The 72089-nt window shown below is 39.3% G+C and overlaps 1 non-coding gene across 1 annotated transcript; it reads left to right on the top strand.

The window, feature by feature from the left end:
* Positions 1-32539: 32539 nt before the first annotated feature.
* Positions 32540-32646, top strand: LOC115275542. The gene has a single exon (XR_003901613.1). It is a non-coding gene; the product is annotated as a U6 spliceosomal RNA (small nuclear RNA).
* Positions 32647-72089: the final 39443 nt, after the last annotated feature.

Genomic DNA, 72089 nt, shown 5'->3' with positions numbered 1-72089 from the left:
AGATCCTTCCAGCACGAGGTGCATAATGTATTGTGCAGGCTGACTCCCATGTGGAAGAGAGCACAAAACTTCCTTATGCATGAGGCATTTTTAGCAAATTGGACCCCATTTCAATCTTGATGAAACTTGATGACATTTCCAACTTGCAAGTGCACAAAATGAAAAAGCAAATTTTTAGCTATTTATGTGTCAGAACATCAAAAGCTCAAAAGCCATAATTAAGGGTGTCAGCATGGCAGGGAGGCCATATTTCTACTCTTCTCAGGGGTCTTATGGGTGTCTCCTTAGTGGTTAGAGGAAGCTCTTCTTCCCCTTGAAGACTCGAATCAAACAATTTGGATTTCATGAGCCCCACCTGGGACCCTGTCTCTTCACTTGCCGCCCTGTCATGTTGATATTTAGTGTTTTTCACTTTTTTCAGGAGAAGAGAGATTTGGGGAATGGCTTTGTGGTTGGTGCTTCCTACTCTTTAGTTTCCCTGTGCTGGTTTTTGGAAGTCTGAAGGGAAAGTGTAAGAAACGGTGCTTTCGTATGATATTTTAATTCCTTTTCATTCTGGGTTTCTATTATATGCAATTAACTTTCTGACTTTAAATTCTGGTAAATGTATAGAACACACTCTGATGATATGCTCACCTAATGACTCTAAAGGTAGAATAGAGTAGAACACAAACATATGTCCAAATAAATGGAAATAAATGGACATTAAAAATTTAATAAGTGTCCATTTAAACCAGCCCTCCTAAAGTTCTTTTGTGTGCATTTGTTAAGATGTAGCTCTAAAAAAACAAAAACAAAATGTAGCTCTGATCCAGTAAGTCTGGAGAGAACCCCGAGATTCTGCATTTCTGACATGCTCCCTGGTTGAATGATGCTACGGGTCTCTGAGTGCTTGGAGTGGCAAAGCTTTACAGGTCTTTCCAACTCAAGGAGGAGTCTTAAAATTCAGCTGTGGTCACTGTAATTATCAACAGGTACACTTGTCTGAGATATACATGTTTTGGTTAAGATAGCCTTTGAATTTTATAACAGAAATATTATTAAAATTAATCCCTAGTACTGCTGCTGCCTGTTAATGATTCACAAAGATCCTTGCCTAATAAGAGCTATTTTTCTGAAGAGCTCGCATTGAATTGCAAATACTACTTCTAACCTGAATGACATCCACAATTCACTTATATAGCCCCAGCCAGAGCCAGAACAGCTTCTGCAAGTGTTGGACACCCATTATGTGCAATGCATTGTCTTGAGGGCTGTGTGAAAGTCTGTTGAATAAGGTACATACCTGCTACTGAGGAACTTAAACTCCATTGTGGGTGGGGAGGGATGGAGGAGATAGAGCATATCTACAAAAACCTGCATAAAATAGAGGCTCTTGAACATGATAGCAGATCTAAGGAAGACCCAAATTAAAGATTAATTGGATTTGAAGAAAAGAGAGAGCTAGCTCTTCAATGGCAGAGCCCCAGAGCCTTTATAGAGAAGGTAGCACCTGAACGAGGCTCAAACTATTTGGATTAGGTGTGTAGAAACGAGGCTGTGAGGTGTGGGCTGAGGTGCAAACATATTAAGGGAGGGGGAACTTTGAGGAAACGACACAACAGGAAAAGGAGCTTGTGTGTCATAAATTGGGAATAGTTTCACTTTGACTGAAGTGCAGATTTCATGCAGGGGTTTGGTTGACAATAATCTTGGAAAGAAAGTTGGAAATGACCTTAAGAGCCAATGGAAGATGCTTGGGTTGAGTTTAGTAAGCAGTGGGGAGCTGCCCCTTCCCCAGTCCACTTGTTCTCGCTCTCCTTCCAAAATGTCTTCCGTCTTATTCATTTGAATTATTTGTGTGTGTGTGTGTGTAAATTGACATTTTATTTATTTCAAAATTTCTTTTGGTAGTCTATAAAAGATATTATAAGAAGAAGATACATTTGTCAGAGGAACTAACAGGAAGCAAAGGATGGAGAGAAGGAGGATTCCATGCACTGCCTTCTCGGACGTGACTCTGTCTTATAAATTGCAAAGGAGGTATAATCCAGAGATGTGGAAATCATTAGCTAGGAAGTATTTGAATTTATGTCTCTTACATGGAAGGCACCCAGCAATGTGTTAGGTGACATGGGAGGGATAAACTTGGTACATCTTCCTGGATCATCAGTTTCATTCAATCAGGGTTTCACTCCACACTATATAATTTAAGGCCTTTAAAAATATATTAGAAACAATTATATTTGTGCTCAAATTTAATTTATACAGTAATTAACACTAGTCTAAAATCAGTCAGAGGTACCATTTTAGATTTAAATGTGTTTTCCTCTTGTTTTTTAAACTTTAATGTTTACTAACACTGGTATGTTAGACTGTTTTAATTAAGAGCTCTTTTTCATTTTAAAAAAGTATAGATATACACAAAGAATTAAAAGAGCATGCTAATCCCTCACTCTGTTAATCATACATATGGGATGCCTGACTACTCAAGCTACAAGGCTTTATTAGGAATGAGGCACCCTGGTGGCAGCCTACTAAAATTGCAGGCATAAGGAAAGAGAGAAGTAACTTTTTCAGTGGGGAATGGAAAAAGCTAAGTTCATAAAGGCAACATAAATCTACAGATGGGCTCAGTCAGTACCAAGCCTGGTATAGCTTACCTATGTCAGTATTTCTCTACTCTTTTTTTTTTTTAATCATCATATGCCTAAGAAGTCTATTTTAGACATGTTTTTCCTAATTGTTATTCCACCCCTGCCCTTTGGAAGGCCACGAACCATTATAATATCTAAAACTTCTGAACCCACAAGAACCAATTTTGCCCCCTTCGAACGTGTTTTCCCCATTGATGGCACATGGTCTAGAGTTTTCCAGCCTCTGTCTTTCTGGGGTAAGAGCTTGTCCCCACACTCCTGTGGCAATTCTAAACTGCTTCACCTAGAGTCAGCCTTCTAGCAAACAGAGGCTTGTCAGAGAGTCACTGATTAAGGCTCTTGCTATTGGAACCCAGAAGTGCCTTTACGAAACACTCATTATTAATACAAGTCCTGCTGTATCACCAAACTAATTAGTCCTGTTGACTGATTGACCTTTTAATCATCCACTCAGATGGGGCTCACCACCGTTCTCAGGGCTCCCCATTTTTCTTATATAGTCATTGTCCTCAGGTCCCTGCTGCAGGGAGCCCGCTTTTATCTAGTTATGAGCCCTTGAATTGTCTCTACTAAAGTGGCCAATAGCAGATCTAGAGGTGCTTTCAGCTGCATTTCCTCCCCCGCCCCGTGACCTCTAGTCCACTTATAAATGGTAATGGGATGATATATAGGAGAAGAGCTTGAACTTCTATGCCCAGCAGATCCCATTCCTATTCTCTTTCCCTAAAACCTGGACTCTAACTAGTAGGATTGTGTGTGTCCCTTTGGTTCTTTCCCACACTTACTGTTCACAATAGTTCCATAAGGGGTTTGTCAAGAACATCCCCATAGTATAGGTGAAGAAAAGGTCACACAGCCAGTAAATGCTGAATCCAGCCCCTGAACCAGGGATCTCTGGCTCTAAAACCAGTGCTCTGATCTTATACTGTCTTTGAGAGGTCTGCTAAGAAATAGTAGTAATAACTTATTATTTCCTCTACCCTATTTCTATATAGATCCCTATATTTATTTGTTCCTGTAGTTATTCATTCAGCAGGTATTTAATGAACAACTACTATCTGATAGGAACTTTGTAAGTTATTAGGCATACTATAATGAAAAGTACCCCTTCTGTATTCAAGGAGCTCAGAGTTTATGGAGGAGGTGAGCCAGGGAGTAGGCATCTATAACTGCACCTGACACAGTATGTGTGATAGCTACACACAGTGCTATGGGAGAGGCACCCAACCCAGTCTTGATGGTGGTTTGGAAATGGTGGAACACCAGAAAACTTTGAGTTGGAGAAACATCCTGTACTGCCTTTTTATGCATATGTGTCTTTCATTGTGCTCCATAAGATACCCAAGGGCTGGAGCTGTTTTTTCCATATTTGGCTTTCCAGCACCAGCTATAGTTTGGCACTTTATCAATGTCAGGCTAATGTTTGCTGTACTAGAGGCCAGGGTGTTTCCCTTGCTGTCTGTCAATGCTCTCGTGTCCCCTGGAATTATGTCTTAAGACTTTACTGGTTTTAAGACATAGCAGCCAATTTGATTTAATTTAAGTGAAGATGGGTGATTTATTATCAGAATACAAGGGTGTGTCGTGGAAATCAAGTGTAGAATACAGCTGGTCCTCAGGAGAAGACTAGAATCAGAAGTAGGAAAAATGTCAGAATTCTGTTTTTCATTCTTCCTTCTCTTGCACGCTGACTATAATCTTCTGTCTCCATGATGTAAAATATGGCCACCTGACACCTCCCAGGTTTAGTTATTTTAGGTTCAGTCACATGATAAGACCGACCCAGCTTCTCTCAGCCTCAATTCTAAACTCTCGGAAGAAAGAATCAGATTGACCATCTTGGGTCATTAAGATATGACTGTTGAGGACCAATCCTTGTGGAGATTGGAAAGAGGCAGTGAAAAGCAGTTCACCAAGGGTTCCTGGGAGGCTCAATTGTTTGAGTATCTAACTCTTGATTTTGGCTCAGGTCATGATCCCAGGGTTGTGGGATAAAGCCCCGTGTTGGGGTCTACACCAGATGTGGAGCCTGCTTGAGATTCCCTCTCCCTCACTCTTTCTCCCGTCTCCCCCCACTCTTTCTGTTCCTCCTCCCCTTTGCTCCTCTTCCCTACTTGCACATGTTCTCTCTATCTCAAATAAAATAAAATAAAATAAAATAAAATAAAACAAAATAAAATAAAATAAAATAAAAAAGAGAGAGAAAAGCACTTCCTAGAGTAAGGGGACGTTTTTTGTGAGCTGGGCAAGAAAGAAGAAATGCCATCCACCCAGACAGTTGAGAGAAAAGCTCTTGGGTGAGGCAGGATACTGCTCCCAGCATATAAGAAATTAGTAAACTTCTAAGAAACTGTTCTTTGATGACATTTAAGACTCTTCTGAAGCTATTTTCTCACAATGGTCCTGGTTTTCCTGAAGGACTCTGCTCCACATTTGATCAAAATAATGTTCCTTGGTTTAACATCTTTGATAAATGATTACTTTCTTTAAAAATTTTTTTCACATTTATTTATTTTTTAGAGACAGAGAGAGACAGAGCATTAATAGGGGAGAGACAGAGAGAGAAAGAGACACAGAATCTAAAGCAGGCTCCAGGCTCTGAGCTAGTGGTCAGCATAGAGCCTGATGTGGGGCTGGAACCCATGAACCATAAGATCATGACCTGAGCCAAAGTTGGATGCTCAACCAACTCAGCCACCCAGGGGCCCCAGATAAATGATTATTTTCACCAAGAATAGCGTGCCAGATTGATCTGAGGCCTTTACATAATGATATGGTGTGTGTGGTGGGGGCTGGGTGGTGCTTCTAGATTGTGTAATACAAAGAACAGAGATCATGAAGGAATTTGCTGACTCCACATGAGAACACATGGAGGCCCAGGTAGAAAAAATGATAAAAATAATTTTTATTCCTGCTTTGGATTCTAGTTTCCCTCTCTCTCTGCCCCTCCACAGCTCATGCTCTGTCTCTCTCTCAAAAATAAATAAACACTGACTTTTTTAAAAAGAAAGAACAGGAAATTTTTATTTCAAAATTAGGAGTTACAGGAATAAAAAATATGGCCATAAAAATTAAACCTCATGAATAAGTCAAATAGCAGATTAGATATATGGGAGACAGTGAGGGAGGGAGGGAGGGGGAAAGAGAGAGAGAGAGAGAGACAGAGAGACAGAGAGAGAGACTTTCTAAACAATACCAATTACTGTCCTGAAGGATAGAAAATTGGAAAATAAAGGAGTAACATGAAAGGTAGAATAAGAAGATCCAAGAAATTTACTGGATATTCTGGAAGGAAAGAATAGGGTGAATTTGGAAAAAACTGTATTATTGTTGCTAATTTTACATATTGATTAAAGATATAACTCTTCAGATGAAAGAGCTACATTGAATTCCAAGAAGGGTAAATAAACAAACAAAAAAATGACCATCTGGAAGCATTGTAAATAAATTGTAGAACACCAAAGATAAAGCAAAAACCTTAGAAACATCTAGAGAGAAAAGGTGGATTTCCTCCAAAGAAGCAGTAATTCCACTGAATAGAATTCGGTTAAGTAGCAGCAGGTGTCAAAAGACAATAAAAATCTGCAATGTGCGGAGAGCCATAAGTATCACCTTACATTTAGGCACCTAGCTAATCTACTCTTCAGGAGCATGTTCTCTCATAGAGGTTTGCTAAAATAATCATTGAAGGATGGGTTTTGAGAAGAGGGAAATGGAAGCACAGGAAGTAAAGAGTGGAACAGAAGAAGCAACTTGGTTCCAAGATTTTGGAAATTATGTGAGCTAACTTGAAAGGGTATTGATATGAGGGAAATGACTGATATGGTAGAGGGTTTATAAAAAAGCAAGTGGAGTTGCAGTATTCTACCACAGAACATGGTTGGGCGGAGTTCAAGTGCTCTTAGGTCCATCTACAATGCTTCTGTCATTGTTTAAAAAAGTGTGGTAAAAATTTAAGTTTAAAAAGATTTTCTGTTGTTGTTGGGGAGGGACCTGAGACAGGCAAACAGAACACATGACCAGTGGGTTTCTATTTGTAAAATAGAGTGGCAGAAAGAAATCCAAATATTTTAATAACCACAGTTAATGGAAATGAATGAATTGGCCACTTGGAAGTCTGGTATTTTCATTGGTTTAAAAAAATTCCAGTTAGATGCTTTTTCAAAAGACAGACCTTAAATATCAAGGTACCTGCTCTTATAGCGGACTTGGTTTCTTTCTCATCTCTTGAGAGCCCTGATGAAGTCCCTAAAACTCCTTTCTCAAGATAGATGGCAAAACTCCCATGCACGTATTCCGGAGTATGAACAAGAAGTAACAGCAATTGAACGTGGCTGGACCTAGGATTCCACGTATTTTAACGCTTTATAACATCAAATTGAAGAACTGCTGATCCGTGTTTGCCACAAGATTAGTTTTCACAGATGGCCGAGTAAAGCATATCAAAGGACATACTTGTCTCCTTTTGGAACAAAATGGACACATACAAGAGCATATGGTATAGTTATTTTAATTATGAAGTTTTACCACACCACACTTCATGGTAAACTAGAAGCTTAAAAGGCATGACCGCATTAACTGGCTGTGATCATGCTGTGGCACAAACCTCTTGTTTTTCCTAAATGAGCTTTTCCGTTGTATCAGGCTGTTGATGTTTTGTTCATGCCCATAGTTCTTAAAAGCCAGAGTAAATAATAGACTGGGTTATGTTCATGTAACTGCACATAAACTGACTTTACAATGATATTAACTCAACATATATACAGAGGCAAAGTTAGGTGGCTTTTGAAAATGTGGATCATCAAATCTCACTGCATATTTGTCCGAACACATCTATATTTATAGTTTACTCTGCCACTGGTTCAGACAATGAAGAAAGAGCTAGCCTTCAGGGATCCGATGTAGCACATTCATAAATAAAAAGTGACGTGGACACGTTTATCTCCTGCTAGGGTTTTGAAAGTCAGATAGGACACTCTGATACCCTGAAACAGGTGTTATGGGCTGAATGTATTCCTCTCACTTTGTATGTTGAAGCCTTAATCCCTGATGTGACGGTATTTGGAGATAAGGTCTTTAGAGTGGAATTATGTTTAGGTGAGGTAGTGAGGGTGGAGCCCCTAGGATGGAATTAGTATCTGTGGTATCCAGAGCTGCTTTCTCTTTCTTCACCTATGAGCATACACGCAGTGGGAAGGCAGCCACTGGCAAGCCAGGAAGAGGCTCCTCACCAGGAATCTTGGACTTAGAGATGCCAGAACTCTGAGAAATAAACGTCTTTTGTTTACGTCACTGGGGGTATGGTTGTTACAGTAAGTAGCCGAGCTGACCAAGACACCAGAGTTCCCTGATGAGGTTGGAATCGACAAGGAGATCAAATTGGAGGTGCTGGTTCATTCCTCTCTGTTTCATGCTCACCAGAGGAACAAGTGGGAAGGGAGATGGAACCTTGACTAGCCCGTAAACCCTATGAGCTTACGTCTCTGGTGTGTGCCGGTCTACCTGTGTGTGTTTGTAATAAGAATATTTAAAACTGAACCTTACTTTACATTTTGTTGAACATTACAACAAGTACATTACCCTGTGTTTCTTGCCTTAATGGGTTCTCAGGAGGGATTGATAAGATGTCTAGTTCCTGCATTCTTAGCTAATGTTCCTTTTGGCCTTTGGTAGAAAATATTAGGCAATTATTTTTTTCTCCAACAAAACCTCTTTGTAAAGAGAAGAAAATGAAAATAAAAAGGGTAGAAGTCACACATAAATTTTTTATACTAATAGATATCAAAACACATGAATTAAAGGTCTTTTTGGGTAAGTTTTCTATTTACTGTATCTGTCAAGAGATTCATTTAAGCTAAAGTGGGTAGAGGTCATATAGTTGCACAAATAGTGCTTATGATTTTGTGCTTCTTGCTGTGTCTCTTTAGTCTGTGCTCATTCATATCTCTGGACCGAACCATGAATTCAGGGAAGTAGAATTTTAGAGAAATCAGGAGATTGGGAAGAGAATTTTAAGGAAACATCTTTGACAGAGGCCTAGTAAAGATAAAGAACACAGAATTCTCTGAGAACATACTCATTGTGATTCAAACATAATATGGAGTTCAAGGTATCACTATATAAAGATATTAGTTATTCAGTGGAGATTTAAAATCACAATGTAAGTTCTGTTTAAGATATAACTTCCTTTAGGCTTGGCATTGACCAATCTTTTTGATTGTGCTTTATTTTCATATTTTTTGTGGAGCAGTTTTTAGAGTTACTAATAATAATCTTGTCATATCAGAGAACTGTATGCCAATATTTCCATAGAGAGAGGTAGAGAGAAGGCAATAGAGAACAAGACCATACAAAGCATATAGAAAATTATGAAATAAAATATATAGCACTGAATTTGAAGGAGATTAAATTGACAGCAGGCCATCATTTTGATTGGTAAACTTTGACAAGATTCCAAAAAATACCAGGGTACCTCATGGCTCAGTCAGTTAAGACCTTTGGCTCAGGTCACGATCTCAGGGCTCATGGGTTTGAGTCCTGCATTGGGCCCTGTGCTGACAGCTCAGAGCCTGGAGCCTGCTTTGGATTCTGTGTCTCCCTCTCTCTCTGCCCCTCCCCTGCTCACATTCTGTCTCTCTCAAAAATAAACATAAAAATAAAACCTTATTACTTTTGATCATTCATTATAATGATTCACTATTCATTAGCTCATGTTCATTTAGTATTTGTTCTATGCCAGGTTCTGGTGTGAGGACCTCAGATGTCTCTTTAATCATTTCAATAACCCATGAGGTAGCTACTAATATTATCTCCATTTCCCACAAAAAGAAAACAAAAGTCTAGAGATGGTAAGTTAAATCTCACTGGTAATTGGTCAAGACAGAATCTGAACCCATGTCTCTTGAACCCTAAGGGCCATGCATGTAAATTGGTGTGTCAGGTCTACCCAACTATTCTCAGTAAAGAGCTTTTGAAAGAAGAGTTATAAAATAAAAGTTAGTGTTACAAAGATTCTTCATGAATAATTTCATGAAAAAGATAATTTCTCTGATATGTATTAATACAAACTTAAATGTATATTGTGTGTAAATTAAATTAAGCTCGTGAACTTCAAGCACCTGTATCCTTTCTAGAGAGGGAGTGTTGAGGGATGCTAATTAAGGCAAAAAGGTGGATTCCATTTCTTTCATTTTGTCTTTAAAGTATTTGCCATTGCAATGAATCCAAAGCACTTCACAAAATGGCATGAGTGAAGATAATAGTTGGAGGTGGTTGTAGAGATGTCCGGAGACACTGGAAATAAGTCACTCAATCTCACCCTAATGGAGTTTCTCACTGAAGTGGACAAACAAATGCTTCCCTTAAACAAGATGTGAAACAAAGAAAAAAGACCCACCAACTTAAAAATAACATTCAGCTCAAACCCAATAGGACATGTGCCTTCTAGTTTCCCATGGCATCGTCATCTCAAGCATGCTGGGTTTGTGAGATGAACTGGTGATATTCAGTGTATTGGAAATTTAGGGTCATGTGTTATTGAACTCAAGGCTTCTCATACACCTTGTGGAAGTTTGAAACATGTTCTAGAATTCTGAATGCAAAGTCTTCCAGGCACAAGATCCACTGTAAGAGTTTTGCACAAATCTCACCAGAAGTTAAATATGTGACACCCTCTTCGATTTTCACGTAGAGAGATTAACCAAAGTAACTAACTCCATGGCAAGAGAAAGGAGAGTGAGGAGACAGGTGATAAAAACTCTAATTTATCAGAGCACAAATACTGGAAATTACTATACAGGGAATCAAGAAAATGGCTAGGTGAGTAACTTGGTGTCAAGTTCCATGAGTTGAGTGAAGCTTCTCTTTTTTAAAGAAAATTATCTGCATTGTCCTTTTAAAATTTTGTCACATTTTATTTTGATTTAAAACATTTTCTCAGATTCTATAGTTTTGCTGTATTCTCTGTACATTCCAATAAATGACCTATTTATTTACATGAGAGGCAAGCTTTGCTAATGTAAAGACAACATGCAGAAATTTTCCTGCCAATTTTCTAATGAAAACCAATGGCAGCTTTTTAAAAAAATTGGTATAAGTTTCATTTGCTGAAAATGAAAAATGTATTCTTAAAACGAAATAAAAAATATCATATTATCAGGATTTCTGGCAGCAAGGGAATGAATACTCATTCTGAATAGATCTCTCTGAATGGCCACTCTAGAACTACTGTGTTTTGTTAGAAAAGTATATTAAAAAGTAGAAACAGCATCCTGAATGAAGAAAAGAGATAAAAACAAAGTATAAAATACATAATCTTTTAAAAGAAGCTTATCAAGGAGAAACTTAGTGAAACTTTAAATGGGAGAGTCACACAATCCCAAAGTCTTCCCATTTCCCTATTCAATGAATAATTTACTTTTCAGATGAGATCCGCTAACGTTATTGCAGAATAACTGTAATTGAAAATTATTAAAGCTCTATCTTGATTGCGTTTGAAAATCTGTGCATTTGGTGTTTGACCAGGTCTGCCTCATCATTAAGAATTTTGAGGAAAAGAAAAATCTCTGTCGCCTGAAGAATAAAGAGCAAAACCCTTAATTGCTTTCTTGTTTCCCACAAAGATGCTAATATGATGAACTGAATGTCAAGAATAATAAGACAAAATGATGGTATACACCCTGCAAAGAGAAAATAAAACATCTTTTTATGTAAACTGTCACCAGAACCTCAAGGAAACTCTTTGCTCTTTCCCTGCCCTGATTTTGAACTGCTTCATTAAAAGTCATTTTGTTTTTCAGGAGGATAACACCCACATTATTCTATAAAAATAATTTTAAGAGAAATCTTCAATTAAGAGGTTATTGTTGCCTGAGAGACTTTTTCCATAGTTGGTTGGTAGCTGAAAATGTGATCTTCCCAAGTCTGAATGGAAATATGACATTCATAATGGTTTAAAATAGGAAAGTGTCTTGTCTATTTGAAATGCCCATGAACTTGGTATTATTTATCAGATCCTTTGAAAATGTTGGAATTTTCAGAGGACAGAGTTTTCAAAAGGGAGAGAAATTAATCATCAATTCTTCCTGTCTTCAATTGATTGAAAAGTTAGAGAGCCTGAAAAAGTCCTTGTTCAATGCAGTATTTTAAAAATAAACAAGAGATCACATACATACGGTCACTTCAGCTGCCCCCCCTCCACTAGCTGTGGATGGAAATCCCTTGAAAGTCACCCCACTGACCATCAAGCTCCCACCCAGTGCTGTCCTTATCTAAATTTAGATACTTGCTTGGTTCACTCTGTAACTTGATGAATGTTTAGATATATAAATACATATAAACCATTTAGAAGGGAATTTCAACGGGCACCTGGGTGGCCCAGTCAGTTGAGTGGCTGACTCTTGATTTCAGCAAAAGTCATGATCTTGTGGTTTGTGGGTTCAAGTCCCATGTCAGGCTCTGCACTGACAGTGCGGAGCCTACTTGGAATTCTCTCTCTTCTTCCTCTGCTCCTCCCCTGCTTGTGCGCTCTCTCTCTCCCTCCCTCTCTCTCTCTCTCTCTCTCTGTATCTCTCTCTGTCTCTCTCTTAGAATATACTTTAAAAAAATAAAGAAATTTCAAATTCTTAATTAAAATAATATCCCTGATAATTTATTTACTTAATAATTTGTCCTCCAGAGAGTTTTTTCTCAATGGACACAGGAAGCTACACTTGTCAACCCAGGCCACAAAATTCCCTTTCCAACTAAGACAGCAGTGACCAGTTATTATCACATGGTCTTTATGTGTAAAAGCCCAGGCAAACTATACAAGGGTTTCTGTTGACTTTAAGGTGCCCCTTAGAAGCCTCCCCACCACCCTTTATAACTCTCTTCTAAGAGACACTCATCTCCAGAAATACTCATAAAAAGCTTTCAGGTCAAATAATTCTGAAGAATTCTAAATACTGAGTTATATTTGTGATTAAAAAGTTATGTCAGTGTATGAAAGGCTCTGGAAGATTCTCCATTCTGCTCTGCAATCTATTCTACATTGTTCAGTGTAGAATGAGTTGCTCAGTGCAGCACTTTCCAAAGTTACTTAACTATGGAACCCCACTCTTTCTTCTCAACTGAACAACTTTTGTGAGGTAGATCCTTTGCTGTTTTACAGACAAAGAAACTGAGGCTTGGGGATGTTAAGCAACTTGCCTAAGGTCATACAATTCTTGAGTGATAGACCCAAGATTTGAAGCCCCAAGATTTCTATCTTTTGTTTGTTTGCTTATTTGGTTTGAGAAAGAGAGAGAGAGACAGAGAGAGAGAGCCAAAGAGAGAGAGGGAGGGAGGCAGAGGGAAAGAGAAAGAATCTTAAGCAAGCTCCATACCCAGGGCTGCCCCTGGTGTGGGACTTAATCTCACAACCCTGGGAACACGACCTGAGCTGAATACAAGAGTTGGACGCTTAGCCGACTGAGCCACCCAGGCGCCCCCAAGCCTGTATCTTATAATCAGCACCATGACCTAAAAATACAAGGAATACATTCATTTGAATATATGGACTATTTCCAGTTATGTTTAGCATTTTTTTCCTGTGCAATCTTTAGCAGGTTTCTTTTTTCCTCATGTTCATACTATTTAGATTACGTAAACAAATAAACAGAAAACAAACCAAAGAACCTCATGCTGTTACATACAATGCTTTTGCTTAAAAAAAGGTTATTAAATTCTGTGCAGTACAGTAGTCCAGAATGTGCCCAAATAACACATAGAACACATCATTTTATAACCAATATGTAACAGTACAGAGTCAAGAAAAGCATGAATATTACCTTAAAGCTGGCAATGATATGCAGTAAGATATTGTGAGTCAGCAGAGAAACATGAAATAAAGAAATCCATTGGCCTGAAAGGACCTTGTTTAAGCTCATTTCAGAAATATTTAAAGGATTCAACTGTATACGTAATATTAAAATGAAAGTTACACTGAGAAAAAAACATTTTACGCATTAAAAGATTCCTGTCATTGTGAGAAAAAAAATGTATGCTTTTGATTTCTCTGTAGACATTTTATCTACCTGTATTCCTTTATTCTCTATATACACATGGGTATATTTGTGATTGGGAAAGCCCACACATGCACACACACATACATGTACAACTAATAAAAACAACCTTGTATGAGAACTGTTAAAATATCCATTTTGGTTATTTTAAATGTAATATAATTTTAGATCCCTTCATGAATGTCCAGTGGACAGATTTATTATTATTATTTTTAATTTCCTGCATCAGATCTAGGTCTTTGATAAATACCACAGACAGCCCCAGAGCTGTAGGATGGGCTTGACAGTTCTTCAATAAAGGGCTGAGTGGTTTTTTTTTGTCAGAGTCTTCCTTCCAGTGACAGCTGCTTTGTTCTTTTCTAGTCAGATTTTCTAGTTAACACATCAAAAGTGTATCTGTGTACACGAAGTACGAAGAAAACAGTTCAAAGAGGTAAGAGATTCACTTTTAACTCTTGCTACATTTTCCCCACACTTGTCACAAAAGACATCTCTTATAGAAGCTTCCGAACAAGGTGAGGAGTTCATGATGGAGTCCAGGAATTGATGGCGTTTAAGAACTCACGTTGGAGAAGGCGAGTTGGTCAGGCAATGCGCTTCGAGCCTCCACATCAGCGAGAGCTAATCTGGGGTGAGGAATTTGCATTTTCCCAAAACAACCAAGCCCAAGAGCTGGACACAGCTTTTTATATTTGGTTTATTGCAAGAGCCTGATTTCTTCTTCTTGGCATATCTTAATGACAGTAGCCACCTGCTTATGTGCACACAACTCTGGAGCCATCGCCTGGGCCTCTGCCAGCAGGGATTCCTACGCGTGCGCACGCATACGCGCACACACACGCACATACACACACACACACACACACACACACACACACACACACACCACACATAAACACAAGAACTGACATTAGCCTTGCTTCCTTGCTAAGCAAATGTCCGGGGACTGGGACTCCAAGATCTTTTTGACAAGGTGGCTAAACCCGGATTGGTATCAGAATAATCAAACCCCAGGAAAGTCACCTCTTGCACTGACTCTCTCTTGCAGCTTTCTAGTGATAAGCATACTCACAGATCAGGTAGAAGGCAGTTTCCTTTCTCCTCCTCCCATTATCCCTGAGTTGGGGAAATGTCTAGAAAGTACTGCTGACTCTCCTCCACACCCCTGCCCCCACCTTCAGTGGATTAAGTTGAAATAGACCAACCCTGGGTGATGCCATATGTGTGTTTTTAGTGGACCATGTGAGGCCAGAGCAATAAACGTTTATTTTTAAAAAGTTTTACATTTGATCTTTGAACAAAGCATCTGCATAGTCATCATGAGAAAAATAACTCTGTTCAGTGTTCTTAGGCTTACTTTATAGTTGCGTGTGGTTTTAAAATAGGATACATGTCAGCTTTTCAAAATCTGATACATGTCAGAGTTCTTAGGGACTCTGCAAGCCTGAAGCCAGGCTAGGCAAAGCAAAAGCCATGTGTGGAGCAAAGAAACAAAATAGGCCCACATCCCCTGAGTGCTCCTGGTAGTGTGTTGTTTCTGGTACCATGGTAGGCAGGCAAGAGGGAGGCCAGATAGTGACATGGAAGGAGAAAGCGCTTGTGGTCAGCTGATGCTTGGGGCCAACCCGTGTGGCTTTCCCTCCCTAAGCTTGTTCTCTTATTGGAAGGACAATTATGCATGTAAAGTACTTGGCACTTTCCAAACACACCGCATGAATCTCATGAGAGATTCCAGGCGATCACGGACCTGTTGTGTTCCAAAAGTGTATGCTAGCATGGGTGCCTCTTTGGGCCATTTGCTTTGCATTCACTAAGATGTAAAAAGTCTTAGGGGTACCCGGGGGGCTCAGTCGGTTGAGCATGGGACCCCTGACTGCAGCTCAGGTCATAATCTTGTGGTTCATAGGTTTGAGCCCCACTTCAGGCTTTTCCAGCCTGCTTGACATTCTCTGTCTCCGCCCCTCCCCTGCTCATGCAAAATAAAAAAATAAACTTGAAAAGAGAAGTCTTAGCAATTGAAGATTTTACTTTTCGCCTGTACTATATGCAGCCTACAATCAAGAATGTGATGTTCTTCCTGAATCTTGCCCCTTTTCTATTAATTCTCAATCATTAAGAACATAAAAGACATAGGTATTTTAATCAACAAAGACATAATCATATTACAAATACATAAACCACAGTAGTAATTTAAAGTAGCTAAACGTACACAGAAAAACAATAGGAAAAAATGAGATAGATTCTATTGAAGATAAAATCTGTTAACAGAGCTATTTATCTATTTATCTATTTCAAGCATCTATTCTTTGAATTGTAATCCTTTAAAAATCATGACTTTAGGGGCGCCTGGTGGCTCAGTTGGTTAAACATCAACCTTCAGCTCAGGTTATGATCTCATGGTTCTTGGTTTCAAGCATTGTGTGGAGCACTGTGGTGACAGTATGGAGCCTACTTAGGATTCCTTCTCTCTCTGCCCCTCCCTGACTTGTGTTTTCTCTCTGTCTCAAAATAAATAAATAAACTTATTTTTTTAAAGCATGACTTTAGAATCAGTAACTTAAAATCAAATTATTTTGCCAAATAAAGTTTAAAGAATCTTCTAGTGTAACCTCTGAATGTACTGCCATTAATAGCAGTACTCTTCAGTTGGTGAATCTTCCAAATTTCTCTATCTTTATTAATTCCTGAGGGTTTCTTTGGTCATATTTTCTGTTTTTTTTTTTTTTTGTAATAGTTCTCTGACCTCCCTGGGGCATTCCAAATGGCGTTTTGAGTTGTGATGAATGCTCTTCCTGTGGTTCTTAAGGTTCTTAGTCTTTGAAATGACCTGAGGTACTTAAAATAATTCCTGGCACCCACCCCGTAACTTCAAGGTCAATGGTTAGTGCTGTAGACTCACCCATGGAGCACATATTATGGGACTGCACCCCCAGACTTTCTGACTCAGTGACCCTATCTTGGGGCTCAAGAGTCTGCATTTCTCATGAGTTCTTAGATGACACTGATACTCTTGAACTAGGGTCTGTGTTTTGGGAACTATTGTCCTAAATCACACTTTTCTGGGAAACTTGTTTTTAAGGCACCCCTCAGTGGGTCTGGTATTCCTCCAGGCTTGGAAAACAACATCCTGGTGACAGTTACACAGCACATTCCCTCTTCACATGTCACCTGGGCAGGGACCTGAGCAGGCGTTGCAAAGTTCTGAGGTGCCTCCATGCTTGTGGGGAAGAGTTGATCTGTTTTTGGATATCTGAATGTGTCATGGGCAGAAAGGAGGAACAGAAAGGTTAAAACCAGGAGGTTTGGAAGGCCTCTGAAGATTCTCTTTCCAAAATAACTTTGAGGCAATGTCAGCATGAAATGGAGTTATCCTCTGTGAAGATGAAATGAGCACACAGCATAGCACCTGGCACTCAATGAAAAGACAGGAAGTGGGGGCCCTTATCAATATGGTTACCTCAGAAGAGGATGGGTAGATGGGAGAGCTCTGTCCAGAGGCTGGTTAACCAACTAACTGAATGCCCTAGTCAAGCCACAGACTCTTGCCGTGCTTTCTTAAACTTTCTCTCACCGTTGGGATTAATCATTATAATTATTTGATTGCTGGTTTTCCCATGTCTTAGTCACTGCTGTATCTCTAGCAGAAAGCCTAGCTTATAAAAATGTGTTGAATGAATGAATGAAATTAATAAATGTATTTCTTTTTTTTTTAATGGAGGTATTTCTCTTCAATTATCTATCCAGGTATTTGGCTCAAAGTAGGTATTCTATAAATTTGTGCTGCACGAACTAATGAATAAACCTGTAAGTTAGCGGTGTGACTATCACAGATGCTCACCATTTGGGGAAGCAATATGTATTTTTACAAAGTTCATCCAGTAGGTGCTGGGGAATATTACATATTAAAAAAGTCTGAATCTTCTAATGTTAGTGGAGAACATTTTTATCTGACATGTAAGCATCCTTCATGATTCGACTGGTAAAACACTGTACCTGCCAAACTTGAGAGTCCAATTCTCTATGAAATTTGCCTAAAAGCAAGTATAGTAGACATATCATTAAGTGCATTTTACCTGAATAAAAATATCTATCAAAAGGAAGTTTCATATAATTTTTTAATTTTAAAAACTCTTGAAACATTTCTCCCTTATTTGTACTCACTGCCTTATATGACAAGATCCATTGTGAAAAGCTGAGCAAGGCTAAAAAAATTACAATTTTAATCAAGTAAAATTAAGTGGAACATTTTGAAATGTCAGAGATGGATAGCACATATTATACTTGTGTGAATAAATGCTTTAGATAATGACAAAGCTATTGCAGTGGAAGACTATGAGCTTCTATGTCTATGAGAAGGTGCTGTCTCATTCAAAACAGCACAAATAAAATAAGTTACTTATTTTTATTCCAAAAAGAAGGATAATATGTGTACAGCCAAAGATTTATTGTCATAATTATTATTTTTTTAAATTTTATTTTATTTATTTTTTTTCACAATTATTATTTTTAATGTTCAGGCTCCTTTCACTATGTTCCTCTTTCTAGGGATGGTATAGGACAACATGCAGAGAAAAGTGATCTGTAGGTTTTTTAGGTTCGGCGTCATGAACTGTCAGAACTTAAGGGGCCCTAGTGTAAGATGGCAGATAAGAAGGCCATATGTTGTCACTTTCTCCATGTGACTCAACCATAGCTCCATTTCCCCACATGTCACAAAGGAGATAGAAGGCTTCACAATTTTATATATATATATATATATAAACAAAAAGTATGGACACTACTCTGATCGACATTGACAAAGTAGTATAAAACCTATTTGTCTTTTCTGAAGTAGTCTATGCTCCACATTTTATCTGCGATCATTTATACTCTGGAGTATAAGGATTAGTCAGGACGGCACGGATGAAGTTCCTGCATAAGGCATGTGAGTGTTCGTTCACATCTTAAATGAATCAAATGGCCTGCCGAAGTTTGTGGGCTCAATGCAAAGAGTGTGAAGTGAGAAACTTTTTGGGGGGGAATTCCCCCCCCCATTCCTGGTCTGCAGGCATTCTTGTCTTCCTACTCAATGCTGATGTCTGGAGTGCTTCAGTATGCCACCCATCTGAGTCTGCGTACCCCAGACGTGCCTCAGTTTTTCTTTTTCCAAGTCAAAGCTACAATTTCTCCCTCTGATTGGCTGAGAGCATTGTGTAAATTACTGATAAGTTCATCTCACCAGTCTCTGAATTGTATTCCAATGAATACTGGTCCAGTAGGAAGAAAAAAAAAAGCGAGTCATGGTTAAATCTGTATGGGAAATGGATCACACACCCTTGCAGAGTTTTCTCTAATATGAGCCCTGAAAAGGAATCAGTTTAATTTTTTTCAAAAATTTTTTTTAAATTTAAATTCAAGTTAGTTAACATATAGTGCAGGATTGGTTCCAGGGACAGAATTTAGTGATTCATCACTTACATAAAACACCCAACGTTCATCCCAACAAGTGGGCTCCTTAATGTCCATTGCTCATTTAGCCCATTTCCCAAACCACCTCTCTGTATCATTCTTCAGTTTGTTCTCTGTATTTAAGAGCCTTATGGCTTGCTTCCCTCTCTGTTTAATTTTTAAAACCATTGTATATACATTTCTAAAATATGTTTTTTATTTATTTTTGAGAGAGAGACACACAGCATGAGCAGAGGAGGGTCAGGAGAGAGAGAGAGAGGCATAGAATTCCAAGGCAGCACAGAGCCCAATGCAGCTCTAACCCACGAACCATGACATCATGACCTGAACCGAAGTCGGACATTTAACCGACTGAGCCACCCAGGTGCCTCCAAAACCACTGTATATTTTAAGAAGTAGCTTCATTATTCAAAAGATAAGGATTGGAATATGGATATCATATGATCCAGAGACGCTTTTGTGTCCTTCTCAGGAAGCTTGTATTTGAAAGACCCTCCTTTGAAGTGTTACCCTTTCGTATTGCCCTTTAGACTGTCCACCTCTTTAAGAACGGGAATCACTTCTTGGCTGTGCTTCCCAGGGTACATGAGACTGAGAGGGCCAGATGAAGCAATTCTTTCTTTTCAATCAGGAACAAGATAAGAGGCATTTGGGGCATGCAATTAACATTATGGTTTATTGCTAATGATGTCTATTAATAACCCTCAGCATTTCTTAAACATTTTGCCTGGTGTATCTGGTAGTTCAGGCAAGTAAAAATTATTAAAAATATAGAGAATTTACAGCAATTACTTTGAAATATTACCAAATAGTAATATTTCACAGGGCAGGTAGGGGTGGTAATTTTCAATTCCAAAAACTACCTTATAAGGTTTATGTAAGCATCAACTGCATGTAAATCTTTAACACCAGGCCTGGTACCAATAAATAATTTCTATTAAAATAACAGAAAAGAATAATTTCTACTCATACTTATTTGAGGCTGGAGTTCTACATATCTTGGTTAATATTTTAATAAAAGTAGCCTTTTTGGGAGATTACATCTGTCCCAAATGGCCAAACTAGTATGGTTTTCAAAATGTGACTGAATATTCTATTGAACAATGGGCAATATTTACTGAGTACTCACTATATTTTAGGTTTTGTTGTGTTTCTACATATATTATATCTTTCCATTCTTGTCATTACTTTTTTATTCTATTATTTAAAAATTAAAAAAATTTTTTTGAAAGAGACAAAGCATAAATGAGAGGAGAAGCAGAGAGATAGGGAGTCCCAGAATCTGTAGCAGGTCCCAGGCTCTGAGCTGTCAGCATACAGCTTAATGCAGGATTTGAACTCCTGAACCATGAGATCATGACCTGAGCTAAAATCGGACCCTAAACTGGCAGAGCCCCCCTCCAGTCACCCCTCATTCTTGTAATTACTCTAAGAGGTAAACACTGCTATACTCATTTCACAGATAGAACACTAATGTTTAGGCAAAGCTATGTAACAGAGATTACACAGATGGCACCTGGTGGAAAATATTTATGCATATTTAAAAGTAGATGAGTTAGAGAATATTTGAGGGGAACAATTTAAGAGACCATCTATTTAAGAAATCTATTTTATCAACAATAGTAATTTCTTTTATAAATAACACTACTGAAGCATATGAAGGAATAGAATCTTATTCTGGACGACCTGGACATCGGTCAGACTCAGGTCCCTTATCCAGCCAATGATCCAGTGATCTGGGGAATACTTATAAACTATACTCTATAGAGGTGTTTGGGTGGCTCAGTCAGTTAAGTGTCTGACTTTGGCTCAGGTGATAATCTCATGGTTCATGAGTTCAAGCCCCACATCTGGCTCTGTGCTGGCTCAGTATGGAGCCTGCCTGGGATTCTCTCTCTCTTTCCCTCTTCCCTTGCCACTTCCCCACTTGTTCTCCCTCAAGATAAATAAATAAACTTAAATATAATCTGTAGGTGTAAAATTATTCCTAATCAAACAGATTTCCAAGCTTTCTGTAGCAGATTGTATTTTCTATGACGGCCATATCTATATATTCTACTGTATGTGCTCTTTTTACAATATGATGCAGATACTGTTCCATCAGTAGGTGAGATTTTTTCTCTCACATTTAAACTGAGTGGACTTTTGTAATTCAACCAATAGGATATGGCAGAGATGATACTTAGTGACTTCCAAGGCTTGTTCATAGAAGGTTGTAAGGCTTCTCCTGAGCCTTACTCTTTCTCAAGACTCCTGCTTTGGAATCCAAGAAACATGTTTTGAGGATGGCCAAGACACATAGAAGAGCCATGTGTTGGTGTTCCAGCTAACAGCTCAAGATGAAGTGACATTTGGGACTAACTAGTAGATGGAATTGGAAGGGCCACGAAGATATTCTTAGTGGAGACCTGGTGAGTCTCTTGAAGAATTTTGAGAAGGGCACATGGGTAACAGAAGTCATGCCCTCAAAGAGGCTTTCAGTGAGGTCTTAAAAGAAGGGAAGCTGAAAGGTCAAGAATTCTTGTTCGTGGAATAGTGGTAGGAAGTTTATCAACAGTGTTACCTTGGGGATGCAGAAAATAGGAAAGGTACCTTGAGAACTTGTTCCGTTTTCAAGTGAAATTTAGAGCAAATATAAAAGAGCCAGGCTTTGCCAAGTTAAAGAGTAAAACTGTTTCTTATTTCAGACTTTCTAAGATTCTCAAATTAGGAAATGTTTTCCAGTTAGAGATCAGATCCAGGATAATGTCAAGAAAACATTTTATGAAGATAAATGTAAGAGTGTGACTGTCAAACTCTGTATTAAGAACTAAGAAAGGTTAAGGCAGTGTCTCAAGCAAACACCAGGGCTTTTAAGGATCATAAATGCCTCCCCGTCCTGTGTTTATGAATAGGAACCAACATTAGCAGTTATTTTGTGTCAGTCCTGTTACCGAATGTTGGACGCGTCAGGGGTAGATTACTTGCCTCTTTGAGTCATGGGTCTTAAGATGGAGAGGAATATACTTGAGGGGCTATATTTAAGGAAGGGTATCTAAGGAGACTCATCTGTACCTGAATCTGGTTCACATGACATGATCCTTAACCTTGATGTGATTTTGTAAGAAGACTTGAGGGCCTCAGGAAAGGAATGTGTGTATTTTGCACATGCCGGGGCTGTTAACTATTGTGTCCAGAAGGCAAACCATGGCAGATGGCATTTCTGATCCCATCTTCTGATGTGATAGTGGCATTTCCTTGTTCCTTGTGCTTGAAACTGGGTGGAATGTAGTAGCTGCCATGAGCAATAGAATGCAGCGAAGTGACGCTGGGTGACATCTGAAGTTAGCTTGTCACAGGTGATGTGGCTTCTGTCTGGTCCTCACTGTCTTTTGGGATGCTCACCTGTGGAACTCAGTAACCATGGTTTGAGGAGGTTCAGGCCACATGATGAGGTCATGTGTTGGTGAATCGGACAGCTGTTTCAACTACATTCTCAGCAAATAGCCTTTAGATGAAACTTTAGATGACACCAGCCTCAGTCTTCAGGGACTCTGAGGACTCCAAGGACTGTAAAGCCTCTGGCTGAGGCCACAGACACAGCAGAGCACAGAAATGTTATTCCCCCTGTGCCCTGTCCAACCACGTCCTGATCCACGGAATTGGTGAGCACGATAGTTTGTTTTATGCCACTAAGTTTTGGGATAATCTTTTACTGAGGTATAGTGACTGGAACACTAGTTTATCAAGAAGGATCTTAAATGCCCGACTGAATGACCATTATTTGGTCACCGCTGGTATAAACTATGGTGCTTTTGGGTGAAGGTAACAGAAACTTGACTCAAACTGGTTTTAAACATATAGAGGATGTATTAGCTCACTTAACAGGGCATCTAGAGGTTAGATACTGTCTAAGTTTGGTATTCTTGATGGTTTTATGATGGCATCAAAGAGCTCAGGGTCTTCATGTGTTCATGAAGCCATTGTTAAAGAGAGCTCTCTTTCAGTCTGGAAGCAAGATGTTTTGGAAGTCTGTTTTCCATCCAGTCGCAACAGTATTTAGAAGAAAGAAAGAGGTTATCTCTTCCTGTGATTCTCTTAGTGGCAGGAGCTTTGCCTGGAAGCGGCCTTCTTCCCTTCATGAGATTTCACTGTACTTCTTGTTGCCAGTTGAAAACTCTTCCTGACTGGGAACAGCAGGGATGAGAGATGGAATTCCCACAACTGGCGTAGTCTCTGGTCTGGAGCCACCCGTATACGGGGGAGTCACCTTCATGTTCACAATTTCCTTCTGTTGTTTATTTCATCCCAATCACTAACAGGAAGAACAGGGTTTGGTTAGATCAAGGTAATAGAATTTGCAATTTTTGACCATGCGTGAAGTGTTTTGTTTCTAATCAAACCTAGAAAATAAATAGGAGATGATGTGCACTGTTTAAAATTTATGTAAGGCTGGCTCTACAATGCAGGTCTTCTAAGGGCTACTTTATGCTTCTAATGTCTGATTTTGATAGGAGTCCTTGTCACCAGATGAATGATGTTCTTGTTAATGATCCCCCCTGTGAATGAGGAAAACAAGTTATAGAGCACAAATATATACATATTAATTTTTTGTAGTATAGCAGTCAAGAATTCAGTCTTTTGGTTCAGACTGATGTGAGTTTCTCATCAGTAAAGTGGAAATAATATTTTCCACCTTGACAGGAGGCTATAAGATTAAAGAAAATAATAGTGCATGTGGAAGAATCTATATGCCAGTGTTCCTGGCACACAGAAAGTACTCAATAAATGATTATAGTTCTTGGTTTTTTATTTGTTTTGTTATGTTTCTTATAAAGAACACTCATTATGCCACGGTTTATAAATTGGAGAAAAGCTTTTTAAGAATGTTTATTTATTTTTATGTATTTATTTTGAGAGAGGGAGAGAGAGCGAGCAGGGGAAGGGACAGAGAGAAAGAGAGAGAGAGAATCCCAAGCAGACTCTACATGGGCAGTGAAGAGCCTGCTGTGGGGCTTGAACTCACAAACTGCAAGGTCATGAGCTGAGCCGAGATCAAGAGTAGGACACTTAACTGACTGAGCCACCCAGGCACCTCAGGAGAAAAGTTTTAATTGGAACATTGAGATATCCTTGCTTTTTAGGTTTTTTTTTTGTTGTTGTTAATTAGTATTATGATGACATAATATCTTAGCAAAAAAAAGTATTTCTCAATGGATGAATATAGAAAGTAGCCTCTGTAATACGATGTGAATCTGTGACTTGCACACCTTACAGTGATACATAGTTATATTCAGCATAAGCCACAACCGAAATGTTTCATTCTTAAAATGTGTAAGACCTAACAATATTCTATGGTATATAATTTAAGCTCAGTAAGATGGGAAAGCATTTTTATGACATATCTCTAATTTATCGTTATTTTATCACTTATACATATGATACATATTTATTTGTAATGCACATATATCTTTGGCCACCTATTTTATTTTCTTAAGTTATGGGCAGTACATTGCTCATGAATGACATAGTTTGTCAGTTATTTATCTTACCAAAGAGTCTAAAGGTGAATGAAGCTTGAATTGAGCCAGGAAGTGTCATAAATTAAAAAGTGAATTTTCTAAGAAAAGTTGGGAAAAGGTTTGAATATAAAATTAAAGTACATTTTGCCATAAAATGTAACTGTCAAAGTGGCGTGAACCCAAATGTGAATTATGATTGGATTGAATTTGTATTTTTATCTGATGAAGCACTAAAGAATCATTTTGAAGTCATTGATCTTGGCCAGCTTAAATCTTTATTTTTCTGATAACATGTCAATCAGGTATAAAGGTGGTGAGAGACCATTTAAGCTTGTGCAGTTATTTGTCAATAAAACGTGTGCTCTATTGGTTTTTTCTCAGTTGCATTGTTTTATCATGTCAATATTTCATAAGATTATATGACTGACTAATGGGAATAGCTATTACCAGTGTTGATGTACTTTGAAAATAGCAATCCATATTTTATGGACCAGAAAGAGACAAAACCTTTACCTTTGACCTTATTGAGCATAACGGTAAAGTAATGTAAATGAAATTTGCTTCTTATTTCACAGATTCACAATTAGCTTCTAGGGGCCTCAGGGATAAATGTTAGAAAAGGTAACTTATCCTTTCTTGGTTTATAAGAATGATTTACGGATATCAAATAAAATTATTCAAAAGGCAATTTAGGGAACAGAAATTACTGAATGCACATGAGAAAAACAATACTATGAACAATTTTACGTAAGTCATTGTTTATTATAAAAGTAACAAATGCATGTTCTCTGTGAACATCAGAGATAAAAACACATAAATAAGAAGGAAAACAATCATGTCCCAAGAAAACACCCAGACCTACCACTTTCAATGTCATTGTATGTACATCCAGTCTTTTTTCCATGCATATACATTTCTTTTCCAAAATGCATTCTATATTCTAGTTAGTAACCTAATGTTTTACCAGATCAATTTTTGTACTTTTTGTGCCATACCACTTTGTCAAGAAAATAATAAGCTAAAGCAGGTAATTTTTACAATATAATTTTTCTCCATTTAATGGCTTGCTCCTTGTATTTTTTCACTTTTGCATGTGAATTATGCAGTTAGATAATTTGCTTGTATAAAATACCCTGAAATCTTTAAGTGTTTTAACAGCACTGATTTGTTGGTTGGCATATATTTGACAAGTTATAGTTAAGTATGCTTTCAATAACATAAAGATTTTTTCCTCTGCAATACAGCTACAAACAAAATTAGAATAATGTAATCAGACTTCCATTTGTAAAACATGGCTAGTAGCTAGATTTAGCCCATGCCCATGGCTATCTCTAAATATTTTTGACTTGGCTTGTAGGCAGCTTCCAAAATGTTGTTCCATGATTCTTGCTTCCTGATATTTACACCCTTGTGTAGTCTCTTCTTAACTTGAATAGAGCCGACCTGGAAACCAGTAGGATATTGTGGGTGTGTGACATCAAAGCCTGGGCCATAAGAGGGATCTTCTCTTCTGTATCACTCCCCTCTGGGGGAAGCCGCCTGCTGTGCCTTGAGATTATTATGCAGACCTATGGAAGGGCCCATGTGTCAAGGAGCTGAGGCCTTCTGCCAATAGTCACCTGTGTGAACCATCATGGAAATGAAGCCTCTGGCCCCAGTCAAGCCTTCAGATGATTGCAGCCCTGGCTCATAGCTTGCCTGGAGCGTTTTGAGAGACTGTGAGCCAGAACCAACAGCTCAAGTGCCCCTGAATTCTTGATGCACAGAAACTGTGAGAGAGTATACTTTATTTTTACTTTAAGCCTCTAAGATTTGGGGAGTGATTTGTTATGCAGCAATCGATAACTGGTACACACTGAAAGCGAAGGTGTCTGCTAAGTGACTGCTGTTACTAGTGTCCTGAACAAATAAGAGCTTATGAGAACACTGTACCTTAACACGAGCTCAGACCATGTTTAAGTGTTTATCCTGACATAGTACGCATGACTCATTTAAAGGGTAGAATCTGGGGCAAACTGCATGTGCAAATAGAAAGGCAGTGCAACAAAAGGTCAGTAATGTCTTGCTCTTAAAAATATTTTTTACCATTAGTTTTTCCAGATCTAAATCATCATAGTTTTGCTTGTTAAGAGCAAATAAACATGTATCTCAACATTGAAGTGAAAAAGCCTTTTACATACATGATGGAACGTTTGTGATCTCCCGTAATTTAAGCTTATTTTATTTTATCAGAAATTTAATTATGAATCACATGTGATTACAGTCATGAGCAGCACTTAGGATAGGCAGATGCCTCCTTCTTTGCCTACAATCCCGTGTGCGGTGGAAATAGTTGGACAGTTTGATTTGTCTCCTTCCATAGCCCTCTGGTCATATAACATTCAACAAACATGATAATTTTTTTTTATAAACATGAAATCTCGGTCTATGTACTGTTCAGCAGTAGGCTGTTTTAGTTTAGAGAAAGTATGCATATAGGACATACAGATCTAATCCATTCTTTTTTGATACCCCTTAATAGTCTAAAGCAGGAGTTGGCAAGCGATGGCTTGGGGGTGAAAATGTCCCACCATTTGGTTTTGCCTGCGCTGTGAGCTGAGAGTGGTTTTTATATTTTTAAATGGTTGGGGGAAAATTAAAATAGAAAAATATTTCCTGATAGTGAAAATTTTCTGAAATCTACATCGTAGTCCGTAAATAAAGTCTTACTGGGACATTTGTTTATATATTCACAACTCAGCTAACTTGTTGCAACAGATGCTTTCTGACTGCCCCAACCTAAACTATTTACTACTGGGCCCTTTACAGAGTTTGTCAATTCCTGATCTACAGCCTGTTGCCTGATAATGATACAATGCAAGACACAAATGTGACTGTAAATGTTCTATTTGACCACATTACAAAAACAAAAAGAAATAGGAAAAATAATTTAAATAATAGTACGTTTTAAGTGACTCAACACATCTAAGATGTCATTTTAGCATTTAATGAGTATAAAAAATTATAAATGAGACACTTTACATCCTTATTTTTCATGTTGTCTTTGATGCACAGTATATACTTTGTACATACAGCACATGTAGACTTGGAGTAGCCATAGTTCAAGTGCTCTGTGGCTACCTATGGCTAGTGACTGCTGTATAAGACAGTATAATTACACAGTACAGATACACCATGATTCACATATATGTGTATATGTGGATATTCACCTATTTATTTGTTTGTTTATTTATATATTTTGCTGATAGACATTCAAGTTGTTTCCAGTTGTTTTTGTCATTATCGACATTCCTGTCTTTATACATATTTATTTCTATGTAGTGTGAAGTTCCAGAAGTGGAGTTGCTGAGTCAAAGACATGCACACCATTAATTTTTGAGAATTTATTCTTGGAGTGAAGTTCAAAGGTAAGAGCACGTCTTTTGTAGATCCTCAGAAAAAGTTTTTGTTTCATGTTGTTTTCTCTCAGTGTTCTTTGTACAAGGAAAAGAAATTTTTGTTGGTACTTTAAAATCTGCATTAATATGAAATCCCCATAGTTTTTTGGGGGTTTGGCCACCGATTTTTGTAGTCAAAAGTAGTGTATGTGTTAGAATACCTTGCAGTTTCTAAGAACTTCCAGACATCATTTTCCATTATGCTTTGGCAACTCCATGCAGGAAGGGTTTTTATCCTTATTTTATGGCAGCTGAGGCTGAGCCTCCAAAAAGTTAAATGATCTGCATGAAGACACCAGGTGTCTTCTAGCTAAAAAGCGAGAGCCAAGATATAGAATAAGTCCCGAATCTCCCTTCTGACATGTTGCCTCTCTAGTTCATTTGTTAATTTATTTAAAAAAAATCTATTGGGCATCATCTCTATGCCAAGCCTTGTGTGAGGTCCCAGAATTTCAGTAGGGCACAAGACCAATGGGCTTCTGCCCCAGCCCCAGCCTGAGGAATATAAAAAGTAGCAAATCTGTGAAGCACCTGTACAAAAGAAACATAATTCAATTGCTTTAAGCATACTTAAGTCCCTATTTCACTGAGAAGAAGCCCTTCATCTCATTAGAGGGATTGTGATCAAGTGATGATAAAAAAAAAAGACAAGGACTCAGAATTATCTTGGTGTGCTTTCTGAATGAGCCACTTAAAGCCTCAAGCACTTTAAATCATTGAGACATTTAGCTACTTTCAGAGTTGCACAATCAGACACGCTTAGAGAACTTCAGAGTTTTACACCTGTTGCTTGTCCATTTGCTGTCCCAACGCCAAGCCCAATCAGTTAAGACAATGGACAAAGTGCAAGTATGGTTCCTATACTCTTTAAGAAGGTATCATAATTTCTCCATGTGATGAAACATCTGGGCTTGGAATTCTAATATGCAACGTTAATCTTTCAATGGCAGTAGGAGAATCAAGGGCTTGAATTTTAGTGAAAGAAATTGTCCGTGTGAGACCTAGAAGTAAATTCTTAATGAATAGAATCAGTGTGAGAGAGAGAGAGAGAGAGAGTGTGTGTGTGTGTGTGTGTGTGTAATTGGGAGTGGAAGTGGGATTAATTCAATTTTAGTATGGACAGTAGAAAATTTTTATTTCATGTATCCATTATTGCTTTCAGTTGCCTGCCTGCTTTGGCCTCCAACCCAGTCTCTATACTTTTCTTTTTTTAAATTTACTTTTGAGAGACAGAGAGAGATAGAATGAGCAGGGAAGGGTCAGAGAGAGGGAGGTACAGAATCTGAAGCAGGCTCCAGGCTCTGAGCTAGTGGTCAGCACAGAGCCCGATGAGGGGCTCGAACCCACCAACCATGAGATCATGACCTGAGCCGAAGTTGGACGCTCAACCGACTGAGCCATCCAGGCGCCTCAGTCTCTACACTTTTCTACCCTGTTCTGTGCCCTGGGTAACTGAGCTTTATAGATTAAATCACATTCTGTTGGGGTTGGCCAACGGAGAGGGGTAAGGGGGAGGAGAATGTGTTTACACCTGGCTGGGGCATAGGATATAAAAGGGGTCCTCTTCTTTACAGCCACCCTGGTGCATCCTTTGGAAAGCACCTCTTCTCTTTAACTGTTGAGGTCAAAGAGTGAGCGTCCTCTTTGCTAGCCTTGATGTGCTTCACCATTTCTTGTTGATTTCCTGGAGCCTTGCCCACATCATTGCAAATAATTCCTTTTCAAATTCTTTTCATTGCTCCTTTGGGCTGGCAACTGTTTTCTGTGGTCCTGCCAGGTTACTGCTTGACAGGCCCCCTTTTTTAAAAAAATGAGAAGTCCTTGTTTACTATTCTTATTTGTGGACCTTTATAAGTACATAAGTAGTGGACCATTATTATGCCTCTTGCTAAGTGTTTTTAGAGACAATTTTGGATTCTTATCAAGGTACACTTAGACATTCTTAGGCTGCTGGACTAATTGTATGCTTAAGTGTGTGCATTTAAAAACAGCTTTCCTGGGAAGAAGAAATCATCAAAAAATATTTAGAAAGGGCAATGACCTTTTGTAAAGGCATCCCATTAAAACGTCTTATATTTTTACCTTGACCATCATTTTTCTCATTAAACAATATGCATTATTTATTAATAAGTCCACTCACAGGGACGGGCAGCAAATTGGCAAATTGGCCTTTACATTAAACTCTTAATGCTAGTTCTGTAATGAATATGCCAAACTGCTATGTATAAAATAATTTTCTCCTCTTTCTACTCATAGCTCTGAAAACGTGTGTAGACCTCAGGACTTCTGTGTTATACAAGGTCCATTTGTTTATGAATGCTTTTCCAACCAAAATTTAGAAATTACATTCTTTATAGTTCTGTTTTCTTTGGATTTTGAACCTATTAGTTATAATTTAACTATTACCTTTTAATTAATTAAATTAATGTTTATTTATTTACTTAGAGAGTGAGCAAGGTGGGGAGGGACAAGGGGCAGAGAGAAAGAGAGGGAGAGAGAGAATCTTAAGCAAGAGAATCCCAAGAATCCCAGCTCCACACTATCAGCACAGAGCCTGCTGCAGGGCTTGAACTCACGAACTGTGAGATCATGACCTGAGCTGAAGTCAAAAGTTGGATGCTTAACTGATTGACCCACCCAGGTACCTGTTAGTTATTTTTTAAATTTAAGTTCACATTTCACCCTAAGGGATCATGTACTTTATCCACAATATTCTGCAAGTTATACTTATGAAAGAACAATCTGATTATGTTATTTTCTGCCTAAAAGTGTCCAATTATTCCCATTGCTCACCAATTAACTCTTACAGGTATGTAAGTGTATTTATAATCTGTTCTCCACTTTTCTTTCATTGCCTTTTGCTCTTTTCCTTATTTCTTCCTTCTTACAAAATACTACTCTCACCATACAAATCTGGGCAGTTCACTCTAAACTCTGTGCATTATCACCCACCACATGCTTTTACAGGCTGGATCCATGGAACCACACAGCTACAAAATGTATGAAGCAAACCCAACAGAAATAGGAGAAATAAAAAAAAATCCACATTTGTGGTTGGAGATTCCAATATTCTTCTTTTAGTAATTGTTGAAACTAGTAGACATGGAATCATCAAGGATGTAGAAGGATTGAATAATACCTATAACCAATTGGAATCGAATTGGCATTTACAGAACCCTCCATCTCTCCCTCTCCCTTTCTATGTATCTCTCTATATCTATATCTATCTAACATCTATCTGTCTATCTATCTATCTAGTTATCTATCTATCTATCTATAGAGAGATAATGAAATTGTGTTTAAGAGTACCTCAAGCACATAGCCTAGGTCATAAAACAAACCTTAACACATTTAAAATAATTGAAATCATACAAAATGATTTTGGTTTAGTAGAATGTGTACTATCATCCTATGACATAATGCATTATACTAGAAACTAATAAGAGAAAAATCTCTAAACACTTGGATATTAGGCAACATACTTCTTAATAATCCAAGGGTCCAAGAAGCAAGCTCAAAGGAAATTTAGAATATATTGTCAACTGAAAAAAAGTAAAAAAGTAACAAAATTAAGGACTGTAGCTAAAGTATAATGAGGTGACAATTTGTAGCTTTGAGTGCTTATGTTAAAAAGAAGAAAGATCTTTTTTGACTCGTTTTTTAAATTTATTTTTTAAAATTCAAGTTAGTTAACATGCCGTGTAGTATGGGTTTCAGAAGTAGAACATGGTAACTCATCACATACATATACCTTCCAGGGCTCATCCCAGCAAGTGCCCTCCTTAATGCCGCTTGCCCATTTAGTCCATCCCCCAACCATGCGCATCCCATCTAGCAACCCCCAGTCTGTTCTCTGTATTTAATAGTCTCTTACAGTTTACTACCCTCTCTGTTTTTATCTTATTTTTCCTTCCCTTCCCCTATGTTCATCTGTTTTGTTTCTTATATTCCACATTTGAGTGAAATCATATGATATCTGTCTTTCTCTGGTTGATTTATTTCACTTAGCAAAATATACTCAGGCTCCATTCATGTTGTTGCAAATGGCAAGATTTGATTCTTTTCCATCTCTGAGTAATATTCCATTGTCTATATATACTACAACTTCTTTATCCATTTATCAGTTGATGGATATGCGGACAAAAAGAAGAAAGATCTTAAACATCTAAGATTCTGCCATAGGAAACTAGAAAAAGAAGGAAAATATAACCTAAAACTAGCAGGAAGAAGAAAATCTGAAAGAGAAAAACAATGTAATTTAAAATAAAAAACAATAGAGAAATTCAATGAAAACTGTTTCTTTAAAAAACCAATAAAGCTGATAATTCTTTATCAAAACTGACAAAAAAGAGAAAAGATAAAAATTCTGAATATCAGGAATAGAAATAATCACTACAGACATTAAAAGAGTAGTAAGGGAGTAGCACATACAACTCAGGACAAATAAATGCAACAACTTAATAAATGACTTTTTAGTGCTCGCTTCGGCAGCACATATACTAACATTGGAACGATACAGAGAAGATTAGCGTGGCCCCCGCGCAAGGATGACACGCAAATTCGTGAAGCGTTCCATATTTTTAAAAAAATGACTTAAAAAAAATGACAAGTTATCAATATGACCCAATATGAAATAGATAACGTGAATTGTCTAATACTACTATGAATATTGAACTGAGTTTAAAGCCTTCTGAAAAAGAAGTCTGTAAGTCAAAATGGTTTACTTGTTAATTCCACCAAACATTTAAAGAAGAAATAAAGACAATTATACTCAATTTCCTTGAGACAAGAGAGGAGGGAACACCTCCCAATACCTTCTGTGGGCACCAAAATTATCTCAATACTAAACCCAAACAAAAATGGTCCAAAATGACCCTATAGGCAAGTATCTTTCATGACCATAGATAAAACGTCCCCAGAAAATATTAGCTAATCAAACTCAGCAATATTTAAAAATTAATATGCCATGACCAAGTGAGGTTTATTCTGGGACTTCGGCTTTTAAACTTCAACCAACGTAATCCATCACGTTACTTGTCTAAATAAAAAAACCACAGGGATATATCAATAAATATACAAAACCCTCAAAAGTCAACAGAGAGAAATGTTAAAATGAGGACATTCTTGGACAGTTCACTAAAGAAGATATGTAGAAGGCACATAAGCACATGTAAAAATGTTTAGGATCACTAGCCATTAAGGAAATGCTGTTTAAACTCATGATGAGATGTCACTGTGCACCTGCTAGACTAAAAGTGAACACACGCGGTCAAGTGCTGGAGAGAATGTGGAGCAGCTGAAAATCTCAAACACTGCTGATGGAAATGCAAAATGATGTGGCCAGTCTGGAGAATAGCTCAGTGGTTTCTTATATAATTCACAATACAGTTCTGTATAACCTATCCATTCCCTAGTATGTGTTTACTTTGGAGAAATGAAGCTTTCAGTTCATATACACACAAACAGTGCCTGAGTTTTATGGAAGATCTATTTATAATCACTCCAAACTATAAACAACCCAAATATTTACCCATAGGTGAATAGAGAAACATACTGGTAAATCCATACAATGGAAAGCTACTGGGCAATAAGAAGTCGAAACTCTTGATACGTGAGACAATTTGCATGAATCTCAAAGCACAAGCTGAGTGAAAGAAGTCTGTCTCAAAGGGTCACATGCTGCATGATTCCGTTCATGATATTCTTGATCAGATACAACCCTAGTGACAGAGAAAAGATCAGTGGTTGCCAGGAAAGGATGTGTCAACAAAGAAATGGCATGTGGGGTTTTTTTGTTTTGTTTTGTAGTGTGGATACTGTCCAGTATGTGTCCTGTGGCAGAGGTTCTACAAATCTGTACTTGTGTTAAAATTCATAGAGGTGCACACCAAAAAAGTCAATTTCATTGCAGTTTATATTAACAAAAAATCCACATGTGGGTAGGGACAACATCCAGACTTATAAATGCAGCGCATGTTACAGTAGTATATGCACTGAAGGGCCTGGAGGCAGGTACAAGGGGTGATTAGGAGGCTTTTGCTGAGAATAAATGTTATGCGTTTCATATTGATATAGAAGTCTGGTGTTGCGTATCCACCATGTCTTTTCCCTAAAGAAAGAAGAGTGCTTTGCCATGAGAGGTAATTGGTTTTCTGTTCTTGAAGATCTTCAATAAAAGGATGGACACTTGCCTAGTTTATAGGGGTGATTCCCGAAGTAAGTATGATGTTCACTTAGATTTCTGGGGTGAATCCATTTGAGATCCTGTGAAATAACCAGAAGCAAGAGGATGGTGAAAAATCTGCCATTTCAGGGTGGGGGATGACGCAGGTTGGCTAAACTGCACATCACTTTGTTTCTCACAAGGAACAGGTGCAATCACAGTTATTTTAGAGATGGATCAATTTTGGAACCTGCACTACCAGACCAATTTAAATTTATGAAAATTATCCCTCAGCAGAAGGTCAAGTGGGATGAAAAGAACTACTCTGAGTTTATTTTTAAAACCCTTTTTGTAGTTGTGCCATATTTAATTCAAAAAGCATTTGTGATGATTTTGTTGTGAAGTTGTTCATCTATTTCTATTTTGGCAAATTCCTTAAGCAGCTCTGGTCTATTACGGGATGAATTAGAGCTAACAACCCTGGAGCCCTTTTCTAGGATGTGAATATAAAGCCCTTGCAAAGTGGCTTCTGCAGTTAGTAGTGGCTTAGAACAGTCCTGAGCCACCAAGTATGATTCAGTGATTCTCTAAAGATTGCCCAAACCAGCAGCATCAGCCTTACCTTGGAGACTATTAGAAATGCAAATTCTAGGGCTCCAAGCTAGACCTTCTGAATCAGAAACTTAGGGTGGAATCCAGCAATGTGCACTTTAACAAGCCTTCCCGGTGATTCTGATACAAGGTATAGTTGGCTGATGCAGGTTAAGGTTTAGCAACCATGGTACAGATCGTTTTGTTTCTGCCGTATTTCAAGCAGGGCTCTGGACAACCCCAGAAGTGATTTTCCAGCCACTGGGAATTCACATAATGCTGTCCCAAGCTGAGTGCCTGGCCCCGGGAGTTCCAAGTGGCCCACTACTAACTTAGATCGGCAGTAGGCATCCGAGACATTAAAATTCCATCACATGTCTGTCCGTTTCCTACTCATAAGCCTTTTCAATTTGCAGCTTAAAATTATAATCCTCAGAATGAGCAGGAAGAACCTGAACACATACCACTCTTCAGATTCTTGTGTGATTAGCTAATTATTAGCCCATTTAAGAAGACATACTCTTTCTAAATTACGTGTCATGTTCTAACTTCCTTCTAAAACTTAATCATTATACTCCTGACTCTCTCTCTCTCTCTCTTTTAAATTTCCAATTGGTAGTTATTTTCACATGGTGCTTGCCAGACTGACTTTAAAACTTCACTGTCTGTTTTAATATCTCAATTGGTTGCCATAATATGACTACAGAGGTTCCTTAAATCAGAAATATATCTGCCAAGTAAAGCTTTCTGTTTGAGACATGAATGTGACCTGTTTCCTCATTATTTCAAGCGCTGTTATAATTAAGGATTGGTGAACCCCATTTCAATTGGAGTTAGTTGAATGTTTAATGTTTATTCAAACATCCTGGTTTCAATAAAAATTTTAGATGTGAGTTGCCAGCACTTTTTTCCATTAACTTTTAAATCCTTGTGTGTTTCAAGGGAAATATCGGTCTTATGTTTCTGAATCATTTACACTTAACTCATCAAAATAGTATTTTGTTAGAACTAGTTTTTTCTAAATATCACATACCTCTCGAAATCTTTAGAAATAGGATGTTAGTTAAAACAGTGCAAAATATAAACCAAGCTGAGGCGTAGAAAAGTTGAACCATATTTGGCTTTGTTTCAGAATTTGGCCTTAAATGCCTTACATTTAAAGTTACAATAGATTAGCAGGATTCTTTTCACTCTTCCAGAAATATAGAACTGTTTGACCTGTACCTCTGGATGCAATCCCATGTGCAAGGTTGGAGGAAATTATTAAGAGCATGAATGACAGTAAACTACCAGTAGTATACCAAGGTGATGGGTAGGCCTTTCTCTAAAATGTTCATGAGGAGAAAAATTATCTGTCCATTTAGCCCTGGAAGTTGGGGAACATGGAAGGAAACCATGTGGCCAGTGGCTTTCTGACCAAAGACTGCACATGGCCAATCTCCAAGAACACAGAATAATATGAATGAATATTGAACTTCTTAAATCAGGCTACCCTTAAAAATGTAACCTTCTGTGTTATTGGATTGACAGAAATGTACAAGAAAGTGCTTCTTATGTGTGGTTAACATGTCGGCATTTGCCAGAGCTCATTTGGGAAAACAGACACACATTCAGTGTTTGCACAGAGAGAATTTCATAAAGGGCATTGGCTAAGTGGGTATGGAAGACTCAAGAATCAAAATGGGGAAGCAGGGGTAGTGCTGAGCTAACTACAGGAAGCTGTTCATGCCTACGGCTGGAGGAACAAAGGGAATAATGAGTTTCTCGAACCCAGAATCTTGGAGTTGAAATGCTGTGTGGATGTGTATACCTTCTTTTTTTGTCTCAGTCTCTAAGAACTTCATTGTCCTCATTCATAAAATGGGACTAACAATCTTAGCCTCTGCTCATCTTGATGGTGTCTTTGTAAAATAAATAAATATTAAGACATTGGGAAAGGATAAAATACCAAATAAATTCTAGGTATGGTTATTTTTTAGGCTTTATTTCAAAATATAATTGGAGTAAGAGAAACTTAATATGGAATTGCTTATAATCCCATTGCCTAATCAACTAAATAGTTTCTTCTTTTTCTCTTTTTTAAAATGTTTGTTTTTGAGAGAGAGAGAGGAGCAGGGGAGGGGCAGAGAATTAGTGGGAGAAGGGCAGAGAAAGAGAGGGGGACAGAGAATTTGAAACAGGCTCCACAGTAACAGTGGAGTGCCTGATGCAGGGCTCAAACTTTTGAGCTGCAAGATGATGATCTGAGCCAAAGTTGGATGCTTAACTGCCTGAGTCACTTCACTTTTTTAAAATGCTTATTTTACTTACTTTCTCATGTTATTGTCATATTAAACTTAAAGTCTCCGGAGTTTTGTGTTAAAGGATGAGTGAACTATTTTTCAGTGCACCAGTTCTTAAAAATAGATATAAATGAGGTGTTTTTTTTAAAGAAATCTATATAGAAGGAAGGAAGAAACTTTACATGAAATCTGATTATTAACGAATAGTGTTAAGGACGTTTTCCAGCTGCAGATTATAGTGCTGAAATAAAAGCATGGCTGTGTTTATAACATTGTAAACAGAAATATAATTCCATGCTCCTTGAACCTGATTATGTTGCTTTTACACAGGTGCAAGTGAAAATATTTATAAAATAAGATACAGTTATGGCACCTGATGCAGAAATATGTTTATCTTTCAAATTTTATATATCTGATTTGAAACTGAACACTTGGTTTGCAATACCCTTAAGGAAAATAATAGTATCAAGCACTTGGAGGGAAGACTTAAAGTGACCATTTTAAGTATGTGGTTTTGAGCACTGACATTCCCTGAAAATTTGGAGCGATTGTGTCCTCGGAATAACAAACTGTTATTTTCATGCCCCCTTCCGTTTTGGATTTTCACTTAGCAAAGCCATGTACAAATTCAGTGAAATATATATTACCAATGAATCTTTTCTCCAACTCTCTTCTAATCACAAGTGACACTGGGCACCTTATCTCAGATTTTATAAAGAGGCACAGTTTTTATGATATATTTTTTTACTTTTTTCATCAAAACATAGAGTATAGGTGTATTATCCTTTGTGGCTGCGCCCCCTCGCCCCCAAGGTGTTTTATTCCCTAACCCTCTCTATCCCCATCACTAAAAGTGGGTGGCAATGGACTGATTTCCCCTTAGGATATTGTTGGAATGGGCTGCCGTTATGTGTATTATTTTCTTAGTCAATGAGCTTCGGAAGACAAAAAGCTATCAGTCTGCCACTCAGTGACTTAGTTCAACACAAAAATACCCTTAGGGGAACCACAGTGACTGGTAGAGTAGAAGGGATTGCTTCATGTTTAGACTTTTCCAGTGAAAATGAATTGGAAAGTTAGAGCTGTTCGAACATGGGGGCGTTCCAGGGGGAGCGCCACGATCAATTGGAAAAGGGAAATGTGAATCTGAAATAGCTATTTGGTCTTCCCACTCCTGTAGCAGAAAATGTTAAAATTGTATCTGGTCTGAAGCATTCAGAGTCACAATTGAATTTCAGTAGAAGTGTCTCCCATGGTGCGTAAATGTATGCAGAGTCGCCATTCCATTGGCCTTTTAATGAATCTGGAGAAGTTGCAGAGGCGACACATTGTCCCTAGAAGGGGTATACATGTATATATATGTACATGTACACACACACACACACACACACACACACACACACACACACACGCATGCATTTCCTTCCAAGGAAATGATCCCAAGATGAGGGCCATTATTCTGTCAATATAAATGCCCTTGGGATGTCAATGAAGTATTTTCTAATCCTCACCCTACCCCCTGTTTTTTTAAATGACTTTACAAAGTCAAGAGCAGTCTCAAATGCATTTGAACTAACAGTATATAAGGTTTGAAAAAGCTGTCACAGTATCAATCAGATGTCAACTCTACAGAAACTGTACAATGTCAGTGAAAATTTACCCATCAATGCTCAGGATTTTTTGTTTGGGGAAAACTTGGAAGTCACAGGGCATTCTCTATCGCTACAATTCATGACAAAGGATATCACTGAGAAACGTTTTTGTGGTTGGGTCAGTTTCCCATTGTACCTATCAAAAGTGAGGTCATAAATTAAAAAAAGTTATTGAAATAATGGCCTGGGAAACATGACAGAGAAGAAAGAATACAAATGAGTTTTTAAACAGATAATCTTACAATCTGGGAAAACAATGTACATTCTATATTCTGTGATACCTTTACACTTGTTTTTTTACATTTTTTTGGGTTCATTTATTTTGAGAGAGAAAGAGCACAAGCAGGGGAGGGGCAGACAGAGTAAGAGCCAGAATCCCAAGTAGGCTCCACCCACCAGCATAGTGCCCAGTGAGGGGCTCAAACCCAGGAACCTTGAGAGCTGAGATCAAGGGTCAGATGCTTAACTGACTGAGCCACCCATGCGCCCCCTAACATTTTTTATTGTGATTAAGTATCACAACATCAAATTTACCATTTTAAGTGTACAGTTTGGTAGCATTAAGTACATTCATATTGGTGTGAAATCATACAGTATTTGTCCTTTTATGTCTGGCTTATTTCACTTAACATTGTATCTTGAAGTTTTATACACCCTGTGTTTTTCCCCCCGATAATGTTTGTTTTCAGTGTTAAATGGTGAAGTTTTTGTGATGCCAAAACACTCCTTAAAAGTGACTTTTTAAAGGCAGTTTTAGGGTCTATTTAAGGCAACATCCAATTAAATTCAAATCAGGAAAAATAGATTAATCCCTTTTGACATATCTCTGTCCTACATCTTCAAATATAATAATAACAACAGTACTTAAGGATTACTATGTGTTAGGCGTAATTCTAGGTGCTCTGCATGTATTTATTTCTTTAATTCTTATAATATCCCTATAAAAGTGATCTCTGATTGTTCTCATTTTATAGAGAAATCAGGGCATAAGAAGGTTAAATAACTTGCCTGAGAGCATTACACCAAATACGTAGGGTAGCCATGGGAAGCCCAGGCTGTTCGGTTCTAGACGCTGTGCTTTCAATCACTGTGTTTTGTTTCCTTTCACGTTCCTGTCCCATCCACAAGAGCCTCTACTTAAATTGGTGTGAGGTGGGGTCTGAGTACTCACAGTGCCTTAAACTCCTTAAGTGATTCCAGTGTATAGTCCAATTGAGAACTTGTGGAACAGAACATAGGAAAACAATAGAAAATGCGCCTTGCTACCTGAGTGCGTTGGCCTTTGAATAGTTGTCTCCTGAAGGAGTTTTGCCTTTATGTGGCAGTGGAGGAAGTCATGGAAGTTTCAGGGAGGTCTATAAGGAGAGCTCTTTTTAAGCAAGCCAATGGGATAAAGTTCTTGGTCGCCAGCTATTTTGTGGAATCTTGTGGTGAGTCGTCATGCTCTTGCTGGCTTTGGCTTCGCCTTTGATTGTGTGGAGAGGGGGCATCCGGGAGGGGGAAAGCTTGCACCACAAAGGGGTATCTAAATATGGTTAGAGCAATAAGGTACTGGAGATAGTATTTCCAAAGTGTAGGCGGTCATGAGCCAGAATAGGATTTGAGACAGTCAAGGAAATAGAAAATATGAGAGGAATGAACCAATCAGATCAATTGATGGAATTCCTTGATTCATTCTGAAATTCTTATTTCTTTTTATTTATAGTGTTCAAATAAGTTCTGACGGATATCTTACTTATATTAGCTTTCTTTTTCTCTCAAAATGCTATATTAGGTATCAGTGCCCACGCTTTATACATGGCACATATTTGGGTTTTGTTTTACTCGTTTGTGAAGAGTGAAGTTTCTGTGTTGTTTAAGGGCCTTTCAGCATTGATTTTATGACTTTGGGGCTTGGGGTTTATCTCTCTGGATTGTGAAATCTTTTCTCTGTAGGCAGAGCTCCCAGGGGCCCAAAGGTCTGAGGAAGGAAGCTTTTTCAGAAAATAATGTTAGCGTATTAGAATTGGACAATCATGGAAGATGGAATCCTTCTTCCTCTTCTCACTGAGACAGGCACTGGTGATCCATCTTTTGCCTCTGTCACCCTAATTTAGGTCATTCCTATTGTGAGATGTCTCAAACAGTACCTGTCTGGGTATAAAATTTATGTTGAAGAAGCATTAACGCAAGCTCTTAATAAGATGAAGAACTTAACAGTATGCTGGTATCTGGGGATGATGTATTTTATATACTCAAGACATGTTTCATTAGCTCTGCACCAGTCGAATTGGCTCAGGCAGTAAGGAAGCTTTCTTTTTACCTATTTCTCCCATATTCTGCTATAATAACAGACAAGATATTTGAGAAATCTCCTTTCAGCTTTGGTATATTTGTAAATCAGTCTCTCTCCTCACCTCTTCCTCTGTTCCTACCAAATTACTCTGTTTTGAAAATTCAGTTCTTGCTAAGGATGGAGGGCAGGGAGAGCTTTTCGAGAACTGCACAATGGAACAAGTAATAGAGCTGATAGGTGTTAAATTCCTCAAATATTGAACACTCATTCTTTTAAAACAGAATTACTAAATATTGCATGAGCATTTACATCTGAGCAGCACTAAGTGGTTTAAAAAATTTTTTTACATTTATTTATTTTTGAAAAACATAGAGACACAGAGCATGAACAGGGAAGGGGCAGAGAGAGAAAGAGACACAGAATCTGACGCAGGCCCCAGGCTCTGAGCTAGCAGTCTGCACAGAGTCCGACGCGGGGCTTGAACCCACGAACCGTGAGATCATGACCTGAGCTGAAGTTGGATGCTTAACTGACTGAGCCACCCAGGAGCCCCAAGGGTTTTATAACTGTTGGTATTCACTCCCATTTTTCAGATGAGGACACGTCAAGTTTGAGTGATCTGCCCAGAGCTTTAAGTATTGAAGCCAAGACTCAAAATGAACCTCTGCCCCAAATCTCAGCCTCTTTTCAAACAGAAAGATCCAAGTTAATTTATGAAAGTCATTCCCCTCTTTCATGAATTAAAAAAAATGAAATTTATTAAGTCGACATGCTTATCAAATTCAAGGGACAGATGGGAGATGGGGATTTATCTCTAGTGGGTCCCACTTTAAGAGCCAGGAAGACATGTAATGAGCATGATGATGATTTTAACTTTTTATCACTAAGTATCTTCATACTTGTGGTCTTAGTTATTATCTGAAAATAACTGTGAGGTATATGGGTTGGGTATTTTGATCCGACTACATTTTAAAACTCTACTCTGAGGTCACACTCATAGTCCTTGACGACGCAAGGCCAGGAAAATGCTGCCCCCAAACTCCAACCAGGACTACCGTGAAGTTTTCTCAAATTATTCAACAGCTAATACTTTTTGATAGAGAAAGACTAATGAATGGAGCTGAAAAGTGAAGATCCCATCAAAAGTGACAAAAAAACCGGAATGATGTAGGTCGTTATCTGTTGTAAGGTATTTTAAAAAAGGAAGGGGGCAATTTAGAAATCTTCTGAAGAATAAAAATCTTAGCAAGAGCAGTTATTTCCTTTGATAAAGACAGGTCTTTTGGTTGAAATTTTGATGTCTAAACTCCTGGAACATGTCTGATTTTCATTTGAAAGAACTATAGGAGGTAAAATAAGGAAACATTTCTTACAATGTATGTTTCTATTTTAAGAAACAGAGCTGCTAAGTTGTTAATAAGGGAGATTAATTGTGACTACAGTAATAACTTGCTTCATTCACAAAAGCACGGCTGTATGTTTGCAAGATATTGAGAGAGTTCAAGAATAGAGGGCTCAAAATTTCTTTAAAAATTAGGGTTAACACACTGAAATTTATTTTCTTGCCTATTCCTAAGAGTTCATTTCTACTAGTCTTGAGGGCTTAACCCTTTAGGAAGAGGGATACGGAGTCATGGGCTCGGGTTTCTTTGTCTCGCGGCCAAAGAAGATAAAACAGTTGCTTGGGAAATTGTTAACATGCATTGTATAGGGCTTTGATCTTTTCCTAAACATTTTTACTTATCCATTCCAAATGGATCAATGGGTATGGGTGAAAATATAGTTATGTGAAGATTTAATCAGGATGCAGGGATAGTAAATACCTGTCACGCCACATACCACCTCTGGAATGGTGATAAAGAAGAATGTAGAAGCTTGATCTAAACTCCCTCATCAAGAATGCTGTGATTTTGTAACTTCCATGGTCTCAGGCAATGGAGACTATGGAAACACATCAGTCCAATTTTATACCCAAGGAAAGGTAAATGGCAATAATGTGATTGTGTGCTTATAATTTTATGGAAGAGTTTGAAAAAGAGGCACCCCGGGGGTAATGGCGTGCTCTAAAGGGATTAGTGCATCTTGAATAGGATCTTGAATAAGGAGTTATGGTAGGCGGGTGGGTAGAGGCCTTTAGGTGAACAGAATACTAAGACAATATGCCAAATCAGGAATGTCTGGGAGTAACAGCTTACCCAAAATAGCCAAAGCTGAGCTTATTTTGGAAAAGCTTGGAAGTACTTAAAAAATACAGCTAATAATACTAGCTACCAATTAATGAGCATTTAGTCTGCTTAGCTTGGCTCAGGGTTTTGTGTGTCCTGCTTCTAATTCTCAGGATGGTCTTGTAAGGGGACACATTTATTAACCCTATCTTACGCACAAGAGAGTTAAGATCACCCAAGACACACGGCTTGTAAGTGATAAAGTCATATTAGAAGCCAGATCTGTTTGGTTCTAGAGTTCACTCTTCTACACTCATAGTTTATGTTTCATTTTTGTTTTTGTTCTTGTTTTGTTCTGGGTACGGTAAAACCAGACTTTGTACGGTCTTACATACCACACTGTAAGGTTTTGTTTGTTTTAGAAAAATTTTATTTGGCACATTTGACATACCAGAGTCACCCTTTTCAGGTATACGGTTTCAAAACTTTTCAGTAAATTGACCAGATTCTGCAACCACCAGTCCAAAGCAGTCTTGGAATATCTTGGTCACCTCAACATGACCTTTCCTGTGCACTCCCTGTTAATCCTTTCCCTGTCCCTTCTTCTATTCCTAGCACCTGCTAATCTACTTTCTGTCTTTGTTACTTTCCCAGGAATTTCCTATAGATAGAATAATGTAATATAATAATAGAATACATGGCAGTTGTGTAAGACTGCTTTCACTGAGCATGTTTTTGAGATTCATTGATGTTGTGACATGTATTCATAGTCTATGCCTTTTTATTGCTGAATAGTATTTTACTGAAAGCATACACCACACTTTGGATATCCATTCACCAGGCTACAGACACACTTAAATTTTTTCCAATTTTTGGCTATTATGAATAATGGTGATAAGTACCTTCCTGTCCAAGTCTTTTCGTATGGGCATAAGTTTTCATTTATCTTGCATCTATACCTAGGAGTGGAATCGCTAGTTTATAGGGTAACTTTATGTTAGCGTTTTGAGAAAGTTCTAAACACTTTTCCAAAGTGTATCATTTTACCTTTCTCCTAGCAATGTTGGAGAGTTCCAGTTTCTCCACATCTCTGGCAATATTTACTATTGACTATCTTTTTATTACAGCCTTTCTAGTGAGTATAAAATCACATCTACTTTTGGTTTCGATTTGTATTTTTCTAATGACTAATGTTGAGCATCATTTCATGTGCTTTTAGACATTTGCATATCTTCTTTAAATCTTCTGCTGAAATCTGTTACTCATTTTTGATTGGATTGTTTGTCTTATTCTTGAGGTATATGAGTTCTTTGTACATTCTGGATATAAGTACTTTGTCAGATATGTATTTTGCAAATATTTTATACCAGCCTATTGCTTGTCTTTGCATGTTTTTAAATGATGTCTCTTGAAGTATAAACATATTAAATTTTGATGAAATCCAATTTATCAACATTTTTATGAATCAAACTTTTGATGTCATATATAAGAAATCTTTGAAGATCTTGAAGACTTTCTATTTTCTTCTAAAAACTGTATTGTTAGCTCTTCCTTTTAGATCTTTGATATATTTTCAGTTAATTTTTGTGTATGTTGTGAGGTCTATTTTCTTTCCTTTTTCTTTTGCATGTAGATCATTTATTGCACTAGTACCATTTGTTTAAAAGGCTATCATTTCATCAGTGAACTTCCTTATTGTGTGTTTTGATATCAGTTGACCATAAATATAAGGATTTATTTTTGAACTCAACTCTGCTCCATTAAGCTCTATGTCTATAGTTATGTCAATACCACACTGTCTTACTACCTGTAGCTTTGTAGTAAATTTTGAAATAGGGAAGTGAAAGTTCTCCAAATTGTTCTTTTTCAAAATTGCTTTGGCTATTCTAGATCTCTTCCATTTCCAGTAGATTTTAAAATCAGCTTGTTGATTTTTGAAAAACAAAGACAAAAAAGGCCTGATGGAAATTTTAAAGAGATTTCATTGAATCCACAGGTCAATTTGGGGATAATTGCCATCTTAACAGTATTGAGTATTCCAGTCCATGAATATGGAATGTCTTTCTATTGATTTAGATCTTATTCATTTGTTTTCAGCAATGTTTCATAATTTTCCATGCACAGCTCTGGAAACTTTTCTATAAAATATATTCCTATTTTATTTATTTGTTTATGTTTGATCCTATTATGAAAGTATACTTTATTTTTGGATTGTTCATTGTATATAGAAATATGGCTGATTTTTGTATATCCATCTTAAATCCTGTGACCTTACTATTACATGTTAGTTGTAATGTGTATGTGTTTGTGTGTTTGTGTGTGTATTCCTTAAGATTTTCTCCATACAAGACATGGCATCTGCAAATACAGACAGTTTTGCCTCTTCCTGATCTGAATCCCATGTATTTCTTTTTCTTGACTCATAGCACTGGCTAGAATTTCCAGCACAACATGGAAAAGAAGTGGTGAGAAGACGTTTGCACCTCATTCCTAATCTTAGGGCGCCTCCTTCAGTCTTTCACCATCAAGTGTGATATTCCTTGTAGGGTTTTTCATAGATGCTCTTTATCATGTTAAGGAAGTTCCCTTCTGTCGTGTCCCGCCCCGGCCACTCCGGCCTGCTGGGCAGTGAATCCTTGCGGATTCTTGATCCTGAGGGAGGGAGAGAAAACAGGGCAGGAAAGGGGACGCACAGAGAGTAAAGACAACACATGGAACCAGATCAAGCCTCTTCTTTTTATTGAGAAAACACCCTATCTTATAAAGGTTTCAAGGCGGGAAAACAAGGCAGCTGACCTAGGTCGGTCGCTAGGAAACAGGGTTAAGGGATTAAAGCTAGGGTAAAAGAGGAACCAGACTAAAGTGTTTTAGCACAGCGCCTGAAGGGCTGATACTACCCTGCCTACAGGCGGTTGATCTTTGATCTTCTGGCTTCTCCTCTGACAGGGAGTGGCACTCCCCTGCCTATTTTTGCAACTTCCCTCAGGGAGTGACATATCCGGCTAGCAAATGGCCAAGCAGCTGAATCTTTGCCGCTCCCCACACCCTTCTATTTCAAACTTGTCAGGTTTGAAATCAGCTAGGGCCATTTAAGAGGCAGCAATTTTCTTTGAGAATCTTCAACATTGAATACTTGCCTAGAACAAAAATTTCATAAATTCTAAATCATTGAAGTCCATGGTTTGTACAATAAGTATCTTAGATTTCCTTCTCATTCCCCTCCAGGGGAGGAGGATGTTGGAAATGAGTAGGGCTATAAATTACTACTTTTCTTGGATATTATTTGCCTTGGTTGACCTCTGAAACTAGCCTTCTCTTCTGTATCAGTGCTGTTCAGCAGGAACAGAAGGCAAGTTTCAAATATGACCTCTATATGTAACCTAGAAATTTTTAGTAGTTACATGAAAGAGGTAAAAAAAGGCAAAATTATGTTTAATTTTATTTGAAGTATATCTATATATCTCAATTATCATTTCAACATATAATCTTTGTTTTAATTTGTTTGTGTTTAGTTTTTGAAATCTGGACTGTATTTTCCTTCTATAGCCCATCTCATTTGGGAATGGCCAGCGTTTAAGTGCTCAGTAGTCACATGTGGCTAGTGGCTACCATATTGGACAGTGCAGTTCTATATATGTGCATATTAAATTGTAATTAACTAGCAAGTATTAAATAAGCAGATCAAGAGAAATGCACATGGCTTGTTATTTGCTTTATAGTAATAGGTACAGAATATATAGTCAGTGAGTTTTGCATTTAAATAACACAAGTAGAATTTAAGCCTCTTCTAATAGGTGATCTTTTGGTAGAATGTTCTAAATGAAACTAAAGACCTTGCTTTAAGGCAGTACTTCTCCAACTGCAGTTGAGTCTGTATATTCACAGCCTTTGGACATGGTGAACAATATATGTTGGACAATACAAATCTAGAAACATGACTATGAGAACACAGTGACTGAGATATTGAGCTGAAAAACACATGGCCAGTGTGCTCCTTCCAACTTCTTGAAAGCTCTGGAATTTCTCCTACTGGGAGATCTCTATCTCTTGAATACTTGGTCAATGAAATGCATCAACTTTCCTGCCAGCATAAAGAGTGTTAGGGGAAAAAATGGGCATCACAGAACCAGATGAACATCAGCACCGACTGCATTATGATACTCTAGCTGTTAAATCTTTCATGGTAATGGCCACACTGGAGATGGCTGCAGTGACAGGCTTCATGCTGAAAGAAGCGTGTGGTCACTGCAGGTGGTGCTAATATTGTCTTATCACTGCATTTTAAGGATCATTTGAACAGCTTGTAAGGAGAGTAGCTAAAGCTATTGATTTTGGATTACATCTGAATGTGAAAAAGACGATGGTTGTGAATCACAGAGAGCCACCCTCACAGGGAGCCACTCTCCCAAAGGTAGTTTTGAGGAATGAAAAATAAAGCATTGTTTTTGTGCTCAAAATCCACCCAGCGAAAGACTCATATATTCTGAATCAAGCAAAGAGTGGTTTCCTCATGCTTTCCTATTCCATCGTTGAGTATCTTGATGACAGCATTTGTTAGCAGGCTTTAGAGTTCAAGGTCATAGGTTCAATCATCATACAGACCAGTGGTATATCCTGGTGGTCACAGATCCTTTGCTTCTTCCAGCTGCAATCTTGAATGAGTATATGGTTGATCCCAAGAGAAATAAGGGAAAGAGGCGTGGCAGATAAGATCATCCATAAGCCTTATCAGCCAAACAACTCATAAACTATGGAGCATGGGTCAGACATGGCACCTTTTATTTTGAGAGAGAGAGAGAGAGAGAGAGAGAGAGAGAAGCAGAAGGAGAGGGAAAGAGGGAATCCCAAGCAGCCTCCACACTCAGCCCAGAGCTCAGCATAGGGCTCAATCCCATGACTATGAGAGTACGACCTGAGTCAAAATCAAGAATCAGACATGTAACCAACTAAGCTACTCAGGCACCCCAGAAGTGGCACCTTTTACACAAAAACAGCACACAGAGCTTGCGCCATCAGTAGGAGTCCTATGCTTATAAATTGGATCACAGTGAATTTTCAGTGAAAGTGTGTCTTAGAGCTAAAGCTGAGAATGGAGGCAAACACAATAAACAAAGCAGCAAAAGAGATTAGCTCGTTGAAATATAGGGCTATCAGTAAACCCTAAAAGAATACAAGCTGGTGAGATCAATGAGTGCAGATAAGAACACTGTTAGACTTAGCATTGGTAGCCAACATCAGCACTAATGGTTCCGTATTAATACTTCTTTATGACCCCTCTTTATGACATTAGGTTTACTAATGAGCATTCTCAAAAGATAGTATTGTTTCTCCTTGTCCATCAGTTTATTAGCACATTTCTTGTTTATTATCTTTACACTGATTTTTAATTTCTTGTACTGTTCTAAAGGGGTTGTTGATTATATCTGACCAAGAGGCAGTAGGTTATATATGGAACTCATACCAAAGTCCTTGCTGATGCTTGGTTCACATTCTCCAGATGTTTTCTATGTCTGCTCTTTTCCATCCAGTTCAACAGCTGTGTATTTATCACTGGCTATGCTGGAATTGCTCTATTCCAGAGAAATCTTACAGTAATAAGGTGAAGGCCTCAAGATCTCTGTCCAGAAACAGCTCAGAATCTGGCTGGGGAGAAAGACTCATTAAACAACCAAAATATAAAGGAAAATTGCTATCATGAAAAGTGGTTTTGCACACATGTGTTTAATGTCACAGATCTGGAGGAGAAAAAAGGAATTTGGATAAACTTTTGGTTTTGCGTATATTGCTACCTAGGAATAATCTTTCAAGGCAAAACTCCTTCTCAGTTTTTACCATCGAAAACACCAGCTGAAGGGGCTTAAAACAAACAGAAGTATCAAATATACTATGAAGTCATTGAGTGAAAGCTATTCAGCCACGGCATACAGGGCATCAAAAAAGCAGATGATTTTTTTTTTTATACAAGGAGAATTTGTGGCTTATACTTCAAAACTTCATGGATTTAAGGAAATGTTTGTGTTTCTTATTTAGTATGATTTAGGGAGCCATTTCTTTAACATCTCCTTTTCATATTGTGCAATTCACACGAGAGATGTCTATGAAATATTTACACATGCTTTTTATTTGAAAAGGAGTAGCTGGTGGCTGCATGAGGCTTCGTGGCGAAGATTCCTTGCTCTCAAAAGAAAATTGCAGATAAATAAAAAGATCTCAAGGAGAGTTTAGAGAGGTCTTTCCTTTCCTTTTCTTTTATTTTCTTTCAAGAGGTAATTGATTTGCTCCCCAAAAGGGTCTTTCTAGAACTCTGGGTAGACAATGCTCTAACCTTGTCAGAAGAGGATAATAAATTTAGAGTTAGACTGGTTTGGAAGGAAAGGCTTAGAATGAACTACATTTTATAGGAACTGAGCACTGAGGGTCTGTTGTTAGTTTATAGGGCCTTGATTAGATAGGTTATTGATTTTGGCTGCTGGTGATAGGGTTCATGTTCAGAAGGTATCACACTCATGCTGAATAAAATAGAAGCTTAAAAAAAAACCCAGAAAGTAGCAAGACACTGGCTAGTAGTCTACTTACAGTTCCTCAGATGGAATGGGCAGCTGTGCCTTATTGCCTTTAGCCCTCTGGAAGCAGTTATGTGTATTAAATACTGGAATAACTTGATATTTTAAAAGCTTATATGCTCATCCAAGTAAAATGGTTTTAGAAGACTACCGGGAGTTTCATGATTTTATAGTTAAATCAATACCCAGATTTATGCCTTTTGGACAGAGAAACTTGAATTTAATTGAGAAAATGGATCTAATGAGGATAGACATATTTTGTGCAGATGTAGGAGAGTCTCCCCCCTCCTTATTATCTGAAAAATGAAACAGGTACTTTTGGTATGAAGATGAATATAGCTTTACAGGAAAAATGACAAATGTTCAGAAACCTTAAAAGAAGATTTGCGATATTTTATAGAGGTTCCTGAATGTCTGGAATCTGGCAGAATCATTTTTTTTGTCTCCTTTCAATTCTTCAACTTAATATTCATTAATTATACAGAAAAGCATATAATATTTTACATTAAACTGCACAATTAATGGCCATATGGTATTAAACTGGTAACCAGACTTTCAAAAATAACAGTTTTAAGCAGAATCTCTTGTAGCATAGATTTTCCTCTTCCTTGTTTTACATTTATGGGGCTTCTCATAGAATTTGTATTTTACTCACTAGCGAAACAGAGACAAAATTTTTTAAATGAGAAATCGTAAAGGACATTGTCAATGTTTTTCAGAGATAGCTAGACATAAGGACTCTCTAGACATCACTCTGTGTCCTCAGAGTTCTTCTTGGACTCTCCCAAGTGGAAAGGAAAATCTTCCAGGAAAAATTAGCAAAGTGCAGAGATCCCTTGATGATCTGCAATTTATTTTCCAATAACCCTAATTCTCTACAGCCTTAGACCACATTGTGCTTCAGGATAGATGCAAGTACTTTATTCTTACACAAACAAAAACTCAGTTTCTCAGACATTCTTCATGTGTAATACCTGCAAGACAGACCTTAAAATGCAACGCAGCAAAATTTCAGCTTAGAAACATATGGACTCAAGTAACTTTAAGGAAAATCATTGGAGGGCAGAATTTGGCTCTGTGATATTTTAATGCAATGCAAGAGTTCCAGAAACAACTGCCTACTTTCTTGCTCTCCAGAAAACACACATGAAAAAAAAAATTCCCTTATTACTTTTTGTCTATACTCTTTTTCTCCCAAATTAAGAAGTCTATTCTCCTAGGAGACTCTAGGAGCATCATAATTTTAAAAGTAAAATTTGTCTATCAAAATGTTGGAGATAGGCTAGCCTATGCCTTTCACAAGTGTGGAGGATTGATCACTAGTAAATCTGGGAGTACCTAAGAGTTATGTCTAGAAGGTTAGCTAAAGCTTAACTTCATTGCCACATACGTCTCCTGGAAGATATTATGAATATAAGTTGGTTTTTTTTTTTAAGTCTTCAGACATAGCAAACCCATACTGTTCAGAGCATTTACAGGTTTTATGTATAATGCTATAAATAAAAATACATTTTCGAAATGTGCACTGCAGAAAATGGAAAATCTGAGTATTAGTTTTGGCTGAAATAATTTTGAGAAACCACCAAATAAGCAGACGTTGGTGTAACTTAAAAGGCATAGTCTTTTGAGGGAGTTTTACTCCGATGTGGTCCTCCATTAGAAAAGAGAGAAAGCTGTTTGTACTCTTCTATTGTAACTTTCCTGTGGCGTATTTAGGAATTTGTGCTATAGTGCTTCAAACCTTCGGTACTCTTTTCAAGAAGCCAAAGCATTCCCCTAGAGCATCTAAATAAGAATCACTGGATATTCAAAAATAAATGAATTGCCCTCCCCGACTCTGCCATGAATTTCAGGAAAGCACCTGGCATGTTAGAGAGCAGGAGAAAGCACTAAGTTGAAGAAGCTTCAAGTTGCAAGTTTCTCTATTTTAAGGGTATTATTGGAAGTGACTGGGTTTGTGCAGATAAGAGATTTGAAAAGTAAGCAGTGATGTGATCATTTCTCTCTGACAAGGAGATATTACCTAAACTGCAATGATTTAATCTGGACAGCTGATTTCTGATAGAAATATGCTTCCTGGGACACCTGGGTGGCTCAGTCGGTTAAGTGTCCAACTTCGACTCAGGTCATGATCTCAAGGTTCATGGGTTTGAGCCCCACGGAGCCCCAGGTCAGGCTCTGTGCTGACAGCGAGCTCAGAGCCTGGAGCCTGTCTTCAGATACTGTGACTCCTTCTCTCTCTGACCCTCCTCTGCTCACGCTGTCTCTCTCTCTCTCTCTCTCTCTCTCTCAAAAATAAATAAAAACCTTAAAACAATTAAAAAAAAGAAATATGCTTCCCGGTACAGAGCTCTTTCTCTTAAGCTTTGTTCAATTAAGTTTCATATTTTACATCTTTTGCCTTTATTCAAGGGGTAACCACGGGCCAGGTACAATATTTTTAAATTCCTTATAGGCTAGTTAGTTACTGGAACCCAAACAGATTTTCCTCCCCAGGAGTTACTTTGTTTCACGAGTGGGTTTTTTCGTTTTAGGTGACAGTCTCATGTTAGCCTGAGGGGATTCTCTGGGTCACACTAGAAAGTTTATGGTCCCACCTGCATCCATGAGAAAGAGAAAACAAAGCTTCATTTTTAAGTCCTTGGAAATTGAGGGCCATTAAGAAACTACTAGGGCAGGCTTTCTCATGTTATTTAAAGGGGTAAAAAGTTCATTACGCCCGTTTGCTTGCGTGTGCTTGTTTATATCCAGATGATTTCAGGAGATTCTAGTTAATAACAGTAAGCAGCTTGTAAGATGTCAGACCCATGTTTGGGTTAGGGGTGGCTCTGGCTGCAAGTAGGAACCTCAAATAAGAGAGAGTAGCTTAAGCAAACGCAAAGGGGAAAGAGCTAAAGGGCAGTGGGGAGGGCTATGTGAGCAGGGCTTGTCCTTTGTAAAGATAATAATGTTTTCCTTAAAAGCTCATCCAACGGAACTATTTCTCCTAGCTGATCACAGCCCAAAGGAATCTGGGAAATTTAGAATTTTCAGCTGGGCCCATTTCCTCAATCTGAGTTCTTTTTTTTGTTTGTTTTTAATTTAAAGGAGGGACTGATGTAAGGGAGGTACATTTTCCATAGTGGTTATTTATCTTTCTGCGAAAAACATCAGTTTAGGGCGAATATTAGCTTTGCGCCCAAGTTACTTGCTTCTTCGTTGGAACTTTTATTTTCCAAGAATTTTCTTCTCTTAGTGAAGTGTGCCTCCTATCATTCTCATGAATTAATCTCACACTGGTGTTCTCTTCCTGAAGATGCTGGAACCATCCACAGAAGATGATCCAGCACTATGCAGGGATTAGGAGGATGTATAAATTATTGCTCGCATACTTAACCGCTAACAGCCTACTGCATTTTTCTTCTTGGATAAATATAAGCGGCCTAAATTTAGACTGATGGAGATATTATTACCCTATTGTATTAATGCATTGAGAGTTTAATAGATTGTAATACAAGCTACTGTTTCTTCAACCGTTTATTTTTCAGCATGAATTACCTTTAAAATAGTCTCTGTTCTCTTTGTCACATGGCTGATGTGGTGCTGCATTGATCAATTCAGCTTAATTCTTAAAAAACATATCAAATGCCTGCTGTTTGTCATGCCTTTTCAAAAACCCACTTTTAATATTTTGAATATTTCAGTAAGCGGGGTAAAATTTGCCCAGACTTTTCACAGTACTAAAAAAACAAAATCCAGTCTAGCTAAAAAAGCAACTATATATCATAACTTGTACGTCACATGGGTGGACATCATATGAATCTTGACACCCCTCCCCACCTCTATGGTACCTGTGGTTTTAATAAATAGGAGAATTCATTTATGCTCAAACTGAATGATTCTTGCAAAATCTTTTCCAGACACTTCTCTCTGAGTTGTTGATTGATTATAGTGATTGTGTGCCAAAATGACAAAACTTAAGATTCTGCACAATTTGTTTCCACTATCTTGTTAATTACATTAACTAGGGGAAAACTGTGTCTCCATTTAATTTCGTTCTCTGAATACTTTTTTAAAAAGAGGATTGTTTTCCCTTAAATACACATAAAATATTCTCCTAAAAGTGATATTTACTTACTTTTCAGGATAAGAACAGTTTTATGCATTTAAAGCTGGACCACAACATATCAGGGTCCACATTTCTGACCCTGAGGAATCAGAAAGGCTGATTCAACAAAAAAGATGAAAAAACACAAAACAAAATGAACTCCCAGGAGAGTTACTCTAAAGTAAAAACCTCTAGATGACATCCTTGCTTTGATACCTTGAGCTTTCTTTTTACAAAGTATCCTTCTCAGTGTCATTCCTCACATTTTTCCTAAGTAACCAAGGAGGTTCTGTTGTTTGACTGAAGCTCCTATTTTGGGATGCTTGGATGGATTTGTAATTTGTTGTTAGGTTTAAACCAAATACTCTTACACTGCAGCATTTGGTAAGATGTTACAGAGCATGGTAGAATGGAAATGTGTTTACTCCGGTAAACCGTTATTTCACCTTTCGAGAAAAGTCTCAATGGTAGGTTTAGTCCTTCTTTTGATATCTTTAAAAGAGCTTACCATGGCTGAATAGAGAGAGAAAAAAAGTGTTCTTTGCTTTAGGAAGCAGTCGAAACTTAAGTTCAGAATCGAGCCAAAAGAGAATGTACATGAAGGCATGGGAAAGAAAGGAACCAATGGAGATGTGGAGACACAGAATCCTGGAAGTGGTGACAGCTATTTAATAACCCTGGATTTAGGTAAGTAGACAGCAATTATAGGAAAAATAATTATGTGAGCTAGAGGTACTTCATGATACCTAAAAAGATTTTTTTCCACCTCTTCTTAATAGTATATCTATTTTTTGATCTAGTTTTATTGTATCTATATACTTACCAATGAAAAATTTTTAAAAGGTTAATCTTCCATCCTTTTAATTATCTACTCAATTAATATCAAGGAGGCCTTAGATGTTTTAGGCTTCCGTCTATGAAGGAATAGCCACTGAGCTGGAACCACTTCTCATTATAGATCATAAATCCTCACAGAACATTCTAATTTCAAAATCATGAACCAAACCAATTCTAACTTATTTTTGTATTATAGCTTATTTCCCCAATTCTAATAAGTACTACCCTCCCCCACCTTCCCATATACATCTTAATGTTTTCAAATCGAACTATGTCTGAAAATCAATACGGACATTTAATGCAGTAGTTTTTCTTTTATATCACAAAAGCTGGCATTTAATTGACTTAAGTATAAAAAATATTTAAAACCATTATCGCTCACTTAACAGAAAGTCTAGAGATGAATAGGTTTGCTTTTTAATTGACAGGGTAGTTTAATAATATTAGAGATATTGGTTCTTTTTATCTTTGTTCTGCCAATGATAGGGATATAGGTATGGGATTGATTTAATCCTTGCCATCCAGTGGATGTCAATGGCAACCAAGGCACCGCACCTCACTTCCTGATTCAGGTCAAACCAAAGTGAGAAAGAGTATCTCTTCCTTTTGACCTGATTGGCTCAGTTTAGGTCTCCTGGCCACCCTTGGGCCAATCAGAATCCTGGGGCAATGCTTCACCTTGATTGGTTTATTCTTATTAAGCTCTACCCCTAAAGTTTCTCCTGGGTCTCTTGAAACCCACGAGCTGTGGGAGATGTGGGACATACTAGAGGGAGATTAGACTTCTTTTAGGAGAGAAGCAGAAGGAGTCCATCTGGGTAGACAGTTCATAATGTCCGTCTTAGGGGAGTGGCTATTTGTTAACTGACCCAGGTCCACAAATCCATTGTACTAAAAAATAATAACGTGGGCTGTGACTTCATTGATATTATCCAAGGATTTGGATTTATTCTTTCTCTTACCCCGTACCCTCTGCAGTCTCCCCCAGGAATTCTGCCAAATGACTGGATAATGAATTGCTGATGAGGTGTTAATGGCTTAGAATGATTTCGTATGGTAAGTTTCTCAGGACTATTGCATAATAACAAGGAAATCCTCGCATACAATCCCTTTTGATGATGGAACAAAATTGTGTCCTAGGTCCTGCTGAGAGAAAGCTAATTTTAAAATGGGGTGTCCTGACCTTTCAGGGTCTTTACATTGGGCCACCAAAACACCTTTGCACCTAATAATTAGTCTTAATTTTTTATTGTTTGCATTCCAGAGAACATTTCATCTAGAGATATTTCTGTCACTGCTCCAGGACTCAAATTCAGCATACCCATAATAGCTCCATACATTAGGGATTTGCGTTTCCAGCAAGAATTTGAATTCACCAAATTCACTACAACACAAAATAGAATATCTAGAGGAATTCCTCATTTAGGTGTTTTGTTTTTTTAAGGATCTCTAAGATCTTTAAGAGCTAAGGCTGCACATTCGGATTATGTGTTAACGAGGTGGTATATGCAAGAAAAATGATGTGGGACTTTAACGCATATCCATTTGTCTTTTGGCATTCCCCTAAAAGGTTAGAGAGCATATGTACATCTGTACATTCTCAGTGAAAGAAAAAGTCTGAAGAAAGTACGTGTCTTCCTTGACTTTATCTGGGCTTCTTTGTTTAGGAGCTCAGCCTTTACTGTGGTCATTTACATTCTTGGATCCCCTGACTGACAGAATCTGACACTGCCCATTTGCCGGCATCTGTTAATAATACATTGTTCCATCAGTATTTACTGAGTACCTACAACGAACCGATCTGTGATCCAGAAGCTGGGAAAACAAAGATGAAAAATACACTGCTCCTAACTTCAAGAGGGTCATAGTCTAATGAAGGGAGAGAGTTGCAGTAGCCTAAGCACAGAGAGCATTGTGCACCTGGGGTCTGGTGAGAAGTGAAGGAAGGCCGGTAAGCTGAAGGCTGTAGATGAGCCCTCTATAGGATCTTGCCATCTGTTTTGACTTCTCCTGGTTCGGCAAGATTCTACTGGTCACAACTTGGTTTGGTGTCTCGTAGTAACAATGCTAACGTTTTCTGAGAATTTACCTTGCACTAGACAACGTGCTCAATACTTCACCCTTATGCTCCCATGCATTCCTCACAGGTACCCTGTGCGGAAGATCCCAGTATTAGCCCATTTTCTAGAAGAGGTCACGTGGCCAGAGAAGGCGAGGCTGCGCTTCAAGTCTCCTTCTGTTCATTTTTAAGACCCTTGCTCTAACATGCCCACTATTACCTTTGGCAACTTTTATTGTAAAGAGAACCTTATTTGTTCATGATATAGCTTCAAAATTGTTTGAACATATGGACAATATATGTGCGTGTTTGTATGTCTGCAAAATATACAGTTGGATGGTCTCTATATGTACTTGCTGTGAAAAATGTATGGTGTATGTATATATCTATAAACACTCCCTCCCCATATGCTGAGCGTTATAGTTAGCAAGATGAACCAGTTGGCCGTTACACATGCTGGCACGGTCATCTGGGGAGGTATAGCACCCCCATTCTCCAGAAGGGTTGTCCTATTGTCTTATGAGGGCTCTTCAAAAACGGTTCCAGGCCGTTCTCCAGTGCCAGCATTTCAGTAGCCAATGGATATTTTCTGCTCTTCTCTCCTGCTAGAGATGTGTGCAGGGAGGAGGGGGCATTAAAATAATTTTCTGCTCAGGCTCGGATACACTTAAGACAGCCCTCTTCCTGGAATACATAAATGCCAGCAAATCAGCATTTCTTAAGCTGCAGTATCCTTCCTGGAAATCCTGTTAAAGGACCTACCCGGGCTACTTATCTCGGACCGAATGAGAATATAGTGAGCCTCATGATTTTCACTGCTGAGATATTAGCATAAATCTCCCACTAATGCGCCTCTGCCTGTTAGTGGAGGAGTCTCTGCAACCCAGGAAAAGATGCCAAATAGAGAAGGGACTCCTGTTTTGCCCCTGGCTGCGTGGCGCTGTGGAGGATGCTTCACCGGGAATTGCTAGCTCTGCACAGACCACTGGGTCCACCTTTAGAATTTTTCCCTATCGGGTGGTGAGGCGTGATTAGGTAGCTCATGGGGGAAATGATTTTTTAGTTGCTCATGGAGCCAGTGTAAGAACTTTCCGGCTAAAAGAGCAGTGTCCTGTAAAGGTTTCTCCTCTGGAATCCCACATCACAACGGTCTCATCAAGACCGCAGCCGGGTAATTATCCCCCTTTTAAAGATGGGCAAATCCAGATGCAGGGGGTTAAATGAGTCTGCGACTGAGAATGTCAAAGCTGGAAGGGCTCTCTGAATTCTAGACCCATGGAGTTCTCTTGCGCCCTTTCCCTCTTCCTCCCTCTCCCTTCAGATGCCTCTGCTCTGCCTCTGGTTTAGAAGTGGAATGTTTAGGCCGGTAAACATCACCTGGAGCATAGTGCTCTGTGAATAGTTTGGAGTGTGTTGGATGAATGTAAATGAAGTCATAGGTGTGCCCCCCCCCCCCCCCCCCCGCCCCCCATGCCCAAGACTCTGGAGCTGCAGTGGTTTCAGGGAAGGAGCAGGCCAGCATCTTGTCGGCCTGGCTTCCCTTGCCTGCCACCCTGTCTCTGCTGACCACCCACAACCCACACTGAGTACTCCTCTGATGACAGCCAGGAGCTCACGTTGTGGGCCTTCTTGGTGGCTGGAGCTTAGTAGTGCTCCGATCGGCATCAGAATAACTGTCTTCCAGCAGTTGACCGAGCTCACTTAGCTGCCCCCTGGTGCTGCAACTGACTCTCTTCCATCTGAGATCGGGGCCCCGGAACTTCCATGTGAAGTCCTGGATCACAGTGACAGGCTTACTGTGCCCACAGGTCTTTAGGGAAAGGCTCAACAACTTCTTCTTCTTCTTCTTCTTCTTCTTCTCCTTCTTCTTCTTCTTCTTCCTCTTCTTCCTCTTCTTCTTCTTCTTCTTCTTCTCTTTCTCCTTCTTCTTCTTCTTCTTCTTCTTCTTCTTCTTCTTCTTCTTCTTCTTCTCCTTCTCCTTCTCCTTCTTCTTCTTCTTCCTCTTCTTCCTCTTCTTCTTCTTCATTAATTTTTTATTTGTTTTTGACAGAGAGAGCAAGCGAGCATGAGCTAGGGGAAAGGACATAGAGAGAGAGGGAGACACAGAATCCAAAGCAGGCTCCAGGCTCTGAGCTGTCAGCACAGAGCCCAACACAGGGCTCAAACTCACGAACTGTGAGATCATGACCTGAGCTGAAGTCAGATGCTTAACTGACTGAGCTCCCCAGGTGCCCTGGGAAAGACTCTACTTCTAAGGAGGAGGTACTTCTTGAGTGGAGCAATGAATGTGGTGGCAAGATGCTTAGCAGACAGTATCGATAGTGCCGTGGCCTTCATTGTCCTTGTTTTTTCCTTTTATCATAGGATAGATTTTTGTTATTTTACTTTAGCTTGATGTATGTGTGCACGTGTGTGTGGATACATAAGAAAAGAAAAGATGGGTAAAGAGGAGTGTGTTTTGTTGTTTGGTTTTGTGTTTTTGTCTTGTTTTGTAACAATGAAGTGGAGGTCCTTTGAACTTGAAGAAAATGACTTTGAATGAACTTTCTTTTTTTTTTTTTTTTTTTTTGCAAAAGCAAAGGGCTTTTTTATGGGTTTAGGTTCGCTGGGGCCTAAACTCGGGCTCACAGACTTTACCGGCGTGGTGGATCCATGCTGAAAGCGAGCCCGGAACAAAGGTGGGGTAGGACTTTTATGAGTTTGGGAAGGGGGAGTTACAGGAAATGGTGACATAGGTACAGTGATCCAATCATTATTACACAATATTATTGACAGCAGGTTTATCCAATTACAACATTTAGAGTGTTAACCAGTTACAGAGTAGACCCAGGACCCAGGACCCTCACGTAGGGTGTACCTAGCCTTAGGCAATAACTGATTACCTATAGCTTCTATTTCTAGGCCTGCCCTTAGGAATGTTAAGGGTATTACAAGGGTGGTCTCTCTTGCCTCGGGCAATGTGTAACCGCCTAATAGTTCTGGAGAGACTGACTTTTAGACCTAGTTTAGAGGGGAAATTTAAAGCCTGTCATGGCGTCTGTTAGGTTCAGACTCGTGTTCTTACATTCCCCCCTCTGTCTTGTAACTGACCCAATCCTGGGTCAGTCGAGTTACCATTGTCTTAGTTTAAGTCTACATGTTAACATTTCCTGAGCTATTGGCATAGAAGTAACATTGTTCCCCTAAAGCCTAGCATAGCCCTCCTTGGTGAGGGGGAATTTCTTACCCTGCAAAGGGCATAGAGAAGGAGAGTTTACCCAATTTCCGCCAGTCTCCATGGTTAATTTGGCAAGGGTCTCTTTTAGGGTTTCTAATATCTGGCGCTGTCTGGTTTACAAAAGTTAAGAATGACAGCCAGTTTGTTTCCTCATTTGTCAGGATCCTTGGGCGTATAAGTGCAATACGCCTTCATAATTACTAACCTTAGCCAAATTGGTGGGCCGTCTAGCGGCCACTTGAGGACCCCCAATTAGAGTCTGGCGGTAAAGGGGTAGGCTCCCCTTACCTTTTGCCGTGTTGCAATCCCATGCCCAGATCAGAGGCAATTAATACCAACAGAACATCTTATCCATAAGAGGAAGGTTAGCGTAATCCGGAACTTTTTGCTGCTTCCCCAGCTTTCTGGGGCAACATTTGTCAGTCCGATGGTAACTTTCAATCCCGGCTCTAGCAAGTATCTGTGAGATGTTTTCATTATGTTGAGTCCTAATTCTTCATATGTAAAATGAAAATAGTGATGGCTTTTTATGTTTTTCTTTTCTTTTTATGAAGTTTGAACTAAATAATATATATAAATTGTGTAGGCCAGTTAGTGCCTGATACATAGCCAGTTTTCAGGCCAATGGGGACTATTCTAATAATAACAATAATGGCAAAATAATAATCATATGGAAATTATATAATATACATAGTATATGTAGGCAGTCTATAAAACACAAACATAATACAAATATATATGTTTGTATGTATTAGGTATGGGTATATAACACCTAGGCCTTAGAAGACAGTTTTCTAAAACCTAAAACTTTTTTTACAGGCTGGAGTCTCTTTCATAGATCCACATAGGCAAAAATCCCCTTAATTGCATCAGTGTGTCCAGTCAAAGGACATTTAAGGTCTTAGCTGAACTCTGATACTTTTCCTCACTGAACCACTGAGAAATTCCAGATTAGACTGTGCTCCCCTGTATCCATTCATTCACACAGTATTAAACCCATCCTAACTGTGTGCGAGGGACTATAAACCAGGATCGGTGTCCTAGAGGCCATGAGGCACCCTGCCCCTGCCATATGGTTACAAGGTAATTAAGTTGCATGAAGGAAAGGCAAGGTGCTCCGAAACAGAAACAGAGGATTCCTAGTTGAAATTGAGGTTGCAGGGGAAAGAGATTAAAACCTGTGATCTGATCTGACGTGTGAATCAGAGTTAGCCAGTCGAACAAACAGCAAAAGCAAATGGCCTGTGGTTGAAAAAAGCTCCTCATATGGGGAAACTGAAAGGTTCTCAAAGGCTGGAAGGTCTGTGCAAGGATCACGGTGTAAGTCGTGGTGTGGAGCTTGGAATTTACCAGGGAACAATGGGAGGACACTGAAGGTATTAAGTAAGCAAGTGTGACAAGTTTTCGTTTACATTTTTAAGAGACTTCTTTGGCACCATCTTCCCTACAGCAGCTGTTGGCCTCTTGCTCCATTCCCATGTGCAGCAGTCCAGGGACGCATCCGCCCTCTCTATCTAGCGAAACATGCCCAGAGACAAGGATTTAATTTTCTCGTTCCTGTTAAGAGAAAGTGGCTCTTGAGGCTGTGTATTTTGTCTTGAGAGAACATTTCTATCTTACAGAGATCCAAGTTTAAGCCAAAGAAATGAACCTCTAAGTGTGATCTTCCTTCCATCAACAACTCTAAGAGCTGAAGGGACTTCTCATGAAGAGGAACACGGCCAGCCTATCAGTGTGTGAGAGCTCAGTCACGAGACCAGGTATCAAGTCCAAGCCCTGCTTCCTAGGTGTATGCCGTGATATACTTAATCTCCGTACCCTCAGAGTTTCCTTGTCTGTAAATGGGGGGGGGGGACTCAGAGTTGTTGAATTAGCTGAAACGATGCATAGGAATAAACACACCATTGTAGAACTCTATATTCGATGCTACTCTGCAGGGTCCGGGAAGGACCTCCCTTCCCCTGAAATCTCCTTTTTTTTTTTTTTTTTTTTTTGAAAACATTATCACAAGGTTCCAGGGTAATTTCAAATTGACTTTCTCATGATCTGTATCATGTCATCTATGTTTAGACATTTTCACACTTTCCTCTGAAAACATTTTGGGTGTTCTTGCTTTAAGAAACATATACTTTCTTCCACACATATTTTTGCATGTTACAAACTGTCTCAACGTGCAAATTATTTCCTTGAAATAATTGGCAATTTAGTGTCTGTGATGGGCAGGGGTGATTGAAGTGAGAGTTCAGGAATGAGGTTTCAGACAGACTGCAGGGAGCGGGCTGGGGCTGGTGGGGGTGGTCTTCAGAATCCACTGTGACGTATGATAGGATGAATGAATGTCAGGGAGGCTCAAACGCTCAGAATGTCAGTCCCAAGATTGGCTGGAAGTCCTCATTTTGCCTTCAGAAAGGGGACTGGGCAGGAAATGAGTGTCTAATGGTGGTAACAAGTTTTTCAATTCCTATGGCATATGCCCTCAGAAAGCTTGCTTATCCCCCGGCTCCTTGCCCCCCCCAGAAGAAGGGGGTAGGGGACTGAAAAACATTTGGCACAGGTGCAAGAAAGCTGAAAACGTCTGGCGTTGCTCACAGGCGTCTTTTTCCACTCGGCACCAAATGTTTCACCGTCTTCGTGAGCCTATATAGATCCTGGCTTCTGCCCAGTCGTTTGAAACTGTAGGCTCCGAGGAAAGGCTCCACACTGCAGCTGGCCTTTAAACCGTGTTTTATAGGGGAGAGTGTTCAGGGTGCAATTGGAATGAGGAGAACTTGCCTTTGACGTTGGACGTAAAAGTAACAGATTGGAGTGGGGTGGAGCTAACACCAAGGAATTGTTGGTCTGTTCATTTTCCCAATGAAGACTAAGCTTTTGGAAATTTCACCTCCGTCTCAACGGTTTCACAGGCTAATTTATAGCGAGGCCCCCAAATGTGATTGTAGCCCAATTTAGCTCAATTTTACTCAAATATAAATCTAACGGTTTCCACGTAATGGAAATGGCAGGACTGTTCTTAGTGATGCAAATTTCTTGCTAATTTAGGGCCTCTGTGGTTTAGATCCTACCTACACGCAAGTTCATTATGAATGAACATTTGATAGTTAAGTTTCCATCTCTCTCCCTCTCTGTCGCTTTCTTTGGTTCCTTGTCATGGTCATGGGTCCTAATTTCAAAGGACTAATGACTAATTAGATTTTGGGTGGGGGGAGGTAACTATATGTAAATAATACAAAAGAAAAACTCACCAAGTTAATCAGACACTGAAATTTACATAAAAAGTCCCTCTTACTAGGACACATTAGGGAAAAGTGGGCATCGGAGTCCTCCTCACGCGTTTGGATTGAAATAATAATTAGTCTTTAGCGAACACTTGCTCTGTGTCAGCCCTTTTCCCAAATGATTCTTGTGCACGTTTTCATTTCATCTTTATTGTAACTATGAGGGTCCAAGTGTGATCTCCACGCACCAGGTGAGGGAACTGAAGGTTAGAGAATTTCTGTGACTCTTTAAAGGAAAAAGAGTATTACGAATGTGTATCATGGATTGATTTGTGTAGTCCTTTTCAAAAAGTTTGCAGGAGCCACACAGAACAGAACATTCCGCCATTCCCAGAATAAAAATTTGCACCCACTTCTGTGTACTCAGTGGCCTGTGTGGGATGAGTCCTGGAAGCAAGTTAAAGATGACCCCAGGACCCAGGAGGGGGGGTTTCTGCTTCTTGGCAGTCAAGACGATTCCTTTTCAGTGGAATTAATGAATATGCAACTGAATTTCTGACGTAACTAATCAATGTGGAAGTTACAGTTACTTTATTGTTTTGGGAACAGCATGCTGTGAAAATGAGCCGATATCCCGTGTGCCCTGGCATGCTAGAATTGTGACAAAAAGGTAGAGCCATCTTGGAATAAGTTAGAAACTGCCCAGTGTGGAGGGGGTACCCCCAAATTGTGCCTCCATTTGATTCTTCTGAACCACATCAGTTCTCAAATTGTGAGCCGTTAGCAGAAAAAAATATAATAACAGCATAGATGTATATTTAGAGGGCTGGGACACGGGGAAGGAAAGAGCAAGTCACATGCCACGAAACAAAGAGAAAAATCAGAAGAGAGAGGGTGTCACTACTTCCCTGTGGCAGAATCAAAATCTTCTGTTGGATGTCATGTTGAAAAGATTTCCAAATCTTAGTTCTGTGAGCTAAAGCAGATGGGCGCTTCATGTTGGTGCAGATTCCTATTTGAAGCAGCGTGGTCGCAAAGATGGGGTGGGTCATTTGATTTTCTCTGAAAAACCGTCTTGTGCTATCTAAAAGAATTATAATACCCAACACAGCGCATCATCTATAGTGTTTTCAAAATGTTAAATAAGTGATGCTTCAATCACTGTTTCATATAGACATGCCCTTATTCATAGGCAGGTTTCTTTAGTTCATATGTTTGAGCAGTGCTGAGCTGAACATGTATGTGCCAGTTAGTCTTACTGCAAGACTTCTCAGAGCCTTTAATATCTCCCATGGGTCTCTAAGAGGGAGTAATATTATACCACTGGATCTTAGAATGCTTTCTCCACCAAATAGCTGCTTGAAACCACTGTGCTGCTAAGCAGTCTTAGGGCAGTGCTGAGATACCACGAGTTAACTGAAGAAGGGTCTTACTATAACTGTAGTTACAATAATTGTGGCAAAATCCCCATCTACATACAAGTTCATTAGGAATAAATTTTTCAGTTAACTCTTCTTCTTTCACCTTCCCTTAGTCCTCTTTGGTTTCTTATCATGCTTGTAGCACATAATTCCTAAGGATTAATAACTAATTAGATTTTCAGACAACCATAAATTAAAGATGTTGAAGAACAAACGAAAACAGTAGGGTAAGTCAAAACTGAAATTTGGAGTCTCAGCTCCCACTGAATAATTTAGTTGTAAGCACTCGCTGGAATAACTATGTGCAATTATGTCCCCTTTATGGGGCATCCTGGGGAAGAATCTGGAAATGAAGCCTGTGATTCATCATATTTTCCTCCTCAAGTTGTCCAGTGAGACTGTGTGCCATGTGCTGTTCTGAAGCATGACAGGTCACATTTGCAGTGCCCTTTTCGTGTAAGACAGGACGGTCTACACCACAGGACCATCTACACCAGGTGCTATACATTTGCTAGCATGTGCAAATGCCCTGCTGAGGCCCCTTGTGATTAGGTATGAAATTCCCTGTCTTTCGAGGTCTAGATCTCTAGCAATAGATTGCAGGGAAAACTTGTGCTGTTTTATCCCAGACAGAAGTGGCTTACCTTGAACTTAATGAAACATATGCTCTGGGTATCCTCCCCTGTGCTCGGCCCCTTTCGACCTTTTACTATGTTTTTATAAAATTGCCAAATCAAGATACTTTTGCATTTTGAAAAAGATTCTCCCAAAGTTTAAGCAGCAAGTCCCACAAAACGTGGCTCTTGCCCTCATTCCAACGAAAGCCTTAATTGGGTTTTACCACAAGAAGAAGGACTGTATTAAAATCTCATCCACAATACATTTCTAACCAGCTGCAGGCAATATAATAAAAGGGTTCAGAACGACCCTTTCACTCGCTGGAACGTTCAGCTGAAAAGGTTCCATGTAGATGCTCAGCTGTGGCTGTGAGTGTCCATTCTCTTTTCTCCCCTATAATTGAAGGGCCTAGACATATCTAATGATTGGAGCCTTCAGGAACATATCTAGATATTGTATCAGCTTCTTTTTTTAGGTTTATTTAGTTGAGACAGAGAGCATGAGTGGGGGGAGGGGAAGAAAGGGAGGGAGAGAGGGGGTGCTGTGCTGATAGCACAGAGCCTGACTGGGGCCTCAGTCTCATAAACCTTGAGATCATGACCTGAGCCGAAGTCAAGAGTCGGACGCTTAACTGACTGAGCCACGTAGGTGCCCCTGGACGTTGTGTCTTGTGTTGGGGGAGGTCCTCAAGAGGATGTGACTGCTCATAGGTCTGTCAGCTGGACCCTGGACAATCAGATACTCCTTGCCCTGGTCCCCAGTCCTCAGACTGTATATTCCCTTGGCTTCCCTGCTCCCAGAAGCGGACCCCCAATCAGCCTTGAGATGGGAATGTGATATTGAGATTTCTGGGTGGAATGTGTGTCTAAAGCCAGTTAAGGCTTCTGTATAAACTTTTAAGGTTTGCTGTGTGGGTGTGGAAAACTACTGGCCTATGGTGCTCAGAGGCAAGGGAGACAAATGGCTACCTCAGTGGACCGGCCACTGTCATCCAGCTAGAGACTGAAGCTCTGGTGGGAAAGTTGGAAGAAGAGCTGAGGGGACAGAAGGACAGGTGAGTGTCCCCTACTCTGCTGGCTTCGGGGCTGTAGACGTTTGGGGGGCGGGTAGGACAGTAAGTCGGAGACCTTACTGTGTGGATTTGCAGAGACAGAAAGGGTCAAGCCACCTGGGATGAGGGGTGAAGGTCTGAGTGCTTTCGACAAAGTCTGATTAAGACTCCAAGAGGTGGAGTCCATGGGAAAGTGATGAAAAGGAGCCGGTGGATATTGTGGAGATCCAGGAGGAAACAGATGGAGTGTCTTATGCCTCTGACTCCTGATACAAAATAAAAATCTAAATAGCAATTACCCTAAACTTCTAATGATAAGAGAATGAACCCCCAAAAAACCCTAGGAGAAAACTTTGATTCTTTCTGTCTCTTGATGTTGTAAATCCTATCATGTCTTTGAAATGTAAACACCTCTGGAGGTAACCAAAGACTTCCCACAGAGACTGAAAACAGAAAGGGGGTGGAGAGGGGCTTGCTTTCCTTCTTCCCCCCCTCCCTCTTTCCCTCCCTTCCTTTCCTTTTTTCTGAAAAGAGGATTTTTGAATACAGACTGCTAGGGAAGCTCTTGCTCAAAGACTAGTCATGGCCTCTGTAAGATTCCTCTTTAAGGGCTGAAGTTTGGAATGAAAGTTATGGGGCCTCTGTCTGTCTGTTTGTCTCTGGGCATGTGTTATGTATATTTGATGTTTTTCTACCTCTGGGAGGTATTGCCAAAGTTAATTTGTAAAATAACTCTATTTAGCTGACTTAAAGAAAAATAAGCTTTAACATCAATAGCGTAAGAGTCACCTTGGAAGTCACCTTGGGGTAGCGACCAAGCGGCCATTTCTCCGGGGGCTGGAGGAGAACACGTGCACAGAGGACCCCCGCCCCTCACCTGCAGACCTGGGATGTCCTGCCCCATTTGGAAACAGCCAATCATGAAGCTTCAGTTTTCCCCAACCCGAGGAGACAGGCAACCTATCTTGTCCCCCCCGTGACCCTAAAATGCCCTTACTTGGTAATCAACCCCCCAAGACCAAACCTGAAACCCCTCACCCTTAAAACCCCCGCCCATCGCCAATCGCGCACGACTTCCCTGACTCTGCCCAGTACTGGAGTCACAGAACCTCGCCCGAGGACTGTGGACCCCAAATAAAGGCCTTCTTGGCTCCATAACCTGGCTTCCCTCTTTCCTTTCACCTCCGCTTCCATCTATTAAATCTTACAAATAGTATACTTAGTGTAAAAGTAAAACAATTATTTTCATCTGCTAGAAGGACATAGTTTCCTTGGAATACCTGTCTCTTCTTAAGGGCATAGTAAAAGATTTTTCTTTACCTTTTAAGGAATCTGTCTAGCAAACAAAGATTCTGTGTTTTATCAAAATAATTTCTTATGCTTCATGTTGTCTTTATCATGCCTTTGATTGCTTCTGAAAACAGAGTCTCCTTTATTAAAAGAGCTAAGTTGTTTTTTTTCAACCATGTAACTTTCTGTTTTTGCCTTTGAAATCTTTGTCATTTTTGTTAATTGGGTAACTATTAATTCACAGTGACCTATAATCTTACTTAATCATATGTTATAGGCACCTTTTGATATTTTTGACAAACTTCTCCCAAATCAAATTCTAAATGATGTCTTGCTGACCTTGAATTAGGATTTCCAGAGCATTCCTGGAAAATTTCAAAAGATTTTTCTTTTTTTACCTTCTGAAACAGAGATATTAAACTCATTAGGGCTTATTTGATGCATTACATTAAATGGGAAACATTGTCAGTTAAGTGATGCTAAACTTTCCTTAGGAAATATTTGTATGGAAGTTATTAATATGTGTTCTAGAAGTTATATGAACTTCCTAAAAATCTGATACATCCTGATATGCTGTGATCAGTCATAATTCTAGGTATTATTTTATTTAAAATATTTTTGAGTTTCCTTATTTATTTTGAGAAACAGAGAGAGTACAAGCAGGAGGGGAACAGAGAGAGAGAGAGAGAGAGAGAGAGAGAGAGAGAGAGAGAGAATCCCAAATGGGCTCTGCACGGACAGTGTGGGGTTCGTTGTGGGGGTCAAACTCACAAACTGTGAGATCATGACCTGAGCTGAAAAGATTCGGTCTCTCAACCGACTAAGCCACCCAAGGTGCCCCAATAGTTCTAGTTATTATTTTAAAAGGTGTGCTCCAGAAATAAGCAAATTCCCTTGTCAATGGCATCACTACAAACTCGTCAGAGAGCTTTTGTTTTACTCTCATGCTTTTGCATAAGGGCTTCATCTTCAACGAGACTCCTGGAAAAGACTCCGGGAAATAGAGCTTTCTGAAAACTAAGATCATACCACTGAACTGAACGAGAATTAATGACGTAGGACAGTAACGCAAGAGGTATTGCCTGTTCTCTCTCTTCACAGGAGCGCAGTGGGCCCCGTATGCTGATGATGCAGTGCTCACACGTGAACACTGGCCTCCGTGGCAGATGCTCTGCAGTCTCTGCTGGAACATCATTGAAGGAGAGAATGAACGAGTGGTAAAGCTACAGAAAATTCAAGGCCCAGGAACCATTGTAAACTTTTTGGGAGTTGTTTAGTCAGGTAAGACACGCGTTGTCTCAGAAGCTGTGACTGACATGGTCCAAGCCTATCCAACCCTTAAGAATGTTGAAGAAGTCCAAGTCTTTGTAGGGATTAAAATTTTTTTTAACATTTATTTATTTTTAAGAGACAGAGAGACAGTGTGATCAGCGGAGAGGCAGAGAGTGAGAGAGAGGGAGACACAGAATCCAAAGCAGGCTCCAGCTCTAAGGTGTCAGCACAGAGCCCGATGTGGGGCTCAAACCCATGAACCATGAGATCATGACCTGAGCCGAAGTCGGACACTTAACCAACTGAGCCACCCAGGCACCCCTGTAGGGATTTTAGAGTTGTAGAGTGTTTTCATTCCCTATCTGACATAGTACCTCCATCCCTTATGCCCCCTGGTAAGGAAAGAGCACCCATAGGACTGGGCATCGTATCGGCAAACTACTAATAAAACTTAGGAAGGCTCTGGGCATCTCCCAAGCAGGGCTGCTATTTGAATTAGCTCTGCCTGTCTGTGACTCAGAAAATTTCAGGTCAAACCCTGCGGCAGAGACAACAGAAGAAAAGCATGCTCCTAGAATTTTTGGTTCCAGCTCCGGAAGGGGGTGGGAACCCTATTAGTGGTGTGCATAGTGCTCTTCCAGGGAGAGCCTCTCGGGAAGGAAGGGAAGGAATAAACCACAGAAGCCAGTGGGCTGAACTCAGAGCAGTTAATAGTCCTGGCATAGTTGGGCTGTTTTAAAAGGATTGACCCTAGGGCTTAGAGAGTGAGAAGCTGAGGGGTGGATGAATATGAGTGGCCCTAATGGTGTCGGGAAGTATGGCTGGACATTTGGGTTTATCTGCAAGACGCTGAGGCAGTCCTCACTGTTTTCTGCATCCTGGCTCATGAGGTACTGATACTCTCTGGTGATCAGGAAGCTGATGCCCTTGTCCAGCTTGTACCACCTTGTACCTCTGTATGAAGGAATATTGCCAAGGATGTCAGATTGCCCTTGAAATACAGAGACTTGGTTAATGCATCAATAGCATGTCCTATCTATCCTTTATATAAAAAAATGTTTTTATTTATTTTTGAGAGAGACAGCATGAGCAGGGGAGGGTCAGAGAGAGAGGGAGACACAGAATCCGAAGCAGGCTCCAGGCTCTGAGCTGTCAGCACAGAGCCTGATGCGGGACTCGAACCCACGAACCATGAGATCATGACCTGAGCCAAAGTTGGACACTTAACTGACTGAGCCACCCAGGTGCCCCATGTCCTGTCCTAAAGAGTGCCCAAGGCATCTGCCAAAGGAGTCTGGGGCCATTCACCAGAGTTCTCAACTGGTAAGGCGTTGGCAGATTGAAGATCCTGGTTGCCCCCCTCTCTCTGGGTGAGGGGTCTAAATATGCCCTAGTTTTTGTGGCCCCTGCACCTGGCCTAACCTATACACCCATTGGCCCACGCTCACTCTGGAATGCGCCCTTTCTCTGGGTGGAGGCAGCTCTCCGTCACTCAGCCGCACAGCACCTCACTCCTCTGGTTCCCTGAGTGGGAGATGATGCAGTCCCCCTCTTCTCCATAAAAACACGGGCATGTGTCAAGTTCTCTGTGTGGTCACCCTGAAGTCTCTCTCATCAGATTCAGGCAGAGGGCAGGCATCCCTACTGCTCTGCCTTTCTACATCCTCAAAGTATTGAACCGGTCCACCTGACCTTCAGCCATGGTTGCCTTCTCCCTTAAGTGGTTAAGAGCATGGGCTTTGGTAAACTCCTACATCCAAATCTCTACTCTGCCATCACGCTTCCTTGGCATTTGAAAATTATTTAAGTGTTGCATGCCTGACTTTCGTCACCAGTACCATGGGGATCGTGGCACCTTCCTTAGGGGTTGTTGAGAAGATTTAGTGACAGAAGCATGAGAGGCCATTCCTGCAGTGCATGACAGCAATACGTGGGTTTTATAATTAGCTGCTCTAATAAGTATTACCCTAATTTCAGAGAAAAGGGTACAGTATCATAAGAGAGAAAGAAAATAAAGAGATATGGGTAGTAGAGGTGCTCATTTCCAGGAAGAGGAACTGGGGAATAACGAAAAGGTTGTCCAAAAAATAAATGGGTAAGTTTCAAAAAATGTGTCGGGCATTGCAGAAATAAAGATATAGACATCTCTCATATGTTGTGGAAACAAATGAACTGAGTAGTGATGCTGACAATAATTGTAGCGGAAATTTAGTAAGTGTACTGGATGGATTTAACCAGCCCTAAGGGTTTGGCTGAATTATCTCTCTCGTTCCTCACAGTGACCCCTGGGGTAGGTGTTATCAACCACATTTTATCGATGAGGAAACTGAGGCTCAAAAAGGTTTAGTTGCTAATTCAGTACATTTAGCTGCTAAATGGCAGGGGGGCAGGATTACACCTCAAGTCTGTCTGTAAACCTCAACTTTCTTATTATTACAGGCGAAACTGAAATCTTTTCATGGGATATCCTTGTAACATAATGGGGTGTTCGGGAGCAGGAGCCTCCTATCAGCCCAAACGCCTCAAAGACCAGAAGGGAGGGCGCTTGAAACGGAACTTTTGGATGCTCCTCTGATATGGGCCTACATCATATTCTCCCGCAGACGCCGAGAGGCCTGGCCGTTCTGAGATAGCTTTAAACCCGGATGTCCTTCATTGTCTCCGCCCCAGGAGGACTTGGAGTTGCTAACAATTGCTCAGTTTACAACAGATAAAAATCAGAAGAATGGGTAGGGAGTTTTCTGTACAAACGGTATTTGCTTATAAAATTTCTGCTCCCTCTAGGGTTTCACAGGGCGCCCTGCTTATGGCCTTGCTCCCTCGTGCAGAAAGCCCCAGCAAGGGCAGAGAGAAGTACATTTCTGGCATGACCGATAATGTATACACTGGTTTCTCAGCCAATGCAAATGTGCTGAAAGTTCATCAGATGACTTTTCCCTGATTATTCCTACAGGACCCATCCAGCTATTGAGAAGTCAGTTTCCATAATTCTTCTCCACGTAGAAGAACTTTCCAGGGGCCTGGAATACAATTCAGGCTACAGTCTGATGGGATTTGCACTTCGTCCAACCCTGCAAAGTCACTCCTTGGCTATTATTTTTCACCCTATTGTAAATAGCAAGAAGCAGATGAAAAGGTAAAAAATATGTTGGTTGGAAGATACTTATTCTCGCCTACCTAGGGTAATCAAGAGGAGACATCAGCTCCACATTTGGTAAGTCATAACTCACATTTGACTTTAATACACTGTGATAAACTTTGAGGAAT

The sequence above is a fragment of the Suricata suricatta genome, chromosome 12, assembly GCF_006229205.1.
Source record: "Suricata suricatta isolate VVHF042 chromosome 12, meerkat_22Aug2017_6uvM2_HiC, whole genome shotgun sequence".
NCBI classification, from domain to species: domain Eukaryota; kingdom Metazoa; phylum Chordata; class Mammalia; order Carnivora; family Herpestidae; genus Suricata; species Suricata suricatta.
The sequence above is the reverse complement of the archived record's forward strand: the minus strand, read 5'-3'. Positions and strand labels throughout refer to the sequence as shown.